The sequence below is a fragment of the Nicotiana tomentosiformis genome, chromosome 3 (genome assembly GCF_000390325.3).
Source record: "Nicotiana tomentosiformis chromosome 3, ASM39032v3, whole genome shotgun sequence".
Taxonomy (NCBI): Eukaryota; Viridiplantae; Streptophyta; class Magnoliopsida; order Solanales; family Solanaceae; genus Nicotiana; species Nicotiana tomentosiformis.
This window is the reverse complement of record NC_090814.1, coordinates 38830489-38902577: the sequence shown is the minus strand read 5'-3', so window position 1 is coordinate 38902577 and position 72089 is coordinate 38830489. Positions and strand designations below refer to the sequence as shown.

At 40.4% G+C, this 72089-nt stretch overlaps 1 protein-coding gene across 1 annotated transcript; it reads right to left on the bottom strand.

The window, feature by feature from the left end:
• Window positions 1-51359: 51359 nt before the first annotated feature.
• On the bottom strand, window positions 51360-51917 carry LOC138907655 (uncharacterized). Its single transcript, XM_070198261.1, has one exon. The coding sequence runs from the start codon at window positions 51915-51917 to the stop codon at window positions 51360-51362; it is 558 nt and encodes a 185-aa protein (XP_070054362.1).
• Window positions 51918-72089: the final 20172 nt, after the last annotated feature.

Here is a 72089-nt window from a genome sequence, read left to right as displayed (position 1 = left end):
AGATGAAATGCTGCCCTGGTAGTAGAATGAGGGTGTAATTGTGATAAATGAAAAATGACGTTTGGGCCTTCGATTGAGTAATGATTTCAAATGTTCCACGATGCAGCGTAAGCCATAGTGGCAATATATTACGTAAGAAGTTTCAAGTTATTAATGGATGATTGTAGATCAACATTGAGGTAAATCAACGATGGATGGGTAAAACCTGCAAAGTACGAGATGAGATTAGGTCATCAGTCTTAAGATGAACAGTAATGAAGAAGCATTAAAAGACTTAGCTTCATGCATATAGGATAAGCAACGAGAGTAACCTGGAGATTGGTAGTAGACCTCAGTAACGATAAATCGAAGTAAGAATTATTGTATAGTATGGCCTACTTAGATGAAGTAAAGCTAATGATGCCCAGAGGGACATCTTGACATAATTTTATATATGAACACAAAGTGAAGCCAAAAGATTGGATAAAAGCTGGAGGAAAAGAAAGAAGAGAAGGGTCGCATAGGAGCACTTACAAAGTCAGAGTCGTATAAGCTGCATGATAAAAGGTAGCAACAGTTACAAGATTGGGAGGATTCCTACAACGAGTCATGGTGTGAGAAGGAGGCCAAAAGGGGAGAATGCCCTGGCCTTTGGGATTCATTAACAACACAGTTGCCTAGATGGCGAGAGGAGTACTAAAGTATTAGCAAGAGCTATAGGTTATGACAATGATAAGTGCACCAGTCAAAATTCGAGGACGAATGTTCCAAAGGGGGGAATGATGTGCTCGTGCTGAAACGTACCAAATCAATCCGAAATAACTTCAAATTTCGCACACAAGTCATAAATGACATAGCAAAGCCATTCCAAGGCTCGGAACCCCAAACAGACATCGATAACACAAATCAAACTTATGAAGTTCTTAAACTTTCAAAAATTCCAACCTTCCATAATAGGCGCCGAAATGCTCCCGGACCACCCGATACTCAACTTGAACATACGCCCAAGTCTGAATTCATTATACAAACCTGTTGGAACCTTCAAATCCTTATTCCGAGGTCGTTTATTCAAAAGTCAAACCTTTATCAATTATTCCAACTCAAAGCTTCTGAAATTAGAATGTTTCATCCGAATCAACTATGAGCTTTCAAAAATTCAATTCCGACCACACGTACAAGTCATAATACCTGAAGTGAAGCTACTCAAGGCCTCAAATCGCCGAATGACGCGCTAGAGCTCAAAACGACCAGTCGGGTCATTACATTCTCCCCCACTTAAACGTACGTTCATCCTCGAACGTGCTAAGAACTACTTCGGAGTTGTCCAAAATCACTGTTTAACACCTCGTGCACCTACCTGTGCCACCACAACCCATGTGAGCACGTTAGCTCGAGCCAAGCCGAAGATCCTTCCTATAACCTCAGCTAACAAGCTTCAGAACCAAATTCCAACATCCAGAATTTTCCACGAGGCCCGATTCTAACATACGAACACCGCATCAATCACCAGACGTTCTACCCAACATGACAATGCTCCTCCGCTAAAATCACATCATGCACCACATAAGTCGCTTGACCATAACAACATCCTCTAACAACTATAGCTACAATTCCACGAATCCGATGCCCACAACACACCTCATGACGCATATAAGTCATGTTCCAACTCTCGCAATACTGCCACGACGGAAGAGATGCGTAAACACTAATAACCACCTGCCGAATCAACAAATCATGGAGTCTCTCTTTTTGACAAGGACCATTACCTCATTATGAACTGAATAATGATATTTGCTCTTTAATATACCCAACATAACTCCGATCCAACTGATCCCAAGTCCAATAACCTCGTCTCACCCAGTACACGCTGCTCAGGCAATAAGCCATCTTAAACACTGACCCAGATCTCATATGACGCCATCAATACGCCTACAAGCTATAACATGAATATGACACATAAGGGAGAACGAACTCTAGAAAAAGAACTACCAGGCCCGTGTATCTAATAAAATGGCCGAAGAGATGCTATGAATCTTTCTCAGAGAATGAGAAAGAAATACACAAAAATAAGTATAGGGGGCCGTACTCAACATCTCAATGTTGTGGTATGCAACCCGATCCACACATGATACCATTGCGGAATGCAACCCGATCCAAACATGATACCGTTGCGGCGTACAACCCGATCCAAACAACGTACTCGTGGAGGCATTCCATCTGATCCACACATAACAATAAATAAGGACATATCCATTAAGCCATAATGCTTCCACCTACCGAATACTGAATACCGTCAACAAGCACGCCAAGTGAAAAAAAATACATCTTTGGGGAGACGGATAGCGTAATACGCCACAAAACCCAAGCACAACTAAGGTGCATTAAATGACTTGTATCTCGAGAGCCGTCCTGCTCATATAACTCCACAAGCTACACGGGACCTCAACACATGTGCGAATAATCAAGTTATCTCAATCCGGAACAACTCCCACAATTCACAACCAAAGGAATAGAGCGCCTTCCAAGAATAAACTCTCACATTAATGATAGTACCATAATTTCCATGTTTGGTTTCAATCTTTAACAATTAAGTGACTAACATGTCACACTTATATAGATTTCCCCGTGGGATACTCTCCCACGACCTTTCGTACCAGGTAGCAAAGTCTGCACCTCCACACCATCAACCGCACTAATTCGTCAAAGCCAACTAAGAGTCCGCAATTCAATACACAAAGCCTCTTACATAGGACACCGTTCTCAGGTGACACTAAAGAAAATACCAGCTTACTCTGAACATCTGAAATCCTTCCTGCTTAGATGATCTCGCGCCATTCTTGTCAACACCAAACCACAACCTTGATCCTCAACTTCAAATTCCCATGCCGCCCACTACACTTATCATGCCGCTACACGAGAGGGCAAGAATTCATCATAACCCCTGAACTACTAGTAGAATAAACACTTCGTTGGTTAGATTCCTTTCACTTAAGTTACTTTGGAAGGACCATTGCAACACGCAACTAAATTCCCAAACCGCAAAAAATGCAAACCTCAAGTCATGGTCTAAAACGTCATGACTCTTCCGGAATACATTTACACAACAAGGCCATTTAAATCAAATACCTCCCAAATCAATCAAGTTATGGTGGCTGTCAAGCCCGCACGTACAACCACAACCCATATGTATAACTTCACATGCTGAAGGAACTGATCATTACCACAATCATGTCGACTCAACCATTACTAACCGACCCAACTTCTTCCAATTTACTTTCGACTTGACTTAGAAATAATAATAGATCAATTCAAAAATGTAATGAACCAAATCCGCACCCATACCGATTTAACCGCATCACGAGACCACATCGTCTCAATACTTATGAACCATCTCATAATCTCATTATGCTCACAATAGCATCTCCATCTGGTACACCCAGTCTGCAGGACCTTCCGCCAATCCGAAGCCATTTCTTCCTTTCCTCCAATACTACACCACATACCCGATGATAACATAGAATATTCCAAGTCCCGTTCGTAATCCACTGCGAAAACTCGATCCTTAACCACACAACAGACCCAAAATCCTTAGGCACTACACTTTAATTCTTGAACCCACTAGGACCGTTGTTGAGAGTCACCCACTCTGACCTGGTCCCGAATATAACCAAAATCCAACGCTCTGCTAGCACCTGAACACCCCCTCAAAGAAGCAACCAGACGAATTCATTTCCTTATACATCACATCCATAAGAAGCATAAACTCTGGGTCTTCCCAAAACCGGCACGTGGACCGATAAGGCAAAATATAACACACACTCAATAAGTTCTTTGCTCGAATTACCCCTGTTGTTTTCTTTTCTTAGCCATAAACGATCCACCAATGCACCAATAACCAGAATCCGCACAAGCAGACAACCACACGATCCAATCGTAGACGGTGAGATCCCCCACTTAGCTTTAAGCTACCATCACATAATGTAGAACCCACAACGATTCCTCCTTCATAGTTACTATGATCTCGCACTGTTAACCCGCCAAATTTCTCGAAGTCTTTTGTTAAGATTTTGATGAAACATTCCGAATTATCGGCCACGATCGTATACTCGACCTTCTGTTGGGTAGTAAGTAGAACTCTATATAGAAACCTCATCAAAATCACGCAACCGCTAACCTGTTCACAGGAGGTAACCCACCTGTGGTACTCCAACGACATCTTCCAACGACCCTGCACCGGGTACAACTACAACGACTTCAGTAAACCCTCTCGAGCCCATATTCTTCCACCAGATGTACAAGTCTATTCCTTCCCCATTGACATCAACTGAAAGTCAAACATTACCTTCCAAACATAAAGTCATATTGCATCCGAAATGATAATAAAATCTTCATACCACTCTTCATTTCAAGCAAACTCCTTTTTGCCATATTATATCTTTCTCCGTACAGTAACCACCATTCCAATTATAATCCATGGACCTAGTCACTTTCCATCATGCCTCCCAAATCGCTCTAATCTTCCTCAAGGTACGTGGCTATTCTACCACCGAATCCATATGCTACTCAGCCACCCCCCACTTCGGTCAAGTCATCTCCTTTGAGAAACTTCTCGACCTTCGCTTTTCATACTTGGCTTGCTAGTAATTCAACCACCACAAGACACCTTCCACAAGTCCCTCCTCATTCTTCGCTGCAAAATTACTGCCCCAAATCAAAATCCATACCTGTAGCACCTGAACTAATAAATTGCTACCAACTCTAAACCTCCTAGAAGATCATCTTTCCCGAGCCATCAACATTAGAAACACCAATTCGATTTCCAAAAACACTACGCACCGCCATCTCTAACAACCGCTTTTCAGGCACCACTGTACAACACCCTGCCCCGAAGGCAAATTGAAGAAGACCATAACACCGGGGAACCTTAATGTGTTCAAACAAGGACGGCAACACCACATGACAAATGAAATTTTCACCACGCTCGAAAATATCAAGTCTTGTTACACCATTAACCAAGGCCTGAATATCCTGAGTCCAATTGCCTTACCTCCGTTGGAATTAAATGTCGAACCCCTAAACCACGCACTGAGAGATCCTCCTTTCGAGTCATTCACTGCCTCGACACATAGGCAAGCACCCTACCATTACACCAAAACTGTGCGACAATAATGCATCAACATCATAGCAATTTGTGCATAGCCCCAAAACCATAGGAAATACAAATACTGAGCTAAAATGATAGAACATCCTTCCACGCAGGGAAAAACATCCTGCACCACGTCTGTAGTACCACTACAACTCCTCGATGCCCAATTGATAACAAGCGCTTCACGTGGCATGAGATTGAGTAGGAAGGAAATGAAGGCATAAGCCCTAAAGGAATAAAATTGCATGATGAAGAAATCAAAGAAGTGAAGCTTTTCCTAACAGTTCCATAGCCTCCCCGAGATAAGTACATATGTCTCCGAACCGATCCACGAGACTCTACTAAACCTGCTTGTGACTCATAACACCTATGAACCTAAAGCTCTGATACCAACTTGTCATGACCCCAATTTCCCTCAGTAGGATGTCTTGACGACACCTAGTCTTTAAGACTAGGTAAGCCTAAAAATTATGCGAAATAACTAAATATAAATCTGAAACTGAACCTCAACATCTAAAATAAATAGGAAGTGCGATTTCAAATAGTTACAAATCACAAAGTCGGTGGAAATAAGTCACAATCTCCAAAGAGAAAAATACTAAATATCTATGTACATCAGAGTCTAATAAGAAATGAGAAAAACAACATAATAAAGATAGAGGGAGACTCCGAGGTCTATAGACGCTGGCAGATGTACCTTGAAGTCTCCACGTACGGGCTAGCTCACTGGTACCTGGTCTGGTAAGCAGTACCTGAATCTACACAAAACGATGGGCATAAGTGTAGTATGAGTATACCATAACGGTACCTGGTAAGTGCCAAGCCTAACCTCAGTAGAGTAGTGACGAGGTCAGGTGAGGGCCCTACTGGAAATAATAGGAAACAAGGCAGAAGATATAATAATATAATGAAATGACTAAGAAGTGAACAATGAGAATTTAAAGAAGATAACAACACGGAATTCAAGAAGCCAACTAGAACACGTGAGGGAAAACAATATTCTTACAAGTTGAGAAACAACAACAACAACACAACACAACAAATAGAGGTAAACAATAGGGGCGCTCCCGAGGTACCGCCTCGTAGTCCCAAAAGTTAATATTCAACAGGGGCGCTCCTGAGGTACCGCCGCATAGTCCCAAGAGTAAATATGCAATAGGGGCGCTCTCGAGGTACTGACTCATAGTGCCAAACGTAAATATGCAACAGGATTGCTCCCGAGGCACCGCCTCATAGTCCCAAAAGTAAATATGCAACAGGGGCGCGATAGAAACCTCGTGCAAACAATGATAACCGCACGGCAGAAACCTCGCGCCATAATAACACTCTGCACGGCAGAAACCTCATGCCACAACCAAACAATCATCTCAACCAAAAATCACGAAAACAACACATAACAATTGGAACAATGAAATTACAGCAAGGAATCCTACAGTTAAAGAATGAATATGAAATCAAGAAAATAGGTAATTCAACTAAGCATGTTGCACAAATTACAAGTAAGAGATAAGCCACCTAGACATGTGGCATTAGGCTAAACATGATGGCTACACGTGCTAGAGTAACTTAATTAAGGGAATAAAAAGGAACTATTCAGCAAAAATTGGATTTTCAATATTAAGGCCGAGTACGCACTCCTCACCTCACGTACACGACCTCCACGTATTGTAATTTACCATAACAGTACCAAGTCTTAAGAGGAGGTTTCCCCACACAAGGTTAGACAAGTCACTTACCTCAAACCTCGCTCAATCAATCAATAAAAAGGCCTTTCCCTTGAATCTATCCAAGATAATTACATACTATAAATATTACTATAAGAAACTAATTTAAATAATGAAACTACGACTTTAGCAAAGGATTGAAAAATCTCTCCAAAAAGTCGACTCGGGCCCACGTCTCGGAACCCGACAAAAATTACAAAATATGAACGTCCATTCAACCACGAGTCCAACCATACAAAATTTACCAAATTCCGACATCTACAAGACCTCCAAATCTTAAATTCTTATTTTGAAATCCCTAGGCCCAAATTCTCGAATTACACCTCAAGATTTCTATGAATTCCTTCTAAAACATCGCCCCCAACCGAGTGTTTGAACTCCAAAATGACAAAAATGTTGGAACCCCTCTGTTTAACACTGCTAGTGTTTTCACATCTGTGATACACTTGGCCGCATCTGCGCTCTCGGAGATGCGATGCTCCCCTTCTCTTCTACTGCGTCCCTCGCTTCTGCAGACAAAAGGTCCGCTTTTGCAGAATCGCTTCTGCGGCAACACTGTCGCTTCTGCGAAGCAGCCCTCCCCCTCACTTTTCGCTTCTATGATCGACCCGTCGCAGGTGCGACTCTGCTTCTGTGGTTCACCTGCTCGCTTTTGCGATCACTGCCTCAGTCATGCCTGGCCACTTTTGCGAAGCCTATCTCGCTTATGCGAGCTCGCACCTTTGAGCAAAATTCCGCAGGTGCGATTGTAACAGAAGGCAAAATTCCAACAAATGGTTCGAGTCCAAATTTGATCTGTTAACCATCCAAAATCTACCCGAGGCCTCCGGGACCTCAACAAAATATGCCAACAAGACCTGAAACATCATACGAACTTCGTCGAGGCCTCAAATCATGCCAAACAACGTCGAAATTACGAATCGCGCCTCGAATCAACTTATAAATTTCAAATTTCAATATTCTACATCTCATGCTGAAACGTACCAAATAAATCCGGAATAACTTCAAATTTTGCACACAAGTCATAAATGACATAGCGAAGCCATTCCAAGGCTCGAAATCCCAAACAGACATCGATAACACCAAAGTCCACTTCAAATCAAACTTATGAAGTTCTTAAACATTCAAAAATTCCAACCTTCAATAATAGGCGCAGAAATGACCACCCGATACTCAACCCGAACATATGTTGTAACACCCCAAAGTTTTGACTAATATATGCATTCTCGATTGAGAATCTTTATAATGAGGATAGATTTTACTTCACATTTCCTAAACGTGAATTTGACAATATATGAAAATTGCTTACTTTAGGTTGTATTAGTATTAACAAAGAAGTTCCATGGTGTTGCTATGTGTAACACTTAATATTATTTTGATGAATTATTATGAAATACATTAGATATTTAAGGTTTTGGGCTGCCACCCTTTTTGTATTTATCCAAAGAAGAAATGCTTGGGCAGCCACCTTTTGTTCATCTTTATCCAATGTGAGATATCCTTAAGGACCTCTTCTCATATTTCATTCCTTCATGCCAAATAAAACCCCTACCCTCTATTATTCTTATCACATGAAACACAATATGGTAACAAAAAAAAATTTCACTAAACCAACCAGTCAAACTAGTTCATGATGAAGCTCAAGTTGCTCCTCTCTTTTGTGGTAAGTTACTAAACCCGTTTTTACACTAGACAACAATTAGTATTTTCTTCATATCATCTTTTATAGCTCTGTAACTCTTATGCAGGCTCCAAAACCTAGTTTTGCCTGTATTTACCCTTATGCTGCCCGGATATTCTGTTTTACAAACTCTCCCTGTACTACTGTTAGTAGTTTTAGCATAAAGTTTTGTACGAAACTGATATTGGGGTGATTCAAGATTTTCTGAGTACCTAAGACATATATCTACAACTTTAATGAAGATTATACAGTCTAGTTTGTCCTTTTAAAGCTTCAAAACTGAGCCACAACACAAGACAGTGGTACTGTCTAGAATATCTGTTTCATATATTTAGGGTGATTTTCACCAATATCATGTTTAGTTTAACACGTTACATCACTGAACTGATACAGATATTGCATTATGTATTTAAGGTATGTATACCCTTGCAAAATCTAAGGGGAAGTGTTTGAGAAAGTGGACGGATTTGGTTGGTCTATGGCGTAGATGATTCGAACGTTCTCAAGTTGTGATTGAACTGTTTTGTGGTAAAACACCAAGGTTTGTGTATAAACTTGAAATTGTACTCTTTTTACTTACTGGAATGTTGTGAAATAACCTGAGCTTTTCTTTCCCTTGTCCTCAATTAATATTGTTGTATTCATGTTAATCATGTATTGCAAGATATTCGCTAACTCGCCCACTTGTACGGATTGCTTGATCATTTTGCATTCTTGTTGGGACTTTGTCCTTCTTGTGGCTGTGACTTTGTCACTTATCTCGACATGCCTTTTGATTTATATCTTTTTCCATCTTGACTTTGGATTTATAGTTCGTCTTAAATTATGGAACTTGTCCGTGTTAAGTACGAACTATGAAGCCATCTTTAATATGCTTCTTGATACTCTTGACTATTGGGTTTTTACCCTATTTGGTTTGGGGCTTCAGTCCATCTTGATATCTAATTATGCTTAGTGTGATGGCATGACGTACATATTAGGCTAAAAATGGATATTTGGCAAACTCTCTTAGATTGATAGTATACGCTTTCTTGACACTTGAATGTTGAACATTGTTATTGATATTTGGAAACACTTCAAGGTTTGATATTCAATACTTTTAATATATATTTGTTAACTTATTTTAAATTTATGTTTCATTTGAGCTATCTATGATTGAAAAAGGGAATTGGAGAATTTAATGGCTCCAAGCCCAAATTTTATACGCCACTAAGCTTTATGCTTAGCGATAATTATTTTCTATCGTAGGTAATGTACAGGACGAGATTTGAAGACAGCCTCATGAAGTACCTCTTTTAGGAGCATTTATGGAGATCATATTTGCATATGCACCTAGGTTTTATATAGTGTTGGGACTTGTACATGATATATATGTCATACTAAGTATGTTATTTTGGGGGCTTGTTGGATCTCAAGACCAAAATCTTGCAACATGTAATTTGGTTACTTGTTGTGCTGTTTTAGGGTGTGTTAATAGCTCAAGTCTTGTAATATGGTGAATTTACACTTTGTCTTGTAAAAATGTACAGAGGAGAAGACTAGTTTTCCTTTTATACTTGCTAGTTTGAAATTCATGTATAATATCAACATGCAGTGATGTTGAACAAAAAGTATAATTTTGTTACGAAGTTGCTTTAACGTGTTGATTATTCGAGAAAGGTTGTATAACTTTATCTTGATATTTTGACATTGTATTTCATTTAAGAAATTTACGAAGTGTATTTTCAAAAACAAAAATATTGCACCATGAAACCTTTATTGCATGGGTCTATTTTCGCTACTAAATTATTATGAATGTCTTTTTATAGTAATATCTTCTGAATGTTATAATTAGTAAGTTAGATTTGTTTTGTAAGTAGCACTCTTCACGAAAATGGAAATTGTTGAGAATGCTGAGTCCCGCTTTCGGTCTCCTATTGACGTTAGGCATCCTACCCCGGAGGTACCTCTACCATCAACTTTTGAGCCAGCTACAACTGCATATCCTTCTACACCAGCTGCTACCTCTCCACCGGCTCCAACTGAACAAACAAAAAGCGTTCCATCCCCATGGTCATCTAATCATGGGAATCTAGGGAACACTTTTCCGACACCTACTCAAAACCTTAGTGGCAAACGAAGTGTCATTCATTGCGTATTGCAATTGTTCCTCTAAAATGTGTTGAGTGAAATGGTTCTAGTTGATAAAGTGTTTATTCTATTGGTGGTTCAGAAGTTATGATAAAATTCTTGTACTAGCGGCATGATAAGTGCAGTGAGCGGCATGAAAATTGGAAGTTGAAGATAAAGGTTGCGATTCGGTGTTGATAAGAATATCATAATCTTGGAGGAGCGGTGGAGGATTTCAGATGTTCGAAGTATGCCGGCACTATTTTCGGGCAGCCTGAGGATGGTCTGTTTTGTGGTAGGAGTGTTGAGTATTGAAATGCGGATGTTTGGTCAATATTATAGAAATAGCATGGTCGATGGCCATTAATGTTCAGATTTTACTACCTGGTGAGGAATGTTGTGGGAGTAGATCCCATTGGAAGATCGTATAAGTATGACGTGTTGATCATTCAATTGTTAGAGATTTAAAATAGGTATGGAGATTTTGGTATTGTCGCCAATGGTAGAGGTTATGATTGAGAGGTGCTCTATTCCTTTGGTTGTGGACTGTGGGAATTTGTTTTCGATTTGACGGCTGCTCATATGTGTCATGAATAGGGTCATTATGGATCCTTGAAAGGTTATTGGCCCAGTATGGGATGATCAGAATCAGCATGACGTCCACTATTAGAACTAATGTGAATTGTATGCTCTACATCAGGTCAGATGTGTTCATTCAGCATAGAACTGCTTATTGAGGAGTCTTCGGGTGTTGGATGTTATTCCTGTCATCAGCTATTCTCTGCAATACTCTAATATGCCATGTGGGTTGTGAGACGGCTGGATTATTCGCACCTGTGTTGTGGTTCTGTACAGCTTGTCGTTATTGTACCTTAGTCGAGCTCGAGTTTTGTAGCGCATGGCGCTATTCCCCGAGGTTGTTTTTTTTCACTTTGCGTGCTTGTGGTCGATATTCGGGGTATTTCGTAGGTATAAGCATTATGGTTTGATGACTATTTCCTTATTTATTGTTATGTGTTGACCGGGTGGCACGCCGCCACGGGTATGTTGTTTGGATCGAGTTGCATGCCGCAACTGTCTCATGTTTGGATCGGCTTGCCTGCCGCAACGGTGTCATGTGTGGATCTGGTTGCACGCCACAACAGTGAGATGCTGAGTACGGTTCCTTATACTTAATTGTGTGCCTTGTTTCTCATCTCTGAGATAGGTTCATAGCACCCGTTCGACGTTTTTATACGTTATGCGGGCTAGATTGTTCTTTGCCAGAGTTCGTTCTTCCTAATGGGTCACATTCAAGTTTGTTGCTTGTTGGCGCATTGATTGCATCATATGATATTTTTGGCAGTGTTTGAGGTAGCTTATTGCCTGAGCAGCTTTTAATGGGTGAGACGAGATTATTGGACCTGAAATCAGTGGAATCAAATTTATAAAAGGTATATTAGAAGGAAAACGTCACTATTTAGTTTAGAATGATGCAAGAGTTCTTATTTAGCGGAGAACTCTATGATTTATTGATTTGGCAGGTGGTTAAGAGCTTCTACGCATCGTTTTCATCGTTGCAGTATCGCGAAGGTTTGGTCAGGGCTTATGCACATATGAGGTATACTACGAGCATCAAGTTAGTGAATTTGCAGCTTCTACAGTTACATGATATTATTATGGGCATATGAATTATGCAATGCATTGTGTGGTTTCAGCATAGGTGTATGATCGTGTTTGGTACAGCAGGTTGAGATTTATATGGTGTTTGTATGTTAGAATCAGGTCTCGTAGAGAATTTCGAATATTGGAATTTGGTTCTAAGGCTTGTGGGCTAAGGTAGCAAGAAGGATCTTCGGTCTGGCTCGAGATAATGTATTCACATGGGTTGTGGTTGCACGGGTAGGTGCACAAGGTGTTAAACAGTGGTTTTGGGCAATTCCGGAGTGGCTTTTGGCTTGTTCGAGGATAAACGTATGTTTAAGTGGGGGAGAATGTAATGACTCGACTGGTTGTTTTGACCTCTAGCGCGCCGTTCGGCGGTTTGAGGCCTTGAGTAGCTTCACTTCATGTTTTATGACTTGTACACGCAGTCGGAATCGAATTTCAGGAAGTTCGGAGTTGATTCGGATGGGAAATTCTCAATTCGGAAGATTTAAGTTGGAAGAGTTGACCAAGGTTTGAATTTTGAGTTAACGACCTCGGAATTAGGATTTGATGGTTCCAATAGGTTTGTATGATGATTTCAGACTTGGACGTATGTTCGGGTTGAGCATCGGATGGTCCAGAAGTATTTCGGCGCTTATTGTGGAAAGTTGGCATTTTGAAGGATGTAGAATTTACTAAAATTTATTTAAAGTGAACTTTGATTTTATTGATGTCCGTTTGGGATTACGGGCCTTGAGATTGGTTCGTATCATGATTTGTGACTTGCACGTAAAGTTTGGCGTCATTCCGAAATGTTTAAGTGTAATTCGGACGCGTTTGGCGAAGTTTGAAAGTTGAAATATGTTTTTTGATCGTCGATTCGTAGTTTGGATATTGTTTGTTGTTATTTGAGGCCTCGAGCAAGTTTGCATTATGTTTTGGGAATGGTTGGTATGATTTGACGGGGTCCTGAGGGCCTCAGGTGTGATTCGGATGGTCTACGGGTCATTTCGCCATGTTTGAGCTGCTGTTTTTGAGATCTGGTGCATCCTTCTCCGCGATCGCGAATAAAGAGCCGCGATCGCAAAGAGAAAAGTGTTGTTTCGGGCCTTGCTAATCGCGATCGCGGAAGGAAATTCGCGATTGCGTAGAAGGATTTTCTACTGTCAGTGGTCTGACTTCAGGAGCTTATATCTTATAATTTATAAGGAATTTGAAAATGATCCAAAAATGAAAGTTGTAGCCCTTTGAATCTAGTTTTCAGAAAGGCAAACCATTTTTTCGTTTGGAATTTGGTAAAAAAAGGCATGCCCATTATACCGAAGGGTGTCTGTGAAGAGGAAACAAAATGTGTACATCGCGATCGCGAGGTTTTGGCCGCGATAGCGATGAAGGAAAACGATGTTGTAACTTTTGTTAATCACGATCGCATGGATAATGACCGCGATCATGAAGAAAGAGGCCTGGCAAGTGTATTAAACATCTAATTTCGGGATTTTGAACTCATTTCAACACTTTTAAGTTCTTGGAGCTCATGTGGGGCGATTTGGGATGATTCTTGAAGATTGTTTTCTCCATATATCATAAGGTAAGTTATTCCTACTTGTCTTGAGTTAAATACATGGGTTATATAAGGATTTTAACATGAAAATTAGATAGAAATTATTAAACTTTTGGAAGAAAACCTAGAAATGGTATTTTTAGATTTTGACCACAAAATTGGACATGGAATTACGAATAAATTATATATTTGAGTTCATGGTGTTATGGATAATGTTTATCTTCAAAAATATTTAAAATTCGGGCACATGGGCCTTAGGGTTGACTTTGTTGACTTTTCGAGCAGAGTTGGGAATCATTATAAATTATTAAATTGTAAGCATTGGAGTATATTTTGATTTATTTGCACATTGTTTGACTAGTTTTGGAATGTTTGACTTTGAGTCGAGGAGTTAGAGAGGCATTGGAGCCGGTTATGGAACTTCGGAGCTAGGTAAGTCTCATGTCTAACCTTTTGAGGGTGAAATTACCCCGTAGGTGGTATTCTTGTTATATGTTACATGTTGTGGGAGCTGCGCACGTATGAGGTGACTAGTGTCCATGCGCATGCTAGAATTCCTTATTATGTTTGGGTAGATTAAGATTCACGCTATGCTTTATTTGTACTAGTTGGGTTATTCTTGCCTGTTTAGTTACATGATTTCGTGTTACGACCTGAGACTTGGCTTGCGTAGAGTGATGGACTTGCTATTTTAAGAGATCTAATGAGATACTTGATTAGGCGCAGAATAATTGGGCTTCACTTACGAATTTCTCTCGTGTTGTGCGTTTTCATCGAAAAGCTTCTATAAATTTTATAACTCACATGTATAGTCATGAGTGAGGTCAAGGACCTGTTAAAGCTTCTTATTCTAATGGGATCGGGCCATTTGCCTCGGCAGGATTATGTACAACACTCTTATAGGATCTGGCCGTTCGGCTCGGCAGGATATTGTTACACACTCTTATGGGACTGGGCCGTTCGCCTCGGTAGGATATTGTTACACACTCTTATGGGACCGGGCCGTTCGCCTCGGTAGTATCATATTCTTATGGGATCGGTCCGTTCACCTCGACAGTATCATATTCTTATGGGATCGGGCTATTCGCCTCGGCAATATCATGTATCACATTCTTATGGGATCATGCCGTTCGCCTCAACATTTTTATAATAGGGTTATTATGGATCCTTGAAAGGTTATCGGCCCAGTATGGGATGATCGGAATCGGCATGAGGTCCGCTATTAGAATTAATGTGAATTGTATGCTCTACATCAGGTCAGATTTGTTCATTCAGCATAGAGCTGCTTATTGAGGAGTCTTCGGGTGTTGGGTTTTTTTCCTGTCATCAACTATTCTCTGTAATTCTCTAATATGCCATGTGGGTTGTGAGACGGCTTGATTATTCGCATGTGTGTTGTGGTTCTGTGTATCTTGTCGTTATTGCACCTTAGTCGAGCTTGGGTTTTGTAGCACATGGCACTATCCGTCTCCCCAGGGTTCTATAATTGCACTTGGCGTGGTTGTGGTTGATATTCAGGTATTTCATAGGTATAAGCATTATGGCTTGATGGTTATTTCTTTATTTATTGTTATGTGTGGATCGGGTGGCACGCCGCCACAGGTATGTTGTTTGGATCGAGTTGCACGCCGCAACTGTCTCATGTTTGGATCGGGTTGTACGTCGCAACGGTGTCATGTGTGGATCGGGTTGCACATCGCAATAGTGAGATGTTGAGTACGGTTCCTTATACTTAATTGTGTGCCTTGTTTCTCATCTATGAGATAGGTTCATATCACCCGTTCGACCGTTTTATTCGTTATGCAGGTTGGATTGTTCTTTGCCAGAGCTCGTTCTTCCTTATGGGTCACATTCAAGTTTGATAGCTTGTTGGCGGCGTTTGAGGTAGCTTATTTCCCGAGCATCTTGTACAGGGTGAGATGAGGTTATTGGACCTGAAATCAGTGCAATCGGATTTATAAAAGGGTTTATAAAATCCTGAAATACTCTTATGGGATCGGTCCGTTCGCCTCGGCAGAATCGTGCGTAATATTTGACAAGAAGCTAGCATATCCGTGAGTTTTCCTGACTTGAATATTGACGACCTATCTGGTGGGGACCATTTATACATCTTGTCGATGTCGACCCCTCGTCACTACTTCTCCGGGGTTAGGCTAGATACTTAATAGGTATGCGTTGATTTACGTACCCATGCCACACTTCTGCAGGTATATATTTTTGGTGGTCCTTTGGGCGCAAAGGTGCGGCTATTGCGGGGATTTACGGTGAGCTGCATCCCATGTTACGATCCGCAGCACACAGAGTCTCCATCAGATACATTTTCCTGTTTAACTTGTATTCTAGACATATGTTGTATTGTTATTGTACCTTCTAGTAGATACTCATGCACTTGTGACACCGGGTTTTGGGGATGTTCTAGAATTGTTACAGATTGTTTTACATTGATACACTTTTAGTTATTATTTTTAATTAAACTATACGTAACTACGATTTATTTTAATGCACTTACCTTTCTATCTAAATAAGATTCATAAATTTAGAAATAATAAAATAAATAATTAAGCGTTGGCTTGCCTAACGGCGACGTTGGGCGCCATCACGACCTATTGTGGATTTTGGGTCATGACACCCCTTTGAATATCTATTCAATAAGTAATGTGCCTCGTTAAAACCTTAACTAAAATAAAATCCAGTGGGAAAAACATTCTAGAGAAAGAAAAAGAGTACACATGTTTAATAATACGTCTTCTAGTTGCCTCGTTAAAAACATTGTAAGAAAATCCAGTGGGACAAAATCATGTAAGGGCAAAAGAGTACAACGCGTATTTAGCCCCCCCCTCCCCCCCCCCCCCCCCGCGCCCGATGAAACAATGAATTCACATCTTTGAACCTTCGCATTCCAATCTTCTGTACCATCTTTAAAAGATCGTTGGTAGAGATTTCTTGATAGATATATAATGTCTTCATATAATATCGTGGAATGACCTTTTCAATATCTCCACAGAGATTCTCGCTATCATATTATCATACTTATAGTTATAGCACGATACATATGTGCACAAATTGCACTTAGGATGTGGTACATCAGGACCAAGAATTGTATATGCTTTAAGCGATTTAAATCTTTCAGGGATTGTCATATAAATCATATAAATAGAGTTTATATGCATATCAAGTTTTCATGTCATGCTAGACATATAAGATACATGAAAGTGATTGCACATACCATTGACTTTATACTTTCAAATGTTTGAACTACGGGTCCAAAACTACATGTCTTTCATATGAAACAAATTCTACTTGAATTGTTTCTCCAGAATTAAGATCCTCATATATATTTAGCGGTATGAAAGATGTAGTCGACGAACATTTTATATCGGTTCCAACCTCCTTTTTCATAAAAACATAACATAGAGATCTCTTCAACCACATTTTCAGGTACCTGAACCTCGCATGAGATTTTATGAAGTGTTATGTCATGTGATCTTCTCGAACACTTGCCTCCTTATGATCATTTTGATTATTTGCTCATCTTATTTATCAATAATTTTATTTGAAAATGATTTGTCTATACGCTTTAAGCGTACCATAGACTTTGTCCTTCTAGGACTTATTCTAATAGGAGCAATTGAAGTGAGAATATAGTTACTTTATTTGGGTCAGCAAATGTGTCTGGCATGCTTTGCAATATATTGTATATGAATTATCTTTTTGTGAACTTCAAGTTCATATTATCGTATTCGAGGATATAGATATACAAATGATAATTCATCCCACATAATATTTTCTCAACTGTTTATCCTCTCTCCCCTTCATGTTAGAAAAATTAACTTGCTTCCTCAACTTTGAAAACTCACGTTTGTGTGTTATAGTGTTAATAAAAATATACACCATACATAAATAATAATAAGATGGAATTATTTTATTCCTGACCATGAACCACTTGTAAGGGGATAATGTAATATTCTTATGTATATAACATATATCAAATTGATATAGAAAACTTTATTCTCATAAGCAATAGTTCAGATATTAAGTGGAGGCACTCAATAAATTATTTTGCTAAACCAGCTGTGATGTAAACCAACTTATCAAGATGAACTGTCTTGAAGAGAAAATTTGGAAATTATTCTCGATATTAAATTATTGAGCAAGCTACCTTGCAAACATCAGGTTGCGGGTTAACAATAATCACACATGTAACTATCTCATAGATGCATATTATGTGGTATACATGGCAGGTGAATGAGCCCATATTCAGCTTGATATTTCCAGCATTCAAGAGATTCAATTCGAATTTTAGTTGGTCTATTAAATAATGAGAACAAGCAACATAAGAGAATTCGTAAAGAACTTTCTAGTTCTTTAATATCTACCCATGTGGATTCTTTTTTTTTTTTTTGCACATCATACTTAAATTGATATGGCTAAACTTGTTATGCTAGCTGGATAAATTATCAATATTGATAAACTTGAGGTTTATACCATGACGTGTGCAATTATTAATAAACTCCAAGTTTATTATGATATAGGTTTTGTCGCACCCCGTTTTCTCGCGAAAGCAGGATTCGACATGTGACTACTCTTTTAAGAGAGGTATTAAAAGAGAAGAGTCGCCGCCTAATGATTTTTAAGGTGCGTTAGGGTACCTATTTGCAAATAACTCTGTTTGATTAGTCTACATCACCAAAGATCGGGTAAGGGATCAAATTACCTCAAAGAGAAGGTGTTAGGCACTCTTCGAGTTCAACAACTGTGAGTCCCGGCAAAAATTTAAATTATGTGGATTAGATGATTAGGCTAGGTGATCAAACAAGCGAGGAAAGGTATAAAAGTTGAAGATTTTGTTATAACACATAAGAATAGATGATCAGTACAAATCTTAAAGGTTACAAATGGTACAACAGCATTAGCCTACGTTAAATGACTAAGTGTGAATAATAAGTATATAAATAAAAAAAGGGGGGTCCTAAATTTTTTAGCCTAAAAGATCACCTCGTGCAACATAAATAATACTTCGCAACTACCTTAAGGTAGGGGTTGCTCATATTATTCAGCGGGCACAAACTATCATCTCCTGCTACCCGATTACTATGTTGAAGTTGTTACTTAAGGCGTTCTAGTCCAATTTTAAACCGTATCCTATGCGTGCGCTACACGTCCCATACCCATGGTCCATGAGGCTTTGGACCTACTATGAGGTGGTTTTAAAATCAATTTAGGTTACTCAAAATGAGAAAGCTAGGAGACATTCAAAATAGATAGGACTTTACGTAAAGACAATTAAAGGACCAAGTTAGCCTCTACACATAGACAACAAATGCACACGGAATAATAGGAAGTAAATGGTTTCAGAATTAAGATTTAGAGTCCTATAGGCATGGTTTCTAGGTGATTCTGAATTCTAGCATCGTATGTACGACGTTATTGCTCTCAATGGCTTAGGCGAAGAGGTAGTAAACTTTTTATAAACTCAGAATTATCCGCCCTGATTTTATAAATATGTGTCTAGGTAGATGACATTTGTCCTATAGGCAGGATTTATAGTAGTTGATAACCAAAATTGATGGTATATACTTTATCCCTATAGGCATGTTGTCTAAGTGTGGCAATGCGACGAAATAACAAAGTAATTGATTAATTGATTAAAATCCTATAGTCATGATATCTAAAGGAGCAGTGTAATAGAAGCAGATGATTAATTATTTAAAAAACTTATAGCCATGGTATCTGGAAGGGCAGCGTGCTAAGAGCAATAGAAATAATTGATTGATTGATTAAGTGAAACCCTATAGACATGGTATCTAGAGGAACATTAGCAAAATGTGCGTTATTTTATCCTATAGGCATGTTGTTTAAATGTGCACAATAGTAGACCTGGAAACAAGTATAGCAAATACTCAAACATTCTTTAGACAATTGAGTGAAGTGTGTGCGATTTCCTATAAGTATGCTTTCTATGAGTGTGTAGTAATAGAGCATGTCAAACAAAATAGCAAACAAAGCATGTAGACCTTATAGACATGTTTTCTACCCATTTATGCATAATAGAATATACTCGTTCCCCTCGATTTTATTAGCACCCCTTGTTTATTTACAAAATTATTACAGGTCCGGATAATAAGTACAAGTACAAATATTACATAAAGAAACAATTGCAGGCTTGGGAACAAGCCCAAGAAGAGTAAATCAGTATTGCCTGGGCCTTCGACAAGTTTCTTTTACTACGAATTGCAGGCCCAGATCCAAATACATTTCAAACAGGAGAGTGTGTCCCCTTGCACAGCCCAAGGCCACACATGAAACTTATACCAAGCCCAACAATTACAGATTGACAACTTAACCACATAAGTTAATGGAGCACACATGAAATCAATTAAACAACCCTGGAGCAATGCCTCATAACGACATGATTATATTACAGCTAGTAGAATTCACATGACATTTCAGAAGCAAACGTGGCAGGACTAATTTAGTCGAGAACATGAGAACTAGGAGAATCAATAGGGCTTATTTTTCAACAGGGCAAATTTTACATAGAAAACAACATAAGTTTATGAGTGAGCAATTATTCAACAAAGGAAAATGGTGTAGCATGCTGAACACAGTCACACACTAGGAAGACTTAAGAGGCATGTCTATTTAATTAACAGAGTGAACACATACAATGCCAATTTTCAGAAATCTAGCTTTAGGCATGATTTAGAACTAGTCAAAGGGACTTTGGACTTAGGAACTTTAATCATAGAAGACAGATAGAGTTGTAGTTAAGAGAATACCCTTTTCTCATGCAAGTTTCTATCATGAGAACCCAAACAATATAACAAATAGACTGGTGCATGTCGTCTTACAACAATCGACAAACAACTTAACATACTGGGTGTAACTCAAAAACTCAAAATCCAAGAACTCAGGGTAAACATAACAATTTAAGGTCATTAAGATAGGCAAATTTTAAGACTTATACCAATTGACCATGTGTAACAGAAGAAGCTAAATTTATTAAGATTCAACTAGAAGTTAAGGCAATACTGGAGGGTACATGATTAACAAGTCGAAGAATACAATCGTCAAAGTTACAAATAGCTGAGAAACATGTTTGGCTAGATATTAAAATAGTGTTGCAATAAGGGGTGATCAGGGATTAATTTGCAGGGTAACAGTAGATTACACATGAAGGGTTCAACAAAAAAGGGACTCATTAAAGCAAATTCTGGGCAGGCATTAATTCCATAGGAGTTTTAGTGCAAGTGTTCGAAGTGAGACATGAGAAAATGGTTCAATATTAGACAGTCAATGTAGAAATTTAAGAAAACATAAACATGACAGCCTCAAACAAACATAACAGCCTAGAACTTTCCCGAATTGGCTACACTAAATGAACATAAGCAAACTCATACAAGTTCTGATGAAGGGTTGCAGAAGAAATTCAAAGTGAGGTCGGCACAGTATCATATTGGCTCAGAAAGGTCCACATAACACAGATGTTCAGAAGCATGAACACAAACAGGGAAGAAACATAATTGTGAGGGATTGAACACTTACCAATTTGTCGATTTAACAACAAATAGAGGAGAATCAGTAGCAAAGTAAGAACAATAGCAAGAACTCCAAACCCTAGTGCGTCAGAGTTCACAAGAGCTTCGAATGAGCCCCGAGTAGTGCTCCCACTAAGGGAGTAGAGAGGATTCCGGTGGCCTTGTCTTTCAGCCGGCCAATAGCTCAAGTTTCGGAATAGTATAGAACAGGTGAGAGTGAGAGAATAGCAGTGACTAAGGTCTCACTTAGGGGATTTGGGGAAGGGTTTATATAGTGTTGAATCAGGCGAGTAGACATAGAAAGAAATCAAGAAAAAAAAAATTGACAAATAAAATATCACACGAAATCAGTAGAGTGACCGGAAAGGAAAGAAATCAAACTCCAAACCCTAGTTAGGGTTCGATGCTTAAAAATCGACCAACTGGTATGAAGAATCAAGCCTTTTCTTTATGTTTATGAACAAAATATTGTCCAAATCTCCAATATAGAGGTCGATTCCAGTCTGGTATGGGGATTGTACTTTCCAAAATTGGGAAACTACCTAAGTAATACCATAACGTGCGACCAGTAGTGGTGAAATATAGTTATGCTAAGCAAATAATGATATAATCCCATCAACAGGATTAGGAGGGGGATTCAAGGGAGATGCGACTAGGGTTCTTCAAAAGAGAGAAGAGGAGAGTAAGGGCTTTTGGATGTGGCATCTCAAAGAGAAATGGGTAGGGTTTTCGGGATTTGGGATAATTAAAAGGGTAGGGTGATCGTGGGCGGTTGATCTTGAGAGATCAATGGCCCAGATAAATAGAAAGGCGGGGTGGGTCGTTTTTAATGTGTTCCGACCGGGTTGGTAACAGGGGTCATTTGGTTTGGGCTGGGGCTATTGGGCTAATGGTTTGGGCCAGATTTTGGTCTGAATTTAGCCCTATGTTGGGTCTATAAATTAAATATACGAAATTTATTAACATAATTTAAAAAACTAATCAATAAATAATAAAAATAATACTTATACAATAAAATTATTGAAAATAATAGCTTGACATTATAAAAATATAAAAATATTATTTTAGCATGAATAATATAATAAACGCCATTATTTATAGAATATAGGCTATTATCGCAAAATTGTGTAAATAGCTCGAAACATACAAAATGTAGTTATGTGAAAATGAAGTAAAACATATTATAAAACATGTATGTGGATGTAAATAATAGATTTGGATGATTAAGTCATCACAAAGTAATTTGAAAGGGTAATTAACAAATATTTGAACAGTTTAAATGCAAGAAAATCAATTTCAAACCTTAAAAATTATGAAAAATTACAGAAAGTACTTATATGACCTTGTAAATTGGTGATGATGCAGAAATGATATTTTGAAAGTATATATAATATTTATAAAAATATGAGGGAAATATTGTGTATCAACAGCTACCCCTCTTTACCCGGTAATGATGAAAGAGTTGTCGGGTAAAGAAAATGATGACCAATTTTGTCCGAAGCGAGTGAAGATGATGTGTTTTTTTTCTTTTAAAAAATAGGGGCCGAACCCTAGTTCCTGAATTACCTGCATATCCCTGGTGTTACGGGAATCAAGCCGTGTGTAGTTCTAGATCCAACGACGATCGAGACCGATGAAGTTGTTATAAGAATGATCATGTATTCAGAAGGAGGATCTTTGGATATGATAGTGGCATGCATGACGGATAATTTCAGGTGGAGCTGTGTGCCAATTTTAATGTTACGGATTTATAAGGAAAATATTTGAGCGGTCACGGGATAAAGGGTAATCAATTGTTGATCGTCGGTTACTTTTGAAATGATCAAATGATGTGAACTTTGAGAATGGAAACCGAAGCGAGAATTGCTCCTATTTATAGGACGGTTACCTCCCGAGTTACATGCAAAACTTAAAACAAGATGCATGCAAAAATGTACGGGGTTATTGCTGAAATTTAAACATGATACAAATTACCTTCGGACCATGAGAGTTTTCTTTGGACGATGAGGATGATGTCCTTAGACTATGATGTCCTGGGCCATGAAGCGTGTGATAAGGGATTTGCAGGACATGAAATGGTATCCCCGGGCCTTGAGAAAGGTGCCCCGGACTATGACGCCTTTGAATAATGATATGCAATTTCGAGAGATCCTCAGGCCATGGCATGGTGTCTTCGGGATATGAGGATGGTGCCTTTGGACTATGATGCCTTCGGACAATGTGAAGATGTTTCAGCCCATGAAATGCCAATATGCGGTAATATCGATCGTTTGATAGAGGAAACAGGTGATGCTTAGTCATATGCAAGAACGAGATGAGACAAAGCTTAGTCTTGTATGAAATGAGGGTAGTGTTTTAGCCCGATGCAAAGAGTGAAGGAAATGCTTGGTCTCATGCAGGGAAAGGCAGTGCTTAGCCTTATGCAATGGTGAGGCAGTGCTTAGTCCTATGCAGTATGGAGGCATTGCTTAGCCTCATGTAGAGAATAGAGACAATGCTTAGTCTCATGCAAGGAAAGGCAGTGCTTAGTCTTATACAATGATAGAGGCAGTGCTTAGACTCATGAAAAGAATGGAGACAATGCTTAGTCTCATAAAAGGAAAGGCAGTGGTTAGACTTATGCAATGATGGAGGCAATGCTTAGCCTCATACGAAGAATGGAGACAATGCTTAGTCTCGTGCAAGGGAAGGCAACACTTAGCCTTATGCAATGATGGAGACAGTGCTTAGCCCCATGCGAAGAATGGAGACAATGATTAGTCTCATATAAGGAAAGACAGTGCTTAACCTTATGCAATGATGGCGGCAGTGCTTAGCCTCATGCGAAGAATGGAGACAATGCTTAGTCTCATGCAAGGGAAGGCAATGCTTAGCCTTAAGCAATAATGGAGGCAATGCTTAGCTGATGTTTGGCTATAATTATTTATTTTTAGTGCATTACTTACCTTACATTTTGGGGATTTAATGCTAAATTATACTGTATTTGTGCTTAATTGAGTCTATTTTATGTGTAGGTACGTTGAAGACGAATTTGAGAGTAAAGTAGAGATTTTATGTGTATTTTATGCACTACAAGAATGGCTCGTGATTATTTGATGATGCAAATATTATACTGAGATAATGAAACAATGATTGAAGACAAATGAGTGAAGATAAATTAAAAGAATACAAAAGTCAATTGCAAAAGAGGAAAATAAAAACGTGAAACAAGGGAAAGTTAGGCAAAGCAAATAAAAAATAAGAATTGAAGCAAACGTTATGCAGCACATATGCAAAAAGTGAAACAAAGTAGCAAAGCACGTGACGCGAGGGATTCATCTCGCATGAGAGCTCGCGACGCCAGTGCTGTAGCTAGGTGAAGCTCGCGTTTTGCCTCGCGCCGTGAGGCCTGTAGCGAGCGTGTTCCGGATATTAAAAGCATATTTTGTCTCCTTTTTGGTTTTGGACTTGGTTATTTCGTCTAGGCCTTTTCCCTACACCTATAAATATTCTTTAAACATCATTTTTAAGGAAGAGACCAATTTTGAGACCGACGTTAGACCTAGGGAGATCACGGAGCCACCGTGGAGGGCGGAATTCATCAGATTCCATCTTTCTTCCATCAAATTTAGTAATCTTTACTTTTTCTTGATGATTTGTTATTTTGATACCATGTCTATGTGGAGCTAAACTTCACGTTCTAGGGTTGTGGTTGTCATGAATATTGAAGTTTATTAATTATATTACCGTTAATTTGAGTTATCATCTTTGGTTGTTTCTCTAATTCTATGCATAATTGCTTGATTGTTTGGCCAGCAGTTGAGTTCTATTTACTATCTATGCTATGCTTGGGAAAGCCGTGCATAGATTAAAGTAGAATTGGAGAGAGCTTGTTTCTGAACCCGTGGCTCAGGGAAAGATTTCGCGGTTAGGATAGAAATATACCTAACAGTCTTGCTTAGTTGAATACCGTATTATATTCGTTCATGATAAATTCAAGACTATAGGAATATAGGGTTGATATATTATGGATAGACAGATAGTATTGTGGGAACATGCTATTTATATAAATGATCCGGTCAACTAGCAACCATAGATAATTTGGATTAACAAGTGTAATTACTAACTCAATTGAATTGATAAATCTACCACAACCCTGGAATCTATATCTCCCTTGGTTACGTGTTTGAATTTCGCAATAGTAGTTGTAATAGAAAAGTTAAACTTTTGATCATCTTGGACAGTAAGTTCATTTTAGTTTACTTAGTTAACGATTAATCTAAGTCTCTGTGGGTTCGACATCCGACTTTTGAGTCACTTTATTACTTGACGGCCATGTATACTTGCGTGTACTTGGGGAACCAACAAGTTTTTGGCGACGTTGTCGGGGACTTAGTTATTGATTGTTTATCTAAGATTAGATTTTAATTGATTTTTGTTCAAGTTTTTAATTTTCTTATTTAGTTAGTATTTTGTTTCTTTTACTTACTTTCACATGGCATCTTGGAATGTAAATTGTTCGAATGATGGTTATTCTTATTTTGATGATCCTTGTCCATATTGTGGAGGACCCCACTGATGAAAAAATTGATAGAATATTCCCGGGAGCCAGTTGTGCGCACAATCTCAATCCTTTAAGTGGAATATTTATAATATGTGTGGTGGTCAAGATGGCCATTGGGATGGTTGTCCTAATTCTTTTCATCCTTCTATGAGCCCTTATTATGATCTTGCTAACAGTGTTTGTGAGTTTGATAGAGGCAATGAAGTTCATGATATGGAACATGATGCATATAGTAGGGATATTCTGAGGCAAGTGGCAGAGCAACATGATGAACTCAAAAAAGAAATGAAAAGAATGAGGGCGGCAATCACAAGAATGAAGGCCAATATGGAAGAATTGAATAAGGAAAGAGAGTACCAGCATGAGGAAAATTTTGAAAAAGAGGAGATTATAAGTCAAACATGGCTGGTGGAACAAGCTTAAAGATTGGAAATATATGAGGCTCAACGTGAGAAAATTACAGATGGGATAAAAGACTTAATAGAAGGAAGAACTGAACTGGGACAAGCGATCGAAAAATTTGGCACTACTATTAACTATTTGGGAGCTCAATTTATTGCAAAGGTTGATGTGTCTAACGCCCAACAAAAAAGTAATGAGTTGTGTGAAGTTGAAAATGATCTTATACGCCAAATTGAGGAGCTAAAAGTGGAGAGTCAATCATTCGAGCATATGTTTGTTGATGATGCCTATGTTGAGAAACGTACACTAGATCCATGTGAGGAAGTAGATAATATTATATTTGAAGACCCTAGTAAGTACTATGAGGATGTAAAGAGTAATACAATTTTAGAGTTAGGGCGTATTGGTCCTCATTCCATACATTTTTCAACATTGTGTTTGGATGATGTCATGGAATTCGAGTCATCTGAGCCTGTGGAGGAGGCAATGGACGAGGAACGGGGTGCCTATATTCTTGAATTTGTCGTGCCAAAAAGCAAAAATTGCGTTCCTCATCTAAAGGCCAAGAAGTGTAGAGAAAATATTTTATTGCTTGGCCTGGTTTTCTTTGTAGCCCCACCGAAGGAGCATAGCCACAAACTGGATGCCCTATTGGGGATTTAATTTATAAGTTTGAGATGGAGACAAAAAGTGCTATAATTCGTGCCGCGATGTTAAATCAGGCGTTTGTTGGGAGGCAACCCAGCTTTACTGCTTTCTTTTATTTTTAATTTTAACTTATTATTGTTGTAGTGTCTGTTTTTGTTTTGTATGATTATAAGAATAAGAGGCAAAGCCATTGGAAGAGTGCAAAAGCGAGCTAGATGGTGAGAACTAAGTGTGGGGTGACAACACAAAGGACCATGCCTGGGGGAAGTCGGAGTACCCGTGAGCCGCTATTGCTTCGGCCTTTGACCTTTCAGGGAGTTTCTTATCCACCCTCGTTTTGGTGTTACGACCCAAAACCTAACCCATCGTGATGACGCCTATTGTGATACTAGGCAAGCCGACCTTTCCAAAACACTTTTTAAATTTAACATAAATGAATTAAGACATTTAAAATAACCAGAGTCTTTCATAAAAACGGGGGTAAAACCCAAATAAAATATAAGTGCGGAAAAATAGCCCGACATCGGGGTGTCACTAAATCATGAGCATCTAGATATCCAGTCTAATACAAATAGTGTCTGAGTATCAATACTGAAAAGAAATAAAACATAGAAGGAGAGACAAGGTCTGCGGATGTCGGCAGCTACCTCGTAGTCTCTAGTACTCGATCGCGCACGAACTCAACGACCTCTGTGATCAAACATACCTCGATTTGCACATGAAGTGTAGGGTGTAGCATGAGTACAACCAACTCAACAAGTAACATAAATAAATAAAGAATTGAGAAGGTAGTGACGAGCTATACAAATACAGTTCATTTTCAATAATTTCACCAAAGAATAGACATGCTTTCAAATCCGGCAGTTCATGTCAAATCAGTTTATACAATTACAGTGCAGGTAATCCGAATATAGAATCTTTCAGAAATTTCACAACAATGACAGATAGCAACTAAGTGCATCAACAAATGGAAAACAAGCACAGCCTCCCAGGGCAACAGACACTCAACTCATCATAACAACTCAATCACTCTGCTCTCAGCCCTCAGCACTCACACTCAATAGGTACCTGCGCTCACTGGGGGTGTGTAGACTCCGGTGGGGCTACTTTCAGCCTAAGCGCTATATCCACAAGGACAACTCACGTGCTATAGAATCAATATGTAAAACCGGACGGATAACTCACATGCTGCACGGATAACTCACGTGCTATTGTATAAATACCTCATAGACAGGCCCTCGACCTCACTCAGTCATCAACCTCTAGTCTCTCAGAAATCACAAAGATCGGCCCAAATAAAGATAACATAGTGTATCAATAAAATCAAGAAGCGGCTGAGATATGATGCGCAAGTAAAACCATGGTTGAGTACAAGTCAATAATTAGTAAGAAATTCAACAAGTACGCGACCTTTGCGGATCCCAACAATACCTTCACATAGCCTAAGCATGATTTCTAATATGATTTACAGTTAAATATCTATAACACAGGTAGAGCATATAGCAAGCAACAAGTTATTCAACATTATAGTTTCACGAAATGGACCGAGTCCTAATTCCTACGGTGCACGCCCACACGCCCGTCACCAGCATGTGCGTCACCTCCAAAATACTCACATAATCCAATAATCAGGGGTTTCATACCCTCAGGACCAGATTTAAAACTGTTACCTACGTCAAACCGCGCAAAATCCTATTTCGCAATGCCTTTGCCCCTAGAATAAGTCTCCAAATGCCCCGAATCTAGCCACAAGCAGTACGAGATAATTAATATAGGCCAAAGGAATCAATTCCACAAGAAAAATACAAAATTACAAGCCAAAATCCGAAATTGGTCAAAAGCCGGCCTCGGGCCCACGTCTCGAAATCCGACAAAAGTCACAAAATACGAACACCCATCCACTCATGAGTCCAACCATAAAAGAATTTCTCGAATCCAACCTCAAATCACCTTCCAAAACTCAAAATTTTAGCCTATGAAGTTTCTACCATTTCCCCCGAAATTTACAACTCAAATCCTTAATTAGATGATGAAAATAGCAATAGATTCATGAAATATTGTCCAATCCGAGTTAGAATCACTTACCCCAATAATCTTCTTGAAGAAACCACAAAGAATCGCCTCACACCGAGCTCTCAAAGTCCCAAAATCGAAATGGAAATCAAACCCTCGAAATCTCATTTTCTGCCTAGTTCTTCCGCATCTGCGGACCCACTGTCGCACCTGCGATGCCGTACCTGCAAAATAACACTCGCAGGTACGGAAATGAATTAAAGGGCTGGGTCCACATTTGCGATGAAGGGGTCGCACCTGCGTGTGCGCGCCTGCGAACATAGGTCCCCTTCTGCGGCCTTCCCCTACATTTCATTCTCCGCATCTTCGGAGCTTCGAAATGTCTTAAAATACCTGTGACCTGTGACCCCTGCCCATCTCCTCAACTCCTGCTTCTGCGCACCTTCACCCACACGTGTGAGTACGCAGATGCGGTCTCCCCACCGTAGGTGCGAAACCACAAGATTACAGAAACCTTCAACAATTAGCCTAAGTCCAAAGTCAAACCGTTAAGCATCTGAAACACCCTACGAGGCCCCAGGGACTCAACCAAATATACAAACAAGTCCTAAAATACCATACGAACTTAGTCGAGCCCTCAAAACACATCAAACAATAACAAAAACATGAGTTGCCCTCCAATCCAAAGTTAATGAACTTTGAAATTTTTAAATTCTACAAACGATGCCGAATCATACCAAACCACGTCCGATTGACCTCAAATTTTTACACAAGTCATATCCAACAATACGGACCTACTCCAACTTCCAGAATTGGAATCCGACCACAATATCAAAAAGTCAACCCCCGGTCAAACTTCCCAAAAATTCGACTTTCGCCATTTCAAGCCTAAATTAGCTACATACCTCAAATTCACAGTCCGGACATGCTCCTAAGTCCAAAATCATCCAACGGAGCTAACGGAACCGACGAGACTCCATTATGTAGTCATCTTTACACAGTTCCGACTACGGCCAAAATCCTAAGACTTAAGCTGCTGTTTTAGGGACTAAGTATCCCAAAATACTCCGAAACCAAAAACAAGACCTCCCGGCAAGTCACATAAGCAGAAACAGATAAAGGGAAAATAGTAAATAGTGGATAGGGGCTAATACACTCAAAATCACCGGTCGGGTCCTTACATTCTCCCTCTCTTAAACAATCGTTCGTCCTCGAACGAGCATAGAGACATACCTGAAGTAGTGAATAGATGAGGATAACAATTGCACATATCATGCTCGGTCTCCCAAGTCACCTCCTCGACCGGCTGACCCCTCCACTGAACCTTCACAGAAGCAATATGTCACGCCCCGAGCCTGGGGGCAAGACCGACACCCGGTGCCTTACCTATCCTTGCATACCAACTTGCGGATCATGAATTCTAGTCATATAATGTCATATTTTGTTCAGGGCCACATAACAAGACAATTTGCGAAGCATAATATAAAGCTGAATAGAGACTAACGCTCACTAAATGTCAACATAAAGCTGGGCCGGCAAGTCCGTCATAACTACTATAACTGATAAGCCAACAAAATATACGTACAAGGCCTACAAGCCCAACATACTGCACTAACTGACAGGATATGTCTACAAGCCTCTACTGATAGATGTACTATGATCGGAACAGGGCCCCGACCTACCCATAACCTATATATATATACACAAGATGTACACAAAACCTCTAGACCCGACAACTCCGAAGGACGAGGAGCTTACTGATAAAGCTGAACTTGGGCAATACCTACTGAGGAGGTCTACTTGTCTGTCTGTCTGAACTTGCACGCATGGAATGCAGCGCCCCCAGAAAGGGACGTTAGTACGAAATAATGTACCGAATATGTAAGGCATTATGCAGAAAGCTGAAACTGAACTGATAATTTGAACATATGCTTACCTGCTGATACTGACTCAATTCTCTTAATATAATAAGTAAAATAGATGTCCGACCCTATAAGGCTCGATATATATATATATATAACTGCTTTGCCATAGTAGGCTCTCTCATAGGCGCTCGGCCATACTAGGCTCTATATCTCGGCCAACTGGGCTTGCTCATAGGCGCTCGGCCAAAGTAGGCTCGGTATATAACTTACCATCTGATCAGATATTGCCAAATAGGGGCCTGCCCATCGATTATAGCTCGATGATAATGAAATTACTGTAATACTGTATATATAGACTCTCTGCTCTCTTGACTAGAAAAAGGAAATACTCAAATGAAAATGAAGTCCCGATAAAGAGAATATTGTAACTTACAAAACTAGAAAAATATACGTAAATTCCGGGATATGAATTTTTCTTTATGCTTTATTATCAAACTCGTGTAATTACGAGATCATGCCAAAATGAAAGAAGAGCTTGGCCTTAACATACCTGGAGTAGGGAAAAAAAGCCATATAATATTCTTAGAAAAGATTGCACCGTACTCCTTTAGAACCGCAAAATTTTACATTGCTACGACTCTAACAATTCTCGTTGGAATTGTTTGGTTACAAGAATCTCATTAAAACGCTGTAAGAGAATTTGATTTCAAGAAATATCGTTGTTAATGTCTTTGTAGGAACTTGAATCGTAAAAGTTTCTAATGTTCTGTTATGAAGGAATTTTGTAAGACTTTTCTAAGCAATTTCGTTGCTAAGGTGCAAAACTCACCTATGAGTTGTAGTGTCTTGTAGTTAAAAGCTAATGTTCTGATTGTGTCTTTGTAGTCAAAACATGAGAAGATGAAGCTTTGTTGAAAGCTTTGTGAAAATGGCTAACGTTAGTTTGCCACCTCAAGTCTTGAGAATGAATATGTAATGGTTTTACATTAGTTTGCCACCTAAGCTCATACGACTACTTAGTCATATCTATTAATGGTGGCTTACTGCCACGTGGGGGTGGGGAAAGTTAATCTTTATCCACTTATTAGGTAATTAGGTAATGTCCCGTTATCCGGTAATTAACCAATTACCCGCATAATTAAGAATTATCTCACATTACTTAAAATTTTACTCATTTTTAATATACTTTATACATCATACTACCATGGTCATATGGTACCTTGTATGGTACTAGTCCATAAATATCGGGTATTATCGCTCGACCCGTATTTTATCCCAAATCGGCAACCTTCAACGAAACTCATTTTCTTCTATTTGCTTACTTTCTCTGCTTCACGGATTTACTTATCATGTATTAGAAATAGCATAATGCTTATAATCTCAAGAAAATCTCATCCCCGAGTCTATGTTAATTAACTGAAGACGAAAGTTTAACGTACGAAAAATGCGAGATGTAACACAATATTCTTCGACCTCAACTTTCGAACCTGCCTATCTAAGATCGCCACCGGATCCTCAACATAAGATAAATACTTGTCCAACTGGATAGAGTTGAAATCCAATACGTGAAACGGATCGCCGTGATACTTTCGGAGCATAGAAACATGGAATACTGGATGAACTCCTGCTAGACTGGGAGGCAATGCAAGCTCATAAGTAACCTTCCTAACACGTCGCAATACCTCAAATGGACCGATAAACCTCGGGCTCAGCTTGCCCTTCTTCCTGAACCTCATAACACCCTTCATGGGTGACACACGGAGCAAGACCCACTCTTCCACCATGAATACAACATCGAAAATGTTCCGATCCGCATAACTCTTCTGTATGGACTGGGCTATGCGTAGTCTATCCTGAATCACCCTAACCTTCTCCAAAGCATTGTGAACCAAGTCTGTACCCAATAATCTAGCCTTGCCTGACCCTAACGAACCCACCAGAGACCTACACCTCCTACCATAAAGAGCCTCATACTGTGCCATCTGGATGCTCGACTGATAACAGTTGTAGTAGGCAAACTCTGCTAGTGGCAAGAACTGATCCTACGAACCCCCAAACTCCATCACATATGCACAGAGCATATCCTCTAATATCTGAATAGTGCGCTCGGACTGTCCGTCCGTCTGAGGGTGAAATACTGTGCTCAACTCCATTCGAGTACCCAACTCATGCTGCACGGCCCTCCAGAACCGTAATGTAAATTGCGTACCCTGATCAGAGATGATAGATACCGGTACGCCATGAAGCCTGACGATCTCGCGGATATACACTTGAGCCAGCTGCTCGGAAGAATAGGTAGTCATCATAGGAATGAAATAAGCTGACTTGGTCAGCCGGTCCACAATCACCCAAACTGCATCAAACTTCCGCTGAGTCCGTGGAAGCCCAACAACGAAATCCATAGTGATCCGCTCCCATTTCCACTCCGGAATCTCTAACTTCTGGAGCAACCCACCTGGTCGCTGATGCTCATACTTCACCTGCTGGCAATTTAGGCACCGAGCTACATACTCCACTATGTCTTTCTTCGTCCTCCTTCACCAGTAATGCGGCCTCAAGTCCTGATACATCTTCACGACACCCGGATGAATAGAATACATTAGGCACACATAGACTTCCCTTCATCCTCAATGCACCATCATCCCTAATAGTGACCTTTTTAGCATCGTTGTGCTAGACCATGTCCTTAAGGACAAGTAGATAGGGGCCATCACACTGACGCTCCTTGATACAATTATAAAGAGAAGACTGAGAGACCACACAAGCCAACACTCGACTCAGCTCAGAAACATCCAATCTAACAAACTGGTTGGCTAAGGCCTAAACATCCAATGCCAATGCTCTCTCTACTGCTGGAAGATATGCTAAGCTCCCCAAACTCTCCACCCGGCAACTCATGGCATCAGCCACTGCATTGGCCATCCTGGGATGGTACAAAATGGTGATATCATAGTCCTTAAGAAGTTCCAACAACCTCCGCTGACGAAAGTTAAGATCCTTCTGCTTGAACATATGATGCAAACTCCGATGATCAATGTAAATCTCACAATGAACCCCGTACAAATAGTGCCGCCAAATCTTCAAGGCATGAACAATAGCTGCTAACTCAAGGTCATGGATAGGATAGCTCTTATAATGAGGCTCCAACTAGTGCGAAGTATCAACAATCGCTCCACCCTCCTGCCTCAGAACACACCCAATACCGATCCGCGAGGCATCACAGTACACTATATATAAACTAGAAGCTGATGGCTGAACTAGAACTGGAGCAGTGGTCAAAGCAGTCTTGAACTTATGAAAGCTCTCCTCGCACTCATCCGACAACCTGAAAGGAGCACCCTCTTGGTTCAATTTGGTCAAGGGTGATGCAAGAGATGAGAAACCCTCCACAAAACAATGGTAATAGCCCGCCAAACCAAGAAAGCTCATAATCTCCGTGGCTATGGATGGTCTGGGCCAACTCTACACCGCCTCTATCTTCTTCGGGTCTACCTGAATACCCTCACCAGACATCACGTGTCCCAAGAACGCCACTGAATTGAGCCAAAACTCACACTTGGAGAACTTTGCATAAAGCTTCTCCCCGCTCAATCGCTGTAACACAATCCTCATAGGCTGAGCATGCTCCTCCTGGCTACGAGAGTACACCAGGATATCATCAATGAATACAATAATGAACCAGTCCAAATAAGGCTGAAACACACTGTTCATCAGATGCATGAACGTTGCTGGGGCATTGGTCAGCCCAAAAGACATCACAAGGAACTCATAATGGCCATATCGGGTCCTGGAAGCTGTCTTAAGAATATCTAAGTCTCGAATCATCAGTTGGTGATACATTAACCTCAAATCAATCTTGGAGAACACCATCACTCCCTGAAGCTGGTCAAACAAATCATCAATACACGGTAAAAGATACTTATTATTGATTGTGACCTTGTTCAACTGTCTGTAATCAATGAACATTCTCATAGTACCATCCTTCTTCTTCATAAATAGAACTGGTGCACCCCAAGGTGACACACTAGGTCGAATAAATCCCTTATCAAGGAGTTCCTGAAGCTGCTCCTTCAATTCCTTCAACTCCGCCGGTGCCATACGAACGGTGGAATATAAATGGCTGAGTGCCCAACACTAAATCAATACCGAAATCAATAACCCTACCAGGAGGCATGCCCGACAGGTCTACAGGAAACACATCCGGGAAATCTCGCCGGAACAGAATCAATAGAAGGGGCCTCTGCCCTAACATCCCTCAAAAAGGCCGAATAAGATAGACAACCTTCCTCAACCATCCGTTGAGCTTTCAAGTATGAAATCACTCTACTGGGAACATAGTCTATGGAGTCGCTCCACTCAACCCTCGGCAACCCCGGCATCGCCAACATCACAGTCTTAGCGTGATAATCTAGAATAATATGACATGGAGACACCCAATCCATACCAAAAATCACATCAAAATCAATCATACTAAGCAACAAGAAATCTACTCTGGTCTCCAAACTCCCAATAGTCACCTCACATTACCGATATACCCGGTCCACAATGATAGTATCGTCCACTGGAGTGGATACATGAACAGATGAGACTGTAGACTCAAGGGGCATATCTAGAAAATGAGCGAAATACGATGATACATATGAATAAGTGGAACTAGGGTCAAATAATACAAAGGCATCTCTGTGGTAAACTGAGATAATACATGTAATCACAGCATCTGAAGCAATGTCATCTGGTCTGGCAGGGAGGGCATAGAAATGGGCCTGGCCACCCCCTGATCTGCCTCACCCTCTCAGGCGACCCCTAGCTGACTGAGCCCCACCTCGAGCTGGATGGACGGGTGGTGGAGCTGCTGGTGCTGGTGCTATCGGCTGAGTACTCTACTGTGGAGTCCCACTTAACAACCTAGGTCAATCTCTCTTGATGTGACCAAAATCTCCGCACTCGAAACAACCCCTCCTCTGATGGAACTGCTGCTCCTGGTGCCCAGAGGAACTACCCGTGGAAACCTGAGCTGACGAGGCATGGTGAGAACTCTACGTTGGTAGTGCACTGAACGGCGACTGGCCCTGATGATGACTGTGTGGCCCGTGGCCAGATGATGCACCTCGATGGACTGGGCGAGCCATTTGAGCATGTCTAAAATGACGACCCCTACTGTGGTGGAACTGCCCCCAGAAGGGCACCGCTAAATCCACCATGTCCACGAGGCCTCTTGGCCTTCCTCTCAACCCGCTCCTGGCTGTGAACCATCTAAATCTGTCAAGCAATGTTGATAACCTCATCTAAAGTAGCACCACACACTCTCTCAAGTCATAAAAAATCGCAACTAAAAAGTGAGGCCATCTATGAACCTCCTAATCCTCTCCCTATCTGTGGGAACCAACCTGATAGCATGACGGGCCGACTTCGAAAATTGAATCTCATACTGCGTCACAGACATATCACCCTGACGAAGCTGCTCAAACTGCCTGCGCAGCTCCTCTCTACGGGACTGAGGCACGAACTTCTCCAGCTCCTCTCATAAGACTCCCACCAGCTGAAGGCAGCCCAAGAGAACTGAAAGGTAGTGAACGAGACCCCACTAGTTTCCAGAAAACCAGTTGTACGGAGTATCCTCTAACACCTGTCAAATAAGCCCTGCGCATCCTCTCCCTCGGTACCACTGAAAGATAGAGGCTGTAGTCTCCCAAACCTCTCCAATCAACGTTGCTCATCATTAGGCATGACAAATACCACATAGTCCTGAGTAGTTGCAACCGGTCGGGCTAGTGGTGACCCCGGTGTCTGGAATGCATGTACCACCTGCTCTGGTGTTCGGGCGGCAGGAGTTCGAGCAGCTCCTCCAGCCTGAGAAGTGGCTGCTGCGGCCGGGACAGAGACCGCCTATGCAAGACTGGTACACGTGGTCAGAATATGAGCTAAGGCTTCCTGAAGGCCTGGAATCACCATGGGCACAGGTTGTGCGTGAGATGGTCCCACCGGCTCATCCACAACTAGAGCCTGCTCCTGAACTGGGGCAACTGGTGGATCTGCAGGTGCTTTCCTAGCTGTGGTGCGAGCTGCATCTCTACCCCTACCACAGCCTCTATCGCGACCTCGGCCTCTCGCGGCCCTGACTTGTGGTACTGGTGGATGTCCATCCGGCTCCGTAGTCGCGTCCTCACCATCTATGAGAGAATTTGAACAACAGAAATTTAGTTACCAGAATCAAAAGATTCGCATGACAAGAATTCAAGAATGTGAAGTTTCCTAAGGGTTCGGCAGCATCTCAAAGATAAGTACAGACATCTCTATACCGATCCGCAAGACTCTACTAAACTTGCTCATGACTCGTGAGACCTATGTAACCTAGGCTCTAATACCAACTTGTCATGACCCAAAACCTAACCCGTCGTGATGGTGCCAATCGTGATACTAGGCAATCCGACCTTTCCAAAACACTTTCAAAATTTAACAGAAATGAATTAAGACATTTAAATTAACCAGAGTCTTTCATAAAAACGGGGGTAAAACCCAAATAAAACATAAGTGCGGAAAAATAGCCCGACATCGGGGTGTCACTGAATCATGAGCATCTAGATATCCAGTCTAATACAAATAGTGTTTGAGTATCAATACTTAAAAGAAAGAAACATAGAAGGAGAGAAAAGGTTTACGGACATCGACAGCTACCTCATAGTCTCCGGTACTCGATCGAGCACGAACTCAATGACCTCCGTGATCAAACACACCTAGATCTGCACATGAAATGCAGGGTGTAGCATGAGTATAACCAACTCAGCAAGTAATAGAAATAAATAAAGAACTGAGAAGGTTGTGACGATCTATACAAATACAATTCATTTTCAATAATTTTAGCAAAGAATAGACATGCTTTCAAATCCGGCAGTTCTAGTCAAATCAGTTTATACAGTTACAGTGCAGGTAATCCGGATATAGAATCTTTCAGAAATTTCACAACAATGACAGATAACAACTAAGTGCATCAACAAATTGAAAACAAGCAAAGGCTCTCAGGGCAACAGACACTCAACTCGTCACAGCAGCTCAATCACTCGGCTCTCAACCCTCAGTATTCACACTCAATAGGTACATGCGCTCACTAGGGGTGTGCAGACGCCGGAGGGGCTCCTTTAAGCCCAAGCAGTATATCCGCACGGATAACTCATGTGGTGCTCGAACAACTCACGTGCTATAGTATCAATATGTGGAACCGCACGGACAACTCACATGCCATAGTATTATTACCTCACCGACAGGCCCTCGACCTTACTCAGTCATCAACCTCTCTAGTCTTTCGGAAATCACAAAGATCGGCCCAAACAAAGATGGCATAGTGTATCAACAAAATCAAGAAGAGGCTGAGATATGATACGCAAGTAAAACCAAGGCTGAGTACAAGACAACAATTAGCAAGTAATTCAACAAGTACGCGACCTCTACGGGTCCCAACAGTACCATCACATAGCCTAAGCATGATTTCTAACATGATTTGTAGTTAAATTTCTATAACACAGGTAGAGCATATAGCTAGCAACAAGTTATTCAACTTTACAGTTTCACGGAATGGACCAATTCCTAATTCCTATGGTGCACGCCCACACGCCCGCCACCTAGCATATGCGTCACCTCTAAAATACTCATATAATCCAATAATCCGGGGTTTCATACCCTCAGGACCAGATTTAAAACCGTTACTTACCTCAAACCGTGCAAAATCCTATTCCGTAATGCCTTTTCCCCTCGAATTAGTCTCCAAATGCCCTTAATCTAGCCACAAGCAGTACGAGATAATTAATATAGGCTAAAAGAATCAATTCCACAAGAAAAATACGAAATTACAAGCCAAAATCCAAAATTGGTCAAAACCCACCCTGGGCCCACGTCTCAAAATCCGACAAAAGTCACAAAATACAAACTCCCATCCACTCAAGAGTCCAACCTCAAATCACCTTCCAAAACTCAAAATTTTAGCCTATGAAGTTTTTACAATTTTCCCACAAAGTTACAACTCAAATCCTTAATTAGATGATGAAAATAGCAATAGCTTCATTAAATATAGTCCAATCCGCATTAGAATCACTTACCCCAACAATCGTCTTGAAGAAACCTCAAAATATCGCCTCACACCGAGCTCTCAAAGTCCCAAAATCAAAATGGAAATCAAACCCTCGAAATCCCATTTTCTATCGAGTTCTTCTGCATCTGCGGAAATTACTTAAAGGGATGGGTCCGCATCTACGATGAAGGGGCCGCACATGCGTGTGCGCGCCTGCGGACAAAGGTCCGCTTCTGCGACCTTCCCCTCCATCTCACTCTCTGCATATATGGAGCTTCGAGCGCATCTGCGGGCTCATAGATGCGGAAATGTCCTCGCACCTGTGACCCTTGGCCATCTCCTCAACTCCCACTTATGCTCTCCTTCACCCGCACGTGCGAGTACGCACCTGCGATCTCCCCACCACAGGTGCGAAACCACCAGTTTACAGAAACCTTCAGCCATTAGCCTAAGTCAAAATTTAAACCGTTAAGCATCTGAAACACCCACCGAGGCCCCCAGGACCTCAACCAAATATACGAAAAAGCCATAAAACACCATACGAACTTCGTCGAGCCCTCAAAACACGTCAAACAACAACAAAATCATGAATCGCCCTCCAATCCAAACTTAATGAACTTCGAAATTTCCAAATTCTACAAATGATACCAAATCATACCAAACCACATCCAATTGACCTTAAATTTTGCACACAAGCCATATCTAACATTACATACCTACTCCAACTTCTAGAATCGGAATCCGAGCCCGATATCAAAAAATCAACCCCCCGGTCAAACTTCCCAAAATTTGGACTTTCGCCATTTCAAGCCTAAATTAGATACAGACCTCAAATTCATAGTCCGGACACACACCTAAGTCCAAAATTACCCAACAGAGCTAACGGAACTGATGAAACTCCATTTCAGAGTCGTCTTCACACAATTCCGACTACGATCAAAATCGTAAGACTTAAGCTTCCGTTTTATGGACTAAGTGTCCCAAAACACTCCGAAACCAAAAACAAGACCTCCCGGCAAGTCACATAAGCACGGGAAAAATAGTAAATAGGGGATCGGGGCTAATACACTCAAAACGACCGGTCGGGTCGTTACAATTGGCTACACTGCACTCCTTTAAGTGTGAGGTGGGAGAATTCCTATAGATAATTAGTAGTAGTAGCTTCTTATTTTTATTTTTGTAGTTGTGTTGTATTTTAGTAGCTCCTAATTTTTTTTTAAATAAGAAAAATAGAAAAAAATCAAAAAACAAAATGTAGAAAATTGGACTTTTCCCGACGATGGATCTCCTAGATAGTTTTCTTGAGGGACAAAAGTCAAAACAAAAATCCAAAAATATATCTTTTAGCTTTCTTTAGGTAATAATAATCCCATGTGGTTTTTCTTTGTGGCTCGGTTCTTTCCCATGGGATGTAGTTTGAACCCGGTAGTTGTTTTTCCTTTTATTTTTTTAAAATTTTAGAGTAGATTTAATTAGGGAATAAATGGAGGAAGAAAGATGAGATTCCTAGGCTCCCTTGACCTTTTTGATAGTAGCATATTTAAGCTTTGGCTTGTGTAGTATCTTCCCTATGTGCTAAAAGTGCTTATGATGCCTTGGTTATTTGGATAGCATGTTTTGTGATGCCTATGTCTCATTTTCTTGACTTATGTTCACTTTGTGCTTAATGCTTTGTAAGGAACAGTAAAAATTTTAACCAAAAACTCGGGGTTTCATGGCGCCAAGATAGATTCCTGGTGCGTACTTTTTGGACTGAACAGTACCCTACGGGCTTAGAGGAAAATGTTTCGCAGAAGAAAGCATTTCTACGGCAGCATAATCACTCTGCGGACCGCATAATGGCCACAAAGTGAAGCAGTAAGTTTGGCCAATTTGAGGTCAGTTTTGCGGTCGATTATGCGACCGCATATTGGTCACATAATTCCTCTTGGGTTTCGGCGGAGGGAGTTCTTTGGTGTATTATGCAACCGCAGAACAAGTATGCGGACCGCATACTGGTCGCATACCTGAGCCGAAAGTTTAGGCCCCTGAGGGCCATTTCTGCGGTCACTTTGCGAACTGCATAACCATTATGCGATCACATATGTGACCGCAGACCTGTGTCGGGGCACCATTTTTCTTAATTTAAAACCCGACCCCCATTCCGTTAAAATACCCCTTAGGTCTATTTTGAGCTCATTTTCTGATATTTCTAGAGTGAGAGAGAGAGGGTTCAAAAGGGAGGGCCTAAGTTTTCATCAAATTGATCTTCAATCATCACTTGAAGCTTTGGAAATATTCAAGTAGATCACCAAATTCTTCATCCAAAAGGGTAAGATTTCATCACCCCATCTCTTAATTTCAAACATAGCTATAATGGGGTACTAGTGTGATACTTCATGGGTATAAGGGTGGTTTATCTTGCACGCATGTATGTTAAAGAGTGGGGGGAAAAGTGAGCTAGAACCATGAACATTTTCCTAATTTTGGGTTCAATTTGTATGTTGCTAAAGTAGATTGAGGTTGCTAAGGGGTCCGTATAATTGTAGAGTCGAAAGAAGCACAATTGAGGTATGTATGGATGACTCTCTTCTTCCTAGAATCAAACTCCTGGTGTCCGAATGATGTGTGTAAGTTCTAACTTTATCATACTAGAATTGTTTGCCTTAGTGTGTTGGATTGAAATATTCATGTTCCCTAATTGTTTTAGATGGTTACCATGTCGTCATGCTATTTGAGAACGTAATTATGTTGTTTCCAAGCTCCTTCCCTCATGTGTGCAATGCCTTATGTGATGATGTTATTTGAACGGATAAAAAGGGAAAAGACTTGAATTGTAAAATATTCCCAAGTGCCAAGAACTACTTAATAAATGAGGTTGTTTGTGCCTTGTATCGAAAGATGGGAAAGAAATGTGAATTTAGTGAACAATTGAAAGAGGTTATGTCTCAAGTGAGATGGCTTAGCCGGTCGGGCCGAGATCGGACTCCATGTTGTACACATGGTGGCATTTGTGTTGGAATTAATGATTTACACTGTGGATATGGATATGTCTCACTTGAGATGGCTTAGCCGATCGGGCCGAGACCGTACTCCGTGTAAAAATACGGTGGCATTGTGAGTTGTGGCTTTGGTACTAAAGATTATTAATCTAAAAAGATGGAAAGAATGAATTGGAAACTATGTGACCCTTATTTGGTGTTTTCTTTGTATTTCAATGAAACTCTTATTGATTTTTATGATTGCCCTTCTCTTTGTTTCACTGTTCATTCTACTAAGATTGGTGTTTGCCTTACATACTAGTACTATTCGACAGTACTAACGTCCCTTTTTGTCGGGGGCGCTACATCTTTCAATGGATGTAGGTGGTTCCTTCGCAGATAGTGTCGATCGCAGATAGTGGTGCTCTCTTTCTCTCCTCACATCAGTCTTGGTGATCCCCATTTCTCCCAGGGGTCATGTAGTCTTTCTTTTGTATAAGTTTTTATATTTTGAGGTATAGCCGGGGCCTTGTTGCCGGCATTGTCATGTTGCCCTTTTGAACTCTTAGAGGCTCCATAGACGTTTATGTGGGTCATGTATGTATGTTGGGGTGGTCGTTGGATTGAGTTGTATTTTTGGAACTCAACTATGGCATAATGTATATAAGGAAAAATTAACTAGCAACGTTTATATATTTATATAACTTATCTCTCCCCTGTTTTACAAATGGGGATGCGATCCCTTCTTGGATTATGAATGAGTCGGGTAGGAAAGGTTTAATAGGCTTGCTCAACCGGATTCACTCGGTTGAGCGCCGGTCGCGCTCCCCGAGGTTGGGGCGTGACATGCTTAACATCTCGTGGCTCCGTGAATACTTGCATTAGTTTGAGAGTCGGATTGAAACCATCCTTAGTGAGTCATGTTCCATGTGTGGTGATATTTTTATATATATTATTGTGCTTGTGTCTAGAACTTGCTCGGTATGTGAGTCGAAGTGAAATTTTAGGTGATACTCGGTTTGAAAAATGATTTTAGGTTTTATATGTTCTTTTTGAGTTTAATGCTTATCACAACTAAAATATATCCCTAGTTAACCATTTTGAGCTTATAGACTTTTATTTGGCACCCACATTACAAGCCTAAACCTCTTTTGTTTTAAATTGACATTGTTTTGATCCGTTTACCTCTTAAAGCACTTTAATTGTGAGATGAGCGCTAATAGGAGTAAGAAGGGACTAAGTGTGGGGTGGCTTTTGAGTGGAACCAGTGAAAGGAAGAAATGTGCACTTGTTTTGTAAAAGAATACACCACTAGTGGAAATTGCAAAAGAGAAAAAGAAAAAAAAATTAGATGAATAAATTGATATTTTGTTCTTGCTAGTGGGAATGAATTAAAGTAATGCTTAAAGAAAGAGAGAACATTGTTAGGGATGATTTTAGTTGTTAAATTAAAATTACGATGGAAGAATTTGCGCTTACAGTTGATTATGTGATGTGTTATAGTACTTAGGAGGGTTAGCCACTATTCCTAAATATATCCTTCCCATCCCTTAGCCCAAATTACAACCATAAAAAAGTCCTAATTGATTTTAGACTGAGTGAACATACGTGCCAATTGCATGAATGTGACTTCTTTTGTGAGAGTGGGAGATTTTCTTTGATATATATGTGTCCTTAAAATATATTTGAGCATTTGATTTGAATGTATGGATTCAACTTACTCTCTTGTTCTTGTTGCAAGGGAACATGGTTTCACAAGGGACAAGTAACGTTATTAGACTTCTCTCTATGATGTTGGGTGTTCAAGCCATGAGTGCATTGTGATATTGAGTTGGTTTTTTGAGGTTAGGATTGTTATGAGCATGTTGTCTTTGTTGTGAATATTTGTGAAGTATGGCATAAGAAAAGGGAAGTGTAAGTGATTGCATATGCTACAGTTTAATTGTTGCTATCAACTATGGTCATTGGTGTAGTGTGCCTCGATTGTGTAAATATGAAGTACTCAAGGATAGTGTGAATTGCTGGTTCACTCAAGGACGAGCAACGTTTAAGTGTGGGGTAGTGATGTTTGGCTATAATTATATATTTTTAGTGCATTACTTACCTTAAATTTAGGGGCTTTAATGCTAAATTATACTATATTTGTGCTTAATTGAGTCTATTTTATGCGTGTGTACGTTGAAGACAAAATTGGGAGCAAAGTAGAGATTTTATGTATTTTTTATGCACTACAAGAATGGCTCGTGATTATTTGATGATGGAAATATTATACTGAGATAATGAAACAATGATTGAAGACAAATGAGTGAAGATAAATTAAAAGAATACAAAAGTCAATTGCAAAAGAGGAAAATAAAAACGTGAAAGAAGGGAAAGTTAGGCAATGCAAATCAGAAATAAGAATTGAAGCAAATGATAGGCAGCACATATGCAAAATGTGAAACAAAGTAGCAAAGCACGTGACGCGAGGGATTCATCTCGCATGAGAGCTTGCGACGCCAGTGCTGTAGCTAGGTGAAGCTCGCGTTTTGCCTCGCGCCGTGAGGCCTTTAGCGAGCGTGTTCCGGATATTAAAAGCATATTTTGTCTCCTTTTTGGTTTTGGACTTGGTTATTTCGTCTTGACCTTTTCCCTACACCTATAAATAGTCTTTAAACTTCATTTTTAAGGGAGAGGCCGATTTTGAGACCGACTTTAGACCTAGGGAGAGCACGGAGCCGTCGTGGAGGTTGGAATTCGTCAGATTCCATCTTTCTTCCATCAAATTTAGTAATCTTTACTTTTTCTTGATGATTTGTTGTTTTGCTACCATGTCTATGTGGAGCTAAACTTCACGTTCTAGGGTTGTGGTTACCATTAATTCGAGTTACCATCTTTGGTTGTTTCCCTAATTCTGTGCATAATTGCTTAATTGTTTGGCCAGTAGTTGAGTTCTATTTGCTACCTATGCTATATTTGGGAAAGCCGTATTTAGATTAGAGTAGAATTGGATAGAACTTGTTTCTGAACCCGTGGCTCGGAGAAAGATTTCGCGGTTAGGATAGGAATACACTTAATAGTCTTGCTTAGTTGAATACTGTATTATATTCGTTCATGATAGATTCAAGACCATAGGAATATAGAGTTGATATATTATGGATAGACAAATAGTATTTTGGGAACATGCTATTTATATAAATGATCCGGTCAACTAGCAATCATAGATAATTTGGATTAACAAGTGTAATTATGAACTCAATATGATTGATAAACCGATCACAAATCTGGAATCTATATCTCCCTTGGTTACGTGTTTGAAATTCGCAATAGTAGTTGTAATAGAAAAGTTAAACTTTTGATCATCTTGGACAGTAAGTTGATTTTTGTTTGCTTAGTTTACGGTTAATCTAAGTCTCTGTGGGTTCGACATCCGACTTTTGAGTCACTTTATTACTTGACTCCCACGTATACTTGCGTGTACTTGGGGAACCAACATTAGCCTCATACAAAGGGAAGGTAGCGCTTAGCCTTATGCAATAATGGAGGCAGTTCTTAGCCTCATGCAAAGGACGGAGACAGTGCTTAGTCTCATACAAGGGAAGGCAGTGCTTAGCCTTATGCAATAATGGAGGCAGTGCTTAGCCTCATGCAAAGGATGGAGATAGATCTTAGTCTCGTGCAAGGAAATAAAGTGCTTAGCCCTATGCGGGAAGGGCAATGATTAAATGTGAGAGGGAACAATGATTCTTATCTTGACGCATTTGTGCTTGGCGACTTCTGCCAGTGTGAAGATAGTGATCTTATTTGTCTGTATATAGTTGCGAACGTGCTTGTTATGTCCATTGTGCCTGCATCCAAAGAAAAATCATGAGTTTTTGGAGAGGGGAGGTTGGTTCGTGCTCTCGATTCCTTGCTTTGCCTTTTCTCCTGTTTCGAGGTCCTGTTTGAGTCACCCCAGGTAACGTCTGGCTACCACGAAAAAAAAGACTTTTGAAAAACATGCATTTGTGAAAATCATTTTATACAAAATGTGGTTGTGATAATGCATGAGAGCAAATAGTTTTGTTGAATCGGCAATTGTGACATGCTTCTAAGACACTGCAACCTCCTTAACTCGGAGTTTTTAGGGTCCTCCTAAATATTCTGGACCAAAATTCTGCCCCTTGGCGATTCTAAATTTGACGAGATCGGGCAAACTCCAGATCTTACCCCCATTTTTGACCATAAGGGAAATGAAAATATTATTATGATGTGACTAAACCCACAGGGCTGCCTACGTATCCCCTCATAAATATGAATCAGGTCAAGCGTAGTTCAGGTTATATCAAATAGAAAGTGCAAACATAGTCTTAAACATTATATCTCTTGACTGCTTCCAATTTGATTGGATTTGGCCAGATCTCTCCATCCATTTCTACAAGTATAAGCGCTCCTCCTATTAATACTCGGTGAACCATGTAAGGGCCTTGCTAGTTGGGTGAGAATTTCCCCTTTGCTTCATCCTGATGTGGGAAAATTCGCTTCAACACCAATTGCCTTGGTGTGAATTGCCTTGAACTAACCTTTTTATTGAAAGCCCTTACCATTCTATTCTAGTAGAGTTGACCGTGTCACACTGCATTCATTCTTTTACCGTCAATTAGAGCTAGTTGTTTGTACCGGCTCGGTACCCATTCTGCGTCGCTGAGCTCGTCTTCTTGTATAATTCTTAAGGAAGGGATCTATACTTCGGCAGGGATAACAACTTCGGTACCATGGAACAGTAGATATGGAGTTGCCCCAGTTGATGTACGAACTGTGGTGCGGTATTCGAGCAAATCAAATGGTAGCTTTTCGTGCCATTGCTTGTAGTTGTCCACCATTTTTCTTAATATCTTCTTGATGTTCTTATTGGTAGCTTCTACGGCTCCATTCATTTGTGGCCTGTATGCTGTAGAATTTCGATGCTTGATCCTGAATGTTTCACACATAGCTTTCATCAGGTCACTGTTGAGATTGGCGGCATTGTTAGTAATGATTGACTCGGGCATTCCGAATCGACACACAATGCGATCCCGGACAAAATCTGCTACGACCTTCTTAGTTACCGTCTTATAGGATGCGGCTTCAACATATTTTTTGAAGTAGTCTACGGATACTAAAATGAACATGTGTCTATTTGTAGCAGCAGGTTCAATTGGTCTGATGACATCCATGCCCCAAGTAGAGAAAGGCCATGGTGAACTCGTTGCATTGAGTTCATTGGGCAGCACTCGTATCATATCAGCATGTATCTTGCATTTGTGACACTTTTGAACATATTTGAGATAGTCTGTTTCCATAGTCATCCAGAAATACCCTGCTCTTAATATCTTATTGGAAAAAACAAAATCGTTCATGTGAGATCCGCAAGTTCCGGAATGTATCTCTTTGAGTAATCTAGATACTTCCTTGGCATCGACACATCGCAATAATCCCAAATCAGTAGTCCTTCTATACAGAGTTCCCCCGCTTTGAAAGAAATGGCTGGCCATTCTTCTCAGTGTGCGCTTCTCAGTATGTGTAGCATTCTCTAGGTATTCTCCCTTTTCCAAGTATTCTCTGATGTCGTGGAACCATGGATTTCCATCGAACTCTTCTTTAAAATGAGCATAATAGGCTGGCTGCTTACATATTCCTATTGGGATAGGGTCGATGAAATTCTTTTCTGGATGTTGTATCGTGGAAGACAAAGTAGCTAATGCATCTGCGAACTCGTGCCTTGTGTATCAATAGATCAAAATCTCCTATTACTAGTAACTCTTGAACATTCATGTCAACAGCCAACTTGAGTCCCAAGATGCAGGCCTCGTATTCTGCCATATTGTTGGTGTATGGGAACTTGAGTTTTGCGGATACCGGGTAATGTTGACCAGTTTTTTATACTAAGACAACTCCGATGCCCATTCCCTTGAAGTTTTTTGCTTCGTCGAAGAATATCCTCCAACTATCATATGCTTTGGTAATATCTTTAATTACAAACAACACCTCCTTGTCGGGAAAATACGTCTTCAGTGGTTCATATTCTCCGTCTATAGGATTCTCCACCAAGTGATCGGCCAATGCTTGCCCCTTGATTGCCTTCCGAGTTACATACATGATGTCAACTCACTTAGCAATATCTGCCACTTTGCTACCTTGCCTGTAGGCATGGATTTCTGAAAGATGTATTTTAGTGGATCCATCCTTGATATGATATATGTAGTGTACGCATAGAAATAATGTCTCAACTTTTGGGCTATCTATGTCAAAGCACAGCAGGTGCGCTCCAACAAAGAGTAATGGGCCTCGTAAGGTGTGAACGTTTTTCTCAGATAATATATAGCTTGCTCTTTCCTCCCAGTTTTGTCATGTTGACCTAGAACGCAGACAAAGGCGCCATCTAAAATGGACAGATAAAGCAGCAGAGGTCTTCCTAGTTCTGGCGGGACCAACACGAGTGGTTTAGATAAATAGTCTTTGATTTTGTCGAAGGCTCTCTGGCTTTCTTCAGTCCAGCTTGTTGTAGCATCTTTCCTCAGCATCTTGAAGATCGGCTCACATATTACCGTTGATTGTGCTATAACACGGCTGATATAATTGAGGCGTCCTAGAAAACTCATCACATTATTCTTATTCTTTGGCGGTGTCAAGTCATGTATAGCTTTGATTATTGACGGGTCTAACTCAATACCTTGGCGACTGACTATGAAACCTAGCAACTTTCTAGCAAGGACTCCGAAGGCATATTTTGTGGGGTTCAACTTCAAATTATATTTTCGAAGTCGGTCAAAAAACTTCTTCAGGTCTGCTATGTAATCTGAGCTCCTTTTGGATTTGATGAAAACATTATCCACATACACCTCTATTTCTTTATGTATCATATCGTGGAAGATAGTCATCATGGCCATCATGTAGGTGGCCCCATCATTCTTCAAAGCAAACGACATCATTTTGTAACAATATATACCCCATGGTGTGATAAAGCCAATCTTTTCGGCATCCTCTTCGTCCATCCAGATCTGTTGATATCCCGTGAAGCAATCCACAAAAGATTAGAGCTCATGCTTGGCGCAGTTGTCCATCAGTATGTGTATGTTAGGTAATGGGAAATCATCCTTGGGACTTGCTCTATTCAGATCTCGGTAATCGACATATACCCTAACTTTCCCATCTTTCTTCAAAACTGGTACAATGTTGGTTGACCAAGTCGGGTATTCAACCACTCGAAGAACCTTGGCTTTGATTTGCTTGATGACCTCGTCTTTTATCTTCAGACTCATATCTGGCTTGAACTTTTTGAGCTTCTACTTTACCGGTGGACACATGGGATTGGTATGTAGATTGTGAGCTACTATGGATGTGCTCAACCCAGTCATATCATCGTAGGACCATGCGATAATGTCCTCATATTCCGTTAGGAACCTGATATACTCTTTCTTTTTCTAACGGTGATAGATGAATGCTTATATGAGTTTTCTTGACTGTTTCAGAAAATCCCCTAAGTTAACTGCCTCAGTTTCCTCCAAATTAGACTTTGGTTTGTTTTCAAAGTTCTCTACTTCTTAGACAATTTCTTCAAGTATTATACCATCTTCCAGATCTTCCTAATCATTGTCCTTATGTTGTGTTGTCTCATTACATGTCACAGTCATAGGTTCAACAGGATATGTAATAATTATGCTGAAAAGAATGTAGAAAGATTATAATAAATACGAAAAACAATAATGCATTAATAACTGCTCGAGTGATTATTTCAAAACAAAATACTGAAAATGTCTTAAATGCTCAAAACAATTTGAAAACAAGTCATTCTAATTTGCCAGGCTACCCAGGAACTCGGCCAGCCCGGGATGGTGCGGCGGTCTAGTTCTTGAGAAAAGCTCCTTCTCCCACTGTCTGAATGGTAAGGTCTTCCTCCTCAACAACAATTGCACTGCAGTCCATGTCTTCTTCATCCAGAAACAACTTGCTCATACCAGCCAAAATCTCATCTTCTTCGGATCCCCACATCATGTCAGCTTTACATAATATCTGGTGCAAAGGTGGTATGGGTTGTTCCAGTGAATAGTAATTGGCGCACCATGGCTGTATCCAATCTTGATAATCTTTCCCTTATAGTGGCTCTCTAGGATCCGTCGAACGCCTTCACATTTATGCTTCCCATCCGTATCTCGTACAGGCCTTTACCTAATCTTTTCAGAGTGGTCAGTGGGCATATGTTCAGGCTTGAGCCTCCATCTATCAAGACCCTGGCAATGAACTTGTTTTCAAATTGCACTGTGATGTTTTCAAGTGACCCTTCTAGCGATAACTCATCTTCGTGGAAAGTAATTTTATGACTCTCAAGTACCTGTCTGATCATGTTAGCCATCTCTCCACTATTGATGCCGGCGGGTACATAAGCTTCACTTATCACTTTCATCAAGCCATTGTTGTGTGCATCTAAATTTTTCTACAGTCATAAGATGAATATCTGAGCGGGGGTCTTGTGTAGGTGGTCAACAACGGAGTATTTCCTTGCTTGTATCTTCCTCCAAAGATCATCAGTGTCAGTCTCAACAACAGGTTACTTAGGTGCGGCTTCTTTTCTCACTCCTCCCAGATTCTCAGGTGTGTAAACTCTGCCAGTTCTAGTCATACCTTGTGCGTCACCTGTTTCTTCCATTTTGGCTTTTCCTTTTCTTCTTGCTTCCGTGACATAATCCCATGGGATGATATCAGGCTTGTAAGACGGCGTGGGAGCTATCATTACAGTGAAGGGTGTAGCTACCTCAACCTCAAATGGTGCCTGGGTTTGTACCACGACTGGCGTGAGGGTGACCGGAGATGTTTTGGGAGTGTCTCCTTCTCGAATGAGTCCGATGGACCCTTCCTGATCCTATTCTTCATCAGTTTCTATTACATTCACCCCCTCACCCCTGTGATGTGGGAGAGGGTTATTGTGGACATTCAGTGTAGCTTCCTTTGCTTGTACAACCTTAGTGTCGATTAGTGTCCGAATCTTGTCGTTCAGCATTCAACACTCTTTAATGGTATGACTCTTCATGCCTGAATGATAGGCACATGTTTTGTTAGGATTGATCCAATGGGAAGTATTCTCAGCAGGAACAGCAGGAATAGGGGTGACATAACTAGCGACCTGCAGTCTTTCATACAATTGGGCTATGGGTTCAGCAATTGGTGTGTATTGTCTGGGAGTTCTGCAGTCGATATTTGGACATGGCTTTGGGTAGTTTTGGCAGGCGGGTGGAGGTGAATGGTAATATGTAGGTTGAGTATTGTAGGTATGGTAGGTGGTGGCAGGGTATTGGTATTTTGGGGGTGAGGGTTGATATGTGGGTGGAGGTGTTTGGTATGTGAGGGGAGACTTAGGGCCATGAGCTACCATCACAGTGCCCACTTCTTTATTTTTCGAGATTCCTCCTGATTGGAAGGCTTTATTTGCGGCTTGCAGCGCCTCAAAATTAGTCACCATCCCATTCTTGATTCCTTCTTCTATCCTCTTTCCTAACTTGATGATATCTTAGAACTTGTGATTCTCGATGACCATCAACCTTTCATAATAATGCGGATCTTGAACTCTAACAAAGAACTTATTCATTTGTTCTTCTTCAAGCACTGGCCTTACCTTTGAGGCTTCTGACCTCCAACGAGTAGCATACTCGCGGAAGGTTTCTGTCGACTTCTTCTTGAGTTTTTGGATATAGAAAATGTCTGGCGCATTCTCTGTGTTGAACCTGAATCTGTCCATGAATTTTGATACCATACTTACCCAATTTGGCCACTTCTTCGGGTTTTGACTGATATACCAATATAGGGCATCTCCTGTACGACTTCGCATGAACAGTTTAATGCAGATTTCTTTATTCTTACCTACTCCCACAAGCTTGTCACAATAGGTTCTCAAATTCCCCTTCGGATCACTAGTGCCATCAAATATTTCGAACTTGGGAGGTTTGTAACCCTCCGACAGTTCCACATCTGGCTGAATACACAAATCTTCATAATTCAGACCTCCAATGCATTTACTACCTTCAATGCTCTGGACTCTCCCTGTAAATTTCTTGAGTTCCTCTACCATGTTTTGAATGAGCAGGTCCTTCTCAGTCGGTTCAGGTATCTATAGGGTTTTCTGCGGGGTATGGGGTAAGGTTTCCACATATATTAGATTGTTTTGATGAGTAATTGGAACTTGGTTATATGGGTGGTCGTTGGTTGAGTTTTAGGGATCGGGAGTGGGTAGCGGTGCATTTTGGGAAGTGTGGTAAGTAGTGGTTTGCGGGTATTGAGTTGGATGATGGTGATGTTGTTGAGGGGTTTGCACTGGCGGTGGGTTAAGGTTCTGGGGAGGTGCAGGATTATGATACTGGTGTGGTGAGAGAGGATTTGGAGCTATGGGTGGTGGATTCTGGTTTTATGTGTTTTGTGGCGGTTCTTAGTTTTGGGTAATAGGATTTTGCTTGTTGATGTTGGGGACATTGAGACTGAGGGAGAGGTATGCCAAATTTCAAACCTGCTCAAGTTCGCCCTGTAACTCTAGGATTTTCTGCTCCAAACATAAGACTAATTCATTCTACCCCGGGGTGCTTCTACTATCTAAAGTTTCAACATTTTCTGCCACATTAGCATGATCTTTTCGGATACCACTTAAATTATTCATTTTCCCTTTGCCCTTACTTTGCTTTTTGGGTCGCTAGGTGGAGGAGGAGGTGGAGGACCTCTGGATCTAGTGTGGTATGTTGATGATGCCAGTATGCACGAACCAACCTTTGGGAGTGGGAATAAATAAAGAAAAAAAAATAAAAAGGTAACCAAGTCAGTAAGGTGAACTAAAGGAGTGTTTGCAATATTTAAACATGTTTCGCAAAAGTCATGCAATGATTCGCATCTTAATTTGGGGACCTCATTGTGCCCGAGGTAGGCATAAGCGACATACAGACTTGGAGAAAATTGATGTCAACGTTTGCTTCATTTCATTAGTGCGGAAATAAACCGAATCAATTTCTTACTAAATCGACAAATAATAAAATCACTAATGGCATTAAGCCTTATTACATCGAAATCTAATATAAGCTAGAAAGTGGTGAAGAACATCATTTACTTGGTCCCTGAAGGACCTTCTCCATGCTTGGCTCTCTTGACCCCATCAATTATGATTCCCAGATCATGCATGTCCAGCAATAAGTAAGCCTTTGCCAGCTTTCCTCCTTCATCATCGTTCATGCCTTGACAATCCCAAAGTCCCTTTCTCACCTTCCCTTCCAGCTCCATTAGACCTTGCTACAAGTATTCTAACCGCTTTGATAACTTAGTAGCAATCTCTTTCCATTCCCTTATCGCCTCTATGTTTACTTTGTGCTACTCCAGATGCTTAGCTTCAGACTCGAACACCCTTTTGCGTAGCCTCTTGTACTTCACATATGCCTCAACCACTTCATCTATGATCCTATCCTTTAGTACATTTGGCCGGCGTGATACCTGTCTGGCTCAATAGTTTCTCCTTCCACAATGCTCTTTTGGTTCCACATGTGTTGCGATTCGAACTTGAATGGGATGACAACTCCCTTGCAATCAACCTTGTACTGGACCATGTTGGAAACCCGAGGTATGACTTGTTTCCTTCCAGCTTGCCCCATTACCCTTATAGAACTGTAATGGTAGATGCCTAGTAGCCTGATAAGTACCAAGTGAGTAGTCCCTTTTGACATGATGATGCGCTCACTACTAGAAAACCACTCAAACATCCAATGCACTTGCTTGTCTATTAGATTGCTGAAGATACGCACCCAACTCATAGCATTTCCAGGCTTTGCAAACCTGTCTGGAAGAAACATCATTTTCTTTGGGTGATGATTGGCTATTTAATCATTCAATGGCCTTCGCATAATCTATTGACGATACTCACCCCTCTGAAAGTGTTCCAAGAGCCAGACTCATAGCAATAGATTGCAATCCTCAAAGTGTCTGAATCCATGCTTGCACCGATCTAGAGCACGATATATCACAGCTAAGATCATTGGGATGATAGTATAAGCTTGTCCCTCAATGCCATCCACTAAGGTCTTGGCGACCATGGCTAACAGAGTGTGAATGCTTCCTCCTTGCATTGAAAAGATCAACAACCCCAAGAAGCAGACAATAAAAATATAAACCCGGCGATGCACCCTTCCTAAATAAGTAATTGCTACTTTATCATGATGAAGACGGTATGATTTGCTATGCATGTAGCGCTCGTAATGAAACTCAAATGGTGTGTATGATTTCTTTAGACACAGCAGTTCATCATTCTTTTTAAAAGCCACTATTTTCAGAAAACCACGGGGAGTGCGATTTTCTGGCACTAGCAGTTCTTGACTATCCCATGGTAACTTGGCGAACCCCACTATTTCTTCCAGGAGAGGAAATATTTCTATATTGCCAAATTGAAAAACATCTCTTTTCTCGTCCCAGAACATGGTAGCAGCCTCAATCAATTCCCTGTTTGGCTGAATGTTCAGCAAAGACAGCAGGTTACCCAATACCCTCCTCACACGATTTTTATCACAAAGTGCGAGGTCTTTCCACCAGTCAATTAGCAATGGCGGGATATATTGGACCATACCGAACTCGGGGACTTCGTGCTTCATTTTCTTCAAACAAATAAAAGTTAGCCCTTCCCTCTTCCAAATTTGACTATTTACGCACTAACGATTAGTATGTTGACACATTTTCTCCAAGTAATGCAAATAACATGATAGTGTCCTTTATGATTATGAAAATCCCGTCGGACATTGAACAAGGTTTTATCTAAGTGAGTTGTTACGTCAGTGACGTCTCAATTCATACTAGGTTCATCATGATGCATGTATATTTCAAATCGAAGTGTGGTTTATAGAACGGTCTAGACTGATGCTCTCAAGTGGACAACTCGAGAGGGAAAGGCACTAGTCTACCGCAAATAAGTCTTTATGGTTTAAGAGGTTGTTTTCAGGAAAGCGCAGACACTCATCAAGCACCGCTATGTTGATAATAAGAATGAGTGGAGTATGATGTAGAGCATGCTTTATGCAGAAATAGTAACTTGTTGTCAAGTATTTGCATGATAAAAGTGCATAAAATATTAACTAATATGGCAAAGATGAATAGGAGAAGGAAAAGAAGAGAAAAGAAAAGAGGCAGAAAGAGAGAAGTCAGCTTAACTCATGAAAATGTGCGAGAACTTAATGAAGCAGATAGAGAAATAGGGATGGGAGAGTCATGATATAGCAGTCTTAGACAAGATGAGGGAAACGGGGAGAGTACGTACACATCATAGCAAATAAAGAGAAATAAGGGAGGGGAGGTACATGGTATAGCAAATTAAACAGATAAAAGAAGATAAGGGAAATGATGTACATGCCATAAAAAATTAAAGAAATAAAGAAAGATAAAGGAAGGGATGTACATGTCAACAAATATATATGTTAATCCACATAAGCCAACTTCGCTATGGTAAGAGCCTAAGTGTAACTCCCCAGCAGAGTCACCATGCCGCCGCGGCCCGTTTCCTCGCGAAAACAGGATTCGACGTGTGAAAACTATTTTAAGAGAGGTATTAAAAGAGAAGAGTCACCACCTAATGATTTTTAAGGTGTGTTAGGGCACCTATTTGTAAATAACTCTGTTTGATTAGTGTACATCACCAAATATCGGGTAAGGGATCAAATTACCTCAAAGAGAAGGTGTTAGGCACTCTTCGAGGTCCACAACTGTGGGTCTCAGCCAAAATTTAAATTATGTGGATTAGATGATTAGGCTAGGTGATCAAACAAGGAAAGGTATAAAAGTTGAAAACTTTATTATAACACATAAGAATTGATGATCAGTACAAATCATAAAGGTTACAAAGGGTACAACGACATTAGCCTACGTTAAATAACTAAGTGTGAATAACAAGTATATAAATAAAAAAAAGGGGGGTCCTATGTTTTTTAGCCTAAAGGATCACCCCGTGCAACATAAATACTTTGCAACTCCCTTAATGTAGGGGTTGCTCATATTATTCAGCGGGCACAGACTATCATCTCATGCTACCCGATTACTATGTTGAAGTTATTACTTAAGGCGTTTTAATTCCATTCTAAACCATATCCTATGCGTGCGCTACCCGTCCCATACCTGTGGTTCATGAGGCTTTGGACCTACTATGAGGTGGTTCTAAACAGAATTTAGGTTACTCGAAATGAGAAGGCTAGGTGACATTCAAAACAGATAGGACTTCACATAAAGACAATTAAAGGCCCAAGTTAGCCTCCACACATGGAAAACAAATGCACGCGGCAGAATAGGCAGTAAATGGTTTCAGAATTAAGACTTAGAGTCCTATAGGCATGGCTTCTAGGTGATTCTAAATTCCAGCAGAGTATGTGCAACGTTATTGCTCTCAATGGCTTAGGCGAGGAGGCAGTAAACTGTTTGTAAACTCAGAATTATCCGCGCTGATTTTATAAATATGTGTCTAGGCATATGACATTTGTCCTATAGGCAGGATTTCTAGTAGTTGATAACTGAAATTCATTTTATATACTTTATCCGTATAGGCATGTTGTCTAAGTGTGGCAATGCGATGAAATAACAAAGTAATTGATAAGTCGATAAAAATCTTATTGCCATGATATCTAAAGGAGCCGTGTAATTGAAGTAGTTGATTAATTATTTACAAAACCTATAGTCATGGTATCTGGAAGGGCATCATCCTAAGAGCAATAAAAATAATTGATTGATTGATTAAGTTAAACCCTAGAGACATGGTATCTAGAGGAACATTAGCAAAACATGCGTTATTGTATCATATAGGCATGCTGTCTAAATGTGCACAATAGTAGACCTGGAAACAAGTATAGCAAATACTCAAAACATGCTTTAGACAATTGAGTGAAGTGTGTGCAATTTCCTATAAGCATGCTTTCAATGAGTGTGAAGAAATAGAGCATGTCAAACAAAATAGAAAACAAAGAATGTAGACCCTATAGGCATGTTTTCTACCCTTTTATGTAAAATAGAATATACTTGTTCCCCCCGATTTTATTAAGACCCCAATTGTTTATTTTAAAAATTATTACAGGCCGAGATAATGAGTACAAGTACAAATATTATATAAAGGAACAACTGCAGACTTGGGAACAAGCCCAAGAAGAGAAACCCAGCATTGCCCGGGCCTTCGACAAGCTTCCTTTATTACGAATAGCAGGCCCAGATCCAAACGCATTTGAAACAGGAGAGTGTGTCCCTTTGCACAGCCCAGGGCCACACATGAAACTTATACCAAGCCCAACAATTACAGATTGACAACTTAACCACATAAGTTAATGGAGCACACATGAAATCAATTAAACAACCCTGAAGCAATGCCTCATAGCAACAAGATTATATGACAGCTAGTAGAATTCACATGACATTTCAGAAGCAAAAGTGACAGGATTGATTTAGCCGAGAACATGAGAACTAGGAGAATCGGCATGGCTTATTTTCAACAGGGCAAATTTTACATAGAAAACAACATAAGTTTATGAGTGAGCAATTATTCAACAAAGGGAAAGGGTGTAGCGTGCTGAACACAGTCACACACTAGGAAGACCTAAGAGGCATGTCTATTTAATTAACAGAGTGAACATATACAATGCCAAGTTTCAGAAATCAAGCTTAAGGCATGATTTAGAACTAGTCAAAGGGATTTTGGACTTAGGAACTTTAATCGTAGAAGACAGATAGAGTTGTAGTTAAGAGAATAGCCAATTCACATGCAAGTTTCTATCATGAGAACCTAAACAATATAACAAACAGACTGGTGGGTGTCGTCTTACAACAGTCGATAAACAACTGAATATACTGGGTGTAACACAAAGACTCAAAATCCAATAACTCAGGGTAAACATAACAATATAAGGTCAATAAGACAGGCAGATTTCAAGACTTATACCAATTGATCATGTGTAACAGAAGAAGCTAAATTCATTGAGATTCAATTAGAAGTTTAGGCAATACTAGAGGGTACAGGATTAACAAGTCGAGGAATACAATCGTCAAAGTTACAAATAGAAGAGAAACATGTTTGTCTAGATATTAAAACAGTGTTGCAATATGGGATGATCAGGGATCAATTTACTGGGTAACAGTAGATTACACATAAAGGGTTCAACAAAAAGGGACTCATTAAAGCAAATTCCGGGACGGTATTAATTCCATAGGAGTTTCATTGCAAGTGTTCGAAGTAAGACATGAGAAAAGGGTTCAATATTAGACAATCAATGTAGGAATTTAAGCATACATAAACATGATATCCTCAAACAAACATAGCAGCCTAGAAATTTCCCCAAATTGACTATCCTAAATGACCATAAGCAAACTCATACAAGTTCTGATGAAGCGTTGTGGAAGCAATTCAAAGTGAGGTTGACACAGTATCATATTGGCTCAGAAAGGTCCACATAAAACAGATGTTTAGAAGCATGAACACAAACAGAGAAGAAACATAATTGTGAGGGATTGAACACTTACAAATTTGCTGATTTAATAACAAATAGAGGAGAATCAATAGCAAAGTAAGAACAAAAGCAAGAACTCTAAACCCTAGTGCGTCAGAGTTCCCAGAAGCTTAGAATGCGCCCCGAGCAGTGCTCGCACTAGAGGGGTAGAGAGGATTCCGATGGCCTTGGCTTTCAGCCGGCCAAGAGCTCAAGTTTTAGAATAATATAGAACAAGTGAGAGTGAGAGAATAACAGTGACTAATGTCTCCCTTAGGAGATTTGGGGAAGGGTTTATATAGTGTTGAATCAGGCGAGTAGACAAGAAAAGAAATCAAGCAAACATAAACAAGAAAAATAAAATATCACATGCAATCAGTAGAGTAATCGGAAAGAAAAAAAATCAAACTCCAAACCCTAGTTAGGGTTCGATGCTTAAAAATCAGCCAACTAGTATGAAGAATCAAGTCTTTTCTTCATGTATATGGACGAAATATTATCCAAATCTCCAATATTGAGGTCGATTCCAGTCCGATATGGAGATGGTACTTGCCAAAATTGGGCAAGTACCTAAGTAATATCATAAATGTGTGACCAGTGGCGGAGAAACATAGATATGATAAGCAAAAAATGGTGGAATCCCATTATCAACGGGATAAGGAAAGGGATTCAAGGGAGAGGCGACTAGGGTTCTTCAGAAGAGCGAAGAGGAGAGTAAGGGTGTTTGGGGGTGGCATCTCAAAGAGAAATGGGTAGGGTTACCGGGGTTTGGGATAATTAAAGGGGTAGGGTGATCGTGGGCCGTTGATCTTGAGAGATCAACGGCCAGGATAAAAAGAAAAGCGAGGCGAGTCGTTTAAAATGGGTTCCGACCAGGTTGGTCACAATGGTCATTTGGTTTGGGCTGGGGCTATTGGGCTAATGGTTTGGGCCAGATTTTGGTCCGAATTTAGCCTTATGTTGGGGCTATAAATTAAATATACGAAATTTATTAAAATTATTTTAAAAAACAATTAATAAATAATAAAAATATTACCTATACAATAAAGTGATTGAAAATAATAGCCTGACATTATAAAAATATAAAAAATGCTATTTTAGCATGAATAATATAATAAACGCCATTATATATAGAATATAGGCTATTATCGCGAAATTGTGTAAATAGCTCAAAAAATACAAATGTAGCTATGTAAAAATGAAGTAAAAAATATTATAAAACATGTATGTGGATGTAAATAATAGATTTGGATAATTAAGTCATCACAATGTAATTTGAAAAGGTAATTAACAAATATTTGAACAGTTTAAATGCAAGAAAATCAATTTCAAAGCCTTAAACATTATGATATTTTGAAAGTATATATAATATTTATAATAATATGAGGAAAAAATTTGGTATCATCGGATTTTTATATCAATAAACTTCTACCTTATTATGGCATTATTTTATTTGTATAGTACAAACTAGAGAATACAGTGGGTAGTTTTTCACATATATATTACCCCGCTACAAATTGTAGAGAAGATATTAAATCCTTCCTTTATTTATAGTATCAATATAACCAACCGCTTTCGCGAATACTTTAGAAATTCCATAAGTTTTTTTTGAGACTTACTACAACACTGTCTCATTGATAAATGATATTCAATTTTATTTCTCCAAAATAGTATAATTGGCTCTTCCAAAGCTCTCAATTAATTTTATACTACTACATATTCATCAACATCCATATGGTGAAAGTTATATCATTATGGTCATGGTCAAAATTATTATAGGTAAGATATGTTACTTCCATTACTTTTGCACTATAATAATCATATTGCCATAATATTTTGGCATAATCATAATAGGTACGTGATCAACGAACTTTTATGGCATAATAATAAAATTATTTTCTTATTTTATCTCAAACATCTTTCTAGAGGTTAATGTGGTATATCCACTACCACTAGCACTTTCACATTCTTCCAATAATGAATATGTATTCATAAATCACATTTGTCACATTCACATCATGAATGGACCATAGTCATCTATATGTACTTTACAAAATTTTATGTCAAATCGATAACAAACATTAATTTTACATAGTGCAGGATTATTTTGAGATTTCTTTTTTTTTTTCAATACCACAATGATGACGATTATAATTTCGTCTATTTCCACGTCCACATCCATTGATACCTTCACGGTAATAATTTTGTCTTCTTTCAAACTTATCACATACTGCTACCACATTCTCTTAAGAGAAAGAGAATGAAGCAAATTCAATGGGATGTGTTTCTACTTCTTGTGACCACAATCATACATGAATTTGATCATGGCAAGGCATAGAAATTTTACCACTTCGGGTGATTATAATTTCTTACAAACTCGATTAGAGTTATAATCAAAATTCATTGCCTTTGCTTGTATTTAAAATCAAATTATAGAATGTCAAAAAATTATTATAGACAAATAAGGTAAAATACTTACATTAAATCCAGAATTTATTTCTGAGGGAAGTTCATGGAACAACTGACAATCATTATGCTCAATATTATGTATAAGTTGAGAACCATTCACGTATCCTAAATCCCCTACTCAATTGGTTGGAGTCTCGTGTTGATATAGTGTTATAATAGAATAAGAGAATAAGAGTATTGCAGAGAAAAGTAGAAAGAAAATTCTTATTGATTTGAGATGATTTACAATGGAACAGAACCACTCTATTTATAGGGAAAAAGTGACTTAGCCACAAAGTAACAAACCCTAGAATCTCTATAAAATATAGACATTTACCTTAAATATAATTCTTTATAACACATACCAATTTGATGGTAAATAATTCCTTCACCTCTTGAAGGATTACTTCGAGAACCCTTATTGCTCTCCTTTTATAGTTACCGTAGTGATGACAATTATTATTTCATCCCTTGCCATGTCCTCGTACATTCATAATGTCATGAAAAATTATTTTGTCTTCTTTCAGACTTATCATATACTGTTACCACGTTCGCTTCACTAAATGGAGCATATAAAGTTGTCACGATCCAAAATCCACTAAAGGTCGTGATAGCGCCTAACACCGCCATCAGGCAAACTAATGGTGATTGATCAATTTAATTACTCATTTTAGTATTTTGAAATTGTAAGTTTCCTTCATTAAATAGTATGAAAAAAAATTTACAGAGTAAATGATGATATTTACACAACTACAATAACGAACAACCCGTAGGAACCCCCAAAATCCGGTCTCACAGGTACATGAACATTTTCTAAGGAGTACAATAATAATACAACATCTGTCCAGAATGTAAATAAAACAGGATAAAATAAATAGTATGATGGAGACTCGGTGGATTGCGATGCATAGCCTGAGTTGCAGCTCACATAAAGTCTCCTCAACAGATGCGCCTACGCGCCAAGGTGATCACCAAATGAACCTGTCAGATCTTGCATATTTAGTGAAGAAGTGCAGCATGAGTACGTAAATCAACGCATACCCGGTAAGTATCTAGCCTAACTCCAGGGATGTAGTGACGAGGGGTCAACATCGACACTTACTAGAGGTCCAATAAAATAATGTGATAATTCATAACAAATATGAAGTGCACCACAATAGTGGAGTAAATGTGTAAATTTCATAATTTTCCAATTATTTCTTTTAAAGTATAAATTTCTCGATCTTTTATCCTACCTTAATAGATCAGAAAATGTCAAGTGTCAATATCAAATAAATAAGGAATACCATAAAATGTCGGGCATCGGTAGAAGGTTTATCTCGTGAATATTCGAACTACTAGCGATATAACGCACGATTCTGCCTAGGTCATTCGGCCCAATCCAGAATAATGTGTACACTGCCGAGGGTCAAGCGACACGAACCATAGATGCATCTATTATACTGCCGAAGCATTCGGCCTGTTCCACAAGAAAGGAAGGAAGTTACCGAATTCAAGACACGTGTTTACAATGTAGTACATGCATCACAAAACAAATATAATCTTTACCGTTTCTCAAAATAGCTCGTCCACAACTCAAAGTGTTAAGGCTCGGCCTATTATACATATATTTATCGCTAAACCAAATTCAGTTATAACTTTAATTAATTAAGCCAGTAGAACGAGTTCAAATAATTCAATTATTACATGATAAAGTCCTAAGTCTACCCAGACATAAACATGCTTTAGCTACATACGGACTCTCATAACCCCATGCGTACGTAGCACCCACAACTAGTTGCACATAACATGAAATATCACCTAGGGGTAGTTTACCCCTCACATAGTTAGACAAGAGACTTACCTCTCTCCGAAGTTCCATAACCGGCTCCAACGCCACTCAAACACTACGAACTCAAATATAATGATTCCCAATCTTCGCTCTAAAGCCAACAAAGTCAACCCTCGAGCCCACGCACCCGGATTCCAAAATGTTCCAAAGATAAACCTTACCTATAGCACTACGAACTCAAATATATAATCTATTCCTAATTCAATATCCAATTTCGTGGTCAAATTCCAAAAATATCAAATTCTAGGTTTTCTACCAAAATCCCGAATTCCTACTAATTTCTATGTTTAAATCCTTATAAAATCCATGTATTTAATTTACTAATAGGTGGGAATAACTTACCTTGCCATAGATGATAAAAACCTCCACTTGAAGCTCTCCAAAAATCACCCAACCCAAGAGAGAATGCAAGAAAAATGGACAAATCTCGTTCTTAAAACAACACTTCCCAGCGACCTCTCGCACCTGCGGTCTCTTAGCCTCTTCTGCGGAAGCCACCTCGCAGATGCAACTTTCCCCAAGGTGCCAGCTTCCCACTTCTGCGGCCCCTCAATCTCAAATGCGCATCCGCTTCTACGGAAATCACCCACATATGCGGTCTCCCTAGATAGAGCAGCCTTCCGCACCTGCGTGCCCACGACCGCACCCGCGGCTCCGCAGGTGTGCCATAACACCCGCACCTGCGATCTTCCATCCCCAGACCACTTCCGCTTCTACGCTCCTTCCCCCGCATGTGCGGTAAACTCCTCTCACCTGTATCTCCAGCCAACCTTAAGCCCAACCACTTCTACAACACCAGGGGCGCTACTGCGGTCTTGCACCTGCGGCCCTTTCCACGCAACCGGTTGGATAGTGACAACGACCCCAATTTCCCTACGTAAGATGTCGTGACGGTACCTAGTCTCCAAGACTAGGTAAGCCTAACATTTATGCAGAGATAAGAAAAATAATAATTGAAAAACTAAAAATCAAACAACTAGTATAAAGAAAATCTCCACAGCTCAGTATATATATAATTTCGAAAAACACGGTGAAATACAAGTCACAAGCTCTATGAAGTGATACAGAATATCTTTATACAATAGTGTCTAAATAAGGACAAGAAAAGAAAATAATCCAGGTGGAGGGGGACTGTGAGGCCTATGGACACTGGCAGGTCTACCTTGAAGTCTCCACGCATGGGCTCTACTCACTGACGCCCGGACTGGTAGGAAGTACCTCGATCTGAACAAAAAGATGTGCAGAAGCATAGTATGAGTACACCACAACGGTACCCAGTATGTGCCAAGCCTAACCTCGGTAGTGTAGTGACGAGGTCAGGTCAAGGCCCTACTAGAATAAATAAAAGACTGAACAAGTGTAAGACAGTGTAATAATTACAGTAATGAAATTGAAACAACAAATAGCATATCAAGGCCAGCTACCCGAAACTAAAGCAATTAGTACAACACGGAGAAAACAATGAAAACTATGCTAAGGAAAAACAACAACTAAAGACAAGTGCAAAAATGGAAAAATGCCAACAAGAGTCACTACCGAGGTACCACCTCATAGAATCAAATCACAATAATAAATCACAATTTTTACTTATATCACCGCGGGAGCCTTTACATTTAGTTTTGAAAATTATTTTCCCGAAATAGCATCCCGCGTTTTAGCCCACCTTATCACACCGCATGACTTCTAGTAGTTCCCCTACTATCCATGCGTATGAAGCCCACCTTATCTCACCGCATCTATTTTAACCCCAAAACCTTATATCACCGCATGCGTATCAATATCACAACGTATAACAAATCGCACCTCAAGTACCAATATCACAACTTGCCAGAGAAACCAAACAATAACGGAATTTTCACAGTAAAGAGTCCGTGGCTCAACCACAAGGTACACAAGAGTCTCAACAATAACAACCGGAATGAACAACTCAACAGAATGATATTTCAAAACTTAACACTTTGCTTCAATGTGAATCACGGCCTTTATATCTCAGTACCAATTTCAACAACAAGATATTCCACAACTTAACAACTTCAAGTAAAGAGTTTAACAATTAAGTAATGAATACGGAATACAGGAGACAAGAACTTCAACTAAACATATAGGGAAATTAGCATGTAAGAGAATAAGACAAGTAGACATGTGAAAATAGACTAAGAATGATGAATATAACATGTTATGATAACCCAATTAAGGCATGAAAGGAATCTACATAGCTAAAACCGGTAATTTTCACATTTAGCCCGTGTACACACTTGTCACCTTGCGTACACGGTTTTCACATATCACAATCAATCACAAATGTTAAGGGGAAATTTTCTCCACACAAGGTTATGCAAGTCACTTACCTCAAATTACACTAAATCAATCCACTAGAAGGCCTTTCCATCGATTATACAACTCAAAGCGGCTCGAATCTAGCCAAAACAATATAAATATAAACTATAGGAAACTAATTCGAATAATAAAATTATGATCTTTGCAAAGAATTAAAACGTCAACTAAAAAGTCAACCCAGACTCGCATCTCGGAACCTGACCAAAATTACAAAATCCGAACACTCATTCGATAACGAGTCCAACTACATAAGAATTACTCAAATCGGACCTCAAATCGCCTTTCAAATCCTCATATTTTAGTCTAATAAGTTTCTACCATTTTTCCTCAATTTTCCAACTCAAACCACTAATTAAATGATGAAATTATCAATGGATTCATGTAAATTAACAAAAACCGAGTTAGGAATTCTTAACCAAATAATCTCTCTGAAAATCTCCCGAAATTTCACCTCAAACCGAGCTCTCTAAGTCCAAATTATGATATAAGAAATAAAACCCTCGTTTTGAAATTTAAGTTCTGCTGCCAGTGATTTCTTTTTCACGAACGCGGAAAATGCCTCGCATTCGCGAAGCACAAAAATGCTGCTGCCCAAATTTCTTCTTACGCGAAAGCGAGAATACACTCGTGAATGCGATGGCCAAAGGTCCCAAGCTTCGCGATCGCGATGCCACACTCGGGAACGCTTAGAACAACCGCGTGAGGTCTCCCCAGCATGCTTTTCCTCTCCGCAAACGCGGCTCCCTGTCCGCGATCGCAGTGCACAAAATCCTGACCCTTCGCAAACGCGAAGGGTAAATCTCCAGTAATCCATGAAGACTCTTCATGAATGCGGGAACACCTTTACAAATGCGGAAAAGGAAACCAGACTTGAGAGAAACCATAACATCAAAAATCCTCAATGTTCCGAAATGCGCCGAAAATGGTCTGAATTACACCCGAGGCCCCCATGACAACCAAACATACCAACAAGTCCTAAAACATCATACGAACTGGCTCGTAGCATCAAATCACATTAAATAATACTAGAATCACAAATCGCGCATCGATTCAAGCCTAAGGAACTCATGAACTTCCGAATTCCAAAACAAATGCTGATTCATACCAAAACAACTCCGATTGACTTCAAATTTTGTAAACATGTCATAAATGAAATTACGGACCTATTCCAACTCCCAGAATTGGATTCTGACCCCGATATCAATAAAGTCAACTCCCGATCAAACTTTCCAACCTTCCAAACCTTCAACTCTCCAACTTTTGCCAATTCATGCCGAAACGATCTACATACCTCCAAATCAACATCCGGACACGATTCTAAGTCCAAAATAACCATACAGAGCTATTGCAACCGTCAAAACTTCATTCCAGAGTCGTCTTCACAAAAGTCAAACTACGGTCAACTCTAATAACTTAGGACTCCTACTTAGGGACTATGTGCCCATTTCACTCCGAAACTCACCCAGCCAAAACTAATTACCCCGGCATGTCACATAATCAAAATGTAGCATAGAGGAGGCAATAAATAGGGGATCGGGCTAAAACACTCAAAACGACCGGTCGGGTCGTTACATCCTCCCCCTCTTAAAATAAACGTTCGTCCTCGAACGAGTATCGAAACATACCTGAAGTTGTGAAACGATGAGGATAATGGCTACGCATATCAAGCTCGGTCTCCTAAGTCACCTCCTCGACTGGCTGACCCCTCTAGTGAATCTTTACTGAAGCAGTGTTTTTCGACCTCATCTTTCGAACCTGCCTGTCCAAAATAGCCACCGGCTCCTCAACATAAGACAAATCCTTGTCCAACTGGACTGAGCTTAAATCCAACACATGAGACGGATCACCGTGACACTTTCAGTGCATAGAAACATAGAACACTGGATGAATCACAGCTAGACTAGGTGGCATTGCAAGCTTGTAAGCCACCTCTTCAATCCTCTCAAGAATCTCGAAACGTCCGATATACCTAGGGCTCAACTTGCCCTTCTTCTCAAACCTCCTAACACCCTTCATGGGCGAAACATGAAGAAAGACCCGCTCCCCAACCCTGAATCCAACGTCGCGAACCTTCTAATCCGCATAACTCTTTTGTCTAGATTGGGTTGTACGAAGCCGATCTTGAATCAATTTAATCTTTTCCAAAGAATCCTGAACCAAGTCTGTACCCAATAGATTAGCCTCACCCGGCTCGAACCAACCCACCAGACACCGACACTGCCTCCCATACAAAGCCTCATGCGGAGCCATCTGAAAGCTCAACTAGTAGTTGTTGTGGTACGCAAACTCCGGTAGCAGCAAGAACTGATCCTATGAACCCCAAAACTCCATCACACATGCACAAAGCATATCCTCCAGTATCTGAATAGTACACTCGGATTGTCCGTTCGTCCGTCTGAGGGTGAAATGTTGTACTCAACTCAACCCGCATGCCTAACTCATGTTATACGGCCATCCAGAACCGCGTTGTAAACTGCGTACCCCGGTCAAAGATGATGGATACCGGTATGCCAAGAAGCCTGATGATATCGCGAATATAAACCTGAGCCAGTTGCTCTGAAGAATAAGTAGTCACCACTGGAGCCCAACAGCAAAAGCCATAGTAACCCGCTCCCATTTACACTCTGGAATATATAGCCTCTGAAGAAATCCACATGGCCGTTGATACTCATACTTCACTTGTTGATAATTTAGGCACCGAGCTACATACTCCATTATGTCCTTCTTCATTATTATCCACCAATAGTGCTACCTTATGTCCTGGTACATCTTGGAGGCACCCGGATGAATGGAGTACCACGAACTGTGGGATTCATGAAGAATCAATTCCCACAAACCATCTATATTGGGCACACATAGCCTGCCCTACATCCGTGATACACCGTCATCCTCAATTGTGACATCCTTGGCATCGCCGTGCTGAACCGTTTCCTTGAGGACAAACAAATGGGGTTCGTCAAACTGACACTCTCTGATACGATCATAAAGAGAAGACAGAGAAACCACACAATCCAAAACTCGACCCAGCTTCGAACCATCCAATCTAATAGACTGGTTGGCCGAGGCCTCAACATCCAATGCTAATGGCCTCTCCACCGCCGATAGACATGCTAAACTGTCCAAGCTCTCCAACTTGCGACTCAAGGTATCGGCCACCATATTGGGCTTCCCGGGAAGATATAGAATGGTGATATCATAGTCCTTAAGCAACTCTAACCACCTCCGTTGTCGCAAGTTAAGATCATTCTATTTGAACAGATGCTGTAGACTCCGGTGGTCGGTATAGACCTCACAAGGGACACCGTACCTATAGTGCCACCAAAGCTTCAAGACATGAACAATAGCTGCTAACTTAAGGTCGTGGACATGATAGTTCTACTCGTGCACCTTCAGTTGTCTAGACATGTAGGCAATTACCCTATCATCTTTCATCAACACCGCGCCGAGACCAATAAGCGACGCATCACAATACACAGTATAAGACCCTGAACCCATAGGCAACACCAATACTGGGGATGTAATCAAAGCAGTCTTGAGCTTTCGAAAGCTCTCCTCACACTCCCCGGTCCACCTGAACGGAGCACCCTTCTGGGTCAATATGGTCATATGTACACTAATAGATGAGAAACTCTCTATAAATCAATGGTAATATCCTTCCAAACCAAGAAAACTCCGGATCTCAGTGGCTGAAGACGGTCCAGGCCACCTCTGCACTGCTTCAATCTTCTTTGGATCCACCTTAATCCCTTCACTCGACACTACATGACCCAAACTGCCACTGAATCAAGCCAGAATTCACACTTTAAAAATTTTGCATACAACTTATTTTCTCTCAAGGTCTGAAGCACAGTCTTAAGGTGCTGCTCATGATCCTCCTAGCTCCGGGAGTACACCAAGATGTCGTCAACAAACACAATGATGAATGAGTCAAGATAGGGCTGGAATACACTATTCTTCAAGTGCATGAATGTTGCTGGGGCATTGATTAGCCCAAATGACATCGCAAGTAACTCGTAATGACCATACGAGTCCTGAAGGTAGTCTTTAGGATATCTGGCTCCCGAATCTTCAACTGATGATAGCCTGAACGCAAGTCAATCTTGGAGAACACTCTGGCATCCTTCAGTTGATCAAATAGGTCATCAATGCATGGCAATGGATACCTACTCTTCACTGTAACCTTCTTCAACTGGCGGTAATCAATACACATGCGCATAGAACCGTCCTTCTTCTTTACAAACAAGACCGTAGCACCCCAAGGTGATTTACTGGGCTGAATGAATCCCTTATCAAGCAACTACTGCAACTGCTCCTTTAACTCCTTCAACTCTACTGGGACCATACGATATGGTGGAATAGAAATGGGCTAAGTTCCCGGTAACAAATCAATACCAAAATCGATATCCATGTCGGGCAGCATGCTCAAAAGATCCACCAGAAATACATCTGGATAATCCCTCACTATCGGAACTGACTCAACAGTAGGAGTATCAACACTGACATCCCTCACATATGCTAGATTTGCCTCACATCCCTTTCCAACCATCTACTGTGCCTTATGGAGAGACACCACCCTGCTAGGAACATAATCTAAAGTACCTCTCCACTTTATCCACGACAAACCTGGCATAGCTAATGTCACCGTCTTGGCGTGACAATCAAGGATAGGATCATAGTGCGTGCCCAAAATAACATGAAAATAACATAGATCGGCTTTGATATCAAAACCACCAAGAACAACTAAACACGACCGATATACATGGTCAACAATAATGGAATCTCCCACAGCCGTGGACACATAGACAAGGGAACTAAAAGAATCATGGGTTATACCCAAATACAGAGCAAAATATGATGATACATAGGAATAAGTGGAGCCTAGATCAAATAAGACTAATGCCTCTCTATGACAAACCGGGACAATACATGTGATAACTGACCTCCACCGCTGGCTGGCTGTGTATGTAGAGTGGCAACTGGTGCGGTAACCACATCTTGATAAGCCGAAGGGCCCTGTGGAATATGTGGGGCCTGAGTAGTTTGTGCAGGTGCACCCCTCCTGAGTCTAGGGTAGTCCATCACCATATGACGAGTGTCACCATACTCAAAACATGCTCTCGGAGGACGTGGCTACTGGAACTGGCTCGAGCCTAATTGGCTGAACTGACCGCTGAAAGCACCCTATGCAGGAGTTGTACTAGACAGTGGTGGTGCATAATGGGGAACCTGAGGCATGGGAGTGGATGGAATATCGCCGGAAGCTGGAAGAACTGAATGAACAGGGCAGCTCCCATATCCCCTACCATGACGGGCTGCAACTGGGGTACGGGCACCACTATATGTGCCAGAATCTCGAGGCCTCTTGGCCTTCCTCTCCTCTCTCTCCCGGGCCTACATATTCTCCAATCTCATAGCAATCTCCACTATTTGTTTGTATGGGATGTCGATATCCAACTCTCGAGCTAAGCTGAATCTGATACCAGGGTTAAGCCCCTTGATAAATCGACAAACTCGCTCTCTAAAAGTAGCAACCAAGGCTGGTGCATACCTGGACAAATCGTTGAAGCGGACTACATACTCCGACTTGGTCATAGAACCCTGGCGCAACTGATCAAACATTGCACGTCATACATCCCTAAGACTCTGGAGAACAAACTACCTTATAAACATCTCTGAGAACTTAGCCCAGGTGAGTGAAGCTGCCTCAGCCGGACTACCCAACTCATACACTCGCCACCACTGATAAGCAGCTCCCTTAAGATGGAATGTAGTGAAAGCAACCCCACTCGACTCCACAATACCCATAGTACGAAAGATATAGTGGCACTCCTCAAGAAAACCTAGGCATCCTCTGAAGCCAACCCGCTAAAAGCAGGAGGGTGGTATATCTTGTACCTCTCGAGCGTGAGCTACTCCCCCTCAGAAGTTGTTGCCCTTACCTCGAGCTGAACTGGCATAACCGGTTGCACTGGTATGACCTCTGGGACTTGGTCAACTTGGACCTGCTACTCTGGGGTGCGGGCGGCGGGAGTCTGTGCGCCTCCCTCTATATCCGATGTGGCAGGAGCAAGTGGAATCAACCCTGCTTGAGCTAAAGTGCCGAGCATGCTCAAAAACTGAGCGAGAGTCTCCTGAAGTGCATGGGTAGTAACAGGCATCTCAGGTGCCTGCTCTCCAACTGGAGATACTGGTGGCTCCTCTGTAGCAGCTCGGGCAGGCGCTCTGGCTGCACCACGTGCCCGTCCTCGGCCTCTGCCCCGACCCCGGCCTCTCGCAACTCTAGTAGGGGGTGCGAGTGTTTGATCATAAGATCCAGTTATGCATGTCCTCACCATCTGTAAGAGAATAGAAAGACAGAGATTTAGAATTTGGAAGTCAACAAATTCGCACAATAAGGAATCAAAGAAGTGTAACTTTTCCTAACAATTCCATAGCCTCCCGAAGATAAGTAAAGACGACTTCGTACCGATCTGTGAGACTCTACTAAACTTACTTGTGAATCATAACACCTATGAACCTCGAGTTATTTGACATTATTTGATGTTCTTGAGTTACTTTTGGCTAGTTTTGAGTCGTTCAGAGATCGGTACGCACGTGATGGCGTTTATAGAGTATTGTTGGCTTGCTTGGTATTGGATTTGGCTTATTCAAGGTAAGTAACACTTCTAAACTTAGTATTGAGGTTATGAACCCCTGAATACACGTGCTATGTGTTCGGTGTTGAGGTGACACATATGCTAGGGGAAGGGCGTATGGGAGTGCACCATGTGAATTATGACTCGGTTGATTTTGTGGTACTCTGTAGTCACCTAACCTTGTCTCTATCCATGACATTTCTACACTCTAGAGTTATGGAGGTGTGATCCATGTTAGAAACCATGTTTAGGCTATATGTTTATTCTATTGGGACCTACTAAGTTCATTTCTGGTGTTGAGTTATTTTGCTTAAATTGCAATTATATACTCAATCATATTCATTCATTTGTATATCATATCTCAGCCTCTGTTATCACATCATGTTATCATTGTTGGGCTGATTGGCATGAGATTTGTGAGGCTGAGAGATTGAAGAGTATGATGATTGAGTGCCTGATTGTGAGTGATATTTATGGGATCGGGTTGCACGCTGCAGCAGGATTTATTGATTCATGCCATG

What these genes read in the sequence shown, in the direction of transcription:
- LOC138907655 (XM_070198261.1), bottom strand. Translation starts at nt 51,917, where the DNA reads ATGGTAGAGGAACTCAAGAAATTTACAGGGAGAGTCCAGAGCATTGAA.